This window comes from Phodopus roborovskii, unplaced genomic scaffold (assembly GCF_943737965.1).
Source record: "Phodopus roborovskii unplaced genomic scaffold, PHOROB, whole genome shotgun sequence".
In the NCBI taxonomy this organism is placed as follows: Eukaryota; Metazoa; Chordata; class Mammalia; order Rodentia; family Cricetidae; genus Phodopus; species Phodopus roborovskii.
The window spans coordinates 16,089,478-16,161,566 of NW_026126540.1; the positions used below are offsets into that span (position 1 = coordinate 16,089,478).

The 72,089-nt window shown below is 38.1% G+C and overlaps 1 protein-coding gene across 1 annotated transcript; it reads right to left on the bottom strand.

Annotated features, from left to right (window-relative positions):
- Positions 1-2,034: 2,034 nt before the first annotated feature.
- Positions 2,035-56,646, bottom strand: Gucy1a1 (guanylate cyclase 1 soluble subunit alpha 1). Its single transcript, XM_051198825.1, has 9 exons — positions 56,476-56,646; positions 27,510-27,871; positions 24,628-24,689; positions 22,085-22,143; positions 19,603-20,312; positions 17,070-17,555; positions 11,735-11,878; positions 6,947-7,101; positions 2,035-4,399 (listed from the first exon to the last, which is right to left on the bottom strand). Exons 2-9 carry the CDS (start codon positions 27,762-27,764, stop codon positions 4,195-4,197), a joined length of 2,076 nt encoding a protein of 691 aa, XP_051054782.1. The 5' UTR covers positions 27,765-27,871; positions 56,476-56,646; the 3' UTR covers positions 2,035-4,194.
- Positions 56,647-72,089: the final 15,443 nt, after the last annotated feature.

Sequence of the window (72,089 nt, forward strand, 5' to 3'; positions counted from 1 at the left end):
ACTATCAAAGGTGGATGTCATGTCTGGTTTTTTCTCATAATGGGCAATTCCAACATAAACAATTATTTCTGTATTGGCTCGAGGATTCAGGGTAAATAGTTTCCAAAGTTAATAACAATGTACTGCATACCTGCTCATTGTGGGTAGCTGTTGTGAATAAATACTGCCTGAAGGCTATAGAACCATAATCACTAGAAATTGCTCCAATATTTATAAAGGTTCAGAATCCACAATTGCTATCACCATAACTTTCCACCAATCTTCATTTTTCTTTTTCTACTGTGTGTTTTTTTTTTTTTTAATCTATAATGAAGTTTTTTGCTTTGTTTTAGTTCATTCTGGTTACCTCATAATTCTTTCTACCATAAGGGAAGGCTTGGCAGTATTTCAGAGTAAATAAACATCTCAGCAGGCTTTTAGGACTTGGGCATCATGCAGGCATTTTTCTCCTAAGCAGTTTTCTTCAAACTCTTTGAGATTCACTTACAATTTCTTTTTATGGCATCATATGTTTAAAAAATTTTAAAAGCTTGAAAATTATTTCTCTCTACAGTCTTTTTAGGGAATATCTTAGATTAAGTCTTACATCTGCTATTTAAATTTTGACTTGATTTTAACTGCTATCTTTAAGACTAACACAGTGACATATCATGAAAGTAACTTCAATATGAGGGCAATGAATCTCCCTGATAATGGCAGAAGTGTGGTTTTGAGACTATCACATTTTCCCCTTTACTTAAGTTTTTGAGTTTAACAAATTCTGTCCATTTATGGAGACTTTTCTATTTTCTTATAGGAACATCAAATTTGAAGAACTGGAAATGGACAAGGAAGTAAAGTTTTACATAAAAATTATGTGGGCTGCTCACAATATATGGGCACGTGGCTAGGAAATACAAAGATTAATAACACACAGTATTTGAGGTGGTCTCTGATAAAAAATATTAAATGAGACACATCATTGGTATAATAAAAGAAACATTTAAAGGGAACAGCCCCATCACATACCAAAACATTGACTTTCTAAGATTAGAAACTGGGTACAACAAAGACTACAAGGGAATGATCGCTTCTGTGGCAAGTGTGATTCTTCTCTGTCTCTCTAAAAGACACAATGACTTTCCAAGACCTGAAAAGTCTCCCAAGCAAAGGCTGCGTGTTATTTATGATACTATAAATCTGGATTGGAAATGCTTTTTGGCCATTTTTTGTGGAATAAAGCAAACTAAAGCTGCCCTAGCTGTTTGCTTGTACCTGGCTTGCCCGTCCCCTCTTCTCTGCTGAGTAGTTTCTGTTTGGGGGAAGACATTAATAACTACCTTCTTAGCCCTCACAGGTATGATGCATTGGTCCCTCCACCCTTCAATTCTCCATGTAACTGTCCAATTCACACAAAGGGTGTTATCACCAAAGTATGTAATTGAAGTCAAACTCTTTTACAATTCAATGAAAAGTCAGGAGTTGCAGTAGTATAGAACAGTGTGACTGTTCCCCAAAGGCCTATGTGCTCAAGATTTCTCCCCCAGTTTGGCACTCTTGGTAGGTGGTGATGGGGGCTAGTGGGAGACCTGTTAGCAAAGTAAGGCATGCCCAACTGGGTAGTGAGACCCTTCCCTTTCCTCTTTTTATTCATTTAACTTTCCAGCTATGGCATGAACACGTTACAATCTTGGGCATGAACAGATGTCATCACACTTGGAAGCACTATATTGACTCAGTTATTTTGTTCATTTTTCTGACAAAACACCCAATGTATAGCACAGTCTGTTTTCCACCAAGACAGAAGCAACTGTTCAAGGGGTCACTACTGCTCACGAATATTCATTGTCATCCATGCATTTCCTGAAACTATCTTTGAGAAACACACATAATCTATCATCCATACCCTTTAATGTGCAACATGTTCCTTGTCTAGCAGCTCTAACACTGTTGCAGAGGCAGAAGGAGATGGTTTTGCTTTTCTTTTTGAATAGTTAATAGGCCCTCACGAGGAGTTCTGGGGAACCTATAACAGAGAGTTGCTCCAGGAAACCAATTTTTGATAGTATTTTTATTTAGATAAAATGCAAAAGTAATAGAAGAGTTACAGGAATTATACATGGGGCTTCCATACTTCTTTTGCTTGGATTTTGTACAGTCCCTTCATTTGCTCCAGGTGTACACAGGTGAGAGTGATCATATATCATATACACATGAGAGATAAATATAGTTTCTTCCCACTGCTTGGGTTGGAACTCAGGACCGTATACATGCTAGGCAGTTTACTCTGCTGCTGAGCTATATCTCCATCCCTAAAAGACAGTGTGGAATTATAATTAATGTGCAAGCTTCTGAGTCAGATTATTACTAACATTGTAACTTCCTAAATACACAGGTGATGAGAACGATGTCCTGCTTGATGCTTCTAATTGCCTTCAGTTCCTATTACTTTCTTTGTAATGAATTTTAGTTCCAAAGAGAGAAAGTGAGTGTTTAATGAGACACTACCAGCCTTTTAAGAAAGCCTAGAGTGTTTTAGTTGTACCCCTGGGAAACCAGAGCTAGGCAAGGGATGACTACTACTCCCAATGCCTGGAGACTAGAGAAGGTAGTAATGGACTTTAAATCGGATTTTCTTTTCAAATCCATGCATAAAAAGTAAGAACATCTATGACACTTCTAATGCTGATTCAAAAACTCGACTGTGAATCTTTCTCTTGCTTTAGTTGATCTTGTTTTAAAAACATATCCTTTTACCAAATTGAACCATGGCACTTATTTATGGGGAGAGTAAAACTGACATCACTGGCAATAAAAATTAAGCTCCTTGCCGAGACTCACTCAATAACAGAGCCCTTGCCTAACATGCACAAGCTCGATGTTCACTCCCCAGAATCACACTTACATGCACAATGATAGGGGGATAAAAAGGAGGGAAAGGAGGAAAGAAAATTAGTTCAAACCCCAGAAAAAAATGTTTAGAAATCCCCACAATGAAACCACAGTAATTTTTTCTCCATTGGTATTAGTGGTTTCTTTAGAAAATGCCATTAAGATATTTTAACCAGAATAAAAATTTCACAGATGTACACCAAATAATACAAAACTTGAATCTTAATGCATACACATACACTAAAATGGTCATCAGAAATACTTAAGAAGCTATCAAAAAAGATAAAAAAACAAGTCTCACTTTCTATTGTGAGCTAAAACATTTCCCCTTGCATTTCCTGGCTCAACATGGCAGTAGAGGATCATCTGGTCATGTATGTGTGAGAACACTTTACCACTGTGCTCCACCGCAGCTCTCTGTATGAAGACTTTAATCACATGTCACATTACCTTAATTAAATTAGGATATTATTACATTTTAACTTAGGCTATGAGTCTTTTTATTCAGAAATTTTTTGCTATTAATATGTTTTACATGGATTAATAGGAAGTAACTTTTCATTATTTAATAAAATAGGTTTTATTACATATAGACTCAAAACAGAAAAAGTATTTGTTTTATGATATATTGTGCTACAGAGAATATTTTTAATGTGAAACATGAAAATATTCTTTGATAATTGCAGTATTATTTCATATCATATTTCATCTAATGTCTAATTGCTTATTTTCTAAAAAAAAAAAAAAGGAAAGGGGGAAAGAAAGAAGAAAGAAAAGGAAGGAAATATACATACACACAAAGATGTAGCTGAAACGAAGTTGCGGGCCTATTGTGTTATATAAGCTGCGGTCAATTGAGGAAATCTAATGAGACTCAGGGTTGAAAGGCCAGAAGCTCTTAGAGAATTAAACACTATGATTTCTATTCAGAGATTTTAAAGGCGACACTACAACAAACACTCTTTTATAACCACAGAGTTGCATTGAGCACGGGCTGTAGGTGAATCCATTGCTTTATAAAGTTGAACTTAACTACAGTTGCCTGGGATATGTACAATATGCTGGATTTTAGTGCAAGTAGTGATTGTTCCAGAACAAAGCTATGTCCCCAAAAGCGACTTTTGAGGTTTGTTTGTTTCTTAAATAGAAGAAGGTTGGAGCGCTAAAGTGAACCCTTTTTTGTGTCATGTTAAGTGGGAGGCAGAGGAGCTGAGGACTTAGTCCCTGAAATTTTAACACTGCTTTTCATCTTCTGTAATCCTAAAGTCATTTCTGAGTTTCTGCAAGTCCTCAAAGGAGTCAAACACATTAGCACGTGTCTCACTAGTCTATTCCTGATGCTTTGCCTAAGAAGTTGGCATTTCCATCTTCCACATCTTTCTGCTGGAACCATGGCTTAGAATTAGGTCCTTGATGATGATAAGCATCCAGAAAGTGACAGATTCCAGGGATGTCACTAGGAAAGTTTGGTGGAAGTTCCTCCCTTGATCTCGGGGTAAACACAAAACCAGGACAGTCTTTGAGTAACCTGAAAAAAAAAATTAAAATAAAATGGAAACAATGCAGACAGAAACATTCATCAATTCGGGACAAGAAGACAACAGAAATAACAAATATTACTACAGTAGTCATATTAGGTATATTAGGTATGATTGATAAAAGGATTCTCATGAATCAATAGAGAGTCCCACGTTAAAAAAAAAAAAAAAAAAAAAAAAAGCTACAAGCTACAAAGAATTAAAACCATAGAAAATTCAACTTATACATTTGACTCATATTAAAAGGAAGATTAATTATACAATGTTGGGGATGATGTGATTTATATAGTAATGAAATTCACAAACATAAAATTACTTAAATTTTATTGATAGCAAACATCATTTTAATGTGCTTGAAAGGGGTTTCCTGTCAGGCGTAGTAGTGCCTGTAATCCCAGCACTTGGTTGGCAGAGGCAGGCAGAGCTCAGTGAGTTCAAGACTGGCTTATTGGAGGCAGTGCTTCAAGTGGCACCAGCTGGCTTCCAACTCACTATGTACCTAGGGATGACCTTGTACTTCTGAACCCCTGACCCTGTCTTCTAAATACTGGATTAGAGGCAGGCCAAATACTATTGGTTTATGTAGTTTTGTGGATTCACGCCTGGGCGTCAAGCATGCTAGGTAAGCACTGTATCAATGGGGGGCAGATCTCCAGCCCACAAATGAGCTTCAGTTGCACAGGTTGGAACTCTACCAACTGTTTGGTGCCTATTTGTATAAAGGAGCATAAACATTAGGGGACAGCAAGAGACTGACTTGGCGATATGGAAGGCTTTATGTTCTCGAAAGGTTAAATAGTACAATATTATTGTGATCTGTAGAGATCTAAGTACTTTCTGTTACCCTTGGGTTTCCAATAAAGGGAATATTTTGGATAGGACAAAATTTATAGAATAATAAAATCTATGGGCATAGAATGATTATTTTCTGGTTACATAAGTATTAGTGATATCATAACACAGGAAGTCACTGGCTCAAGTTGCCAATTGGATGTATTGGCATTGGACATACAGCCTCATTCTAGCTAGGTCAGCCCTTTACTACTTAGCTTGGTCTCTAGTCTTCCTTTAACTTTTAAAAAATAATATTTATTTATTCATATTTTATGAGTGTTTCATCTGCATGTATAGTGCATTATATATGTGCCTGGTTGGCCATGGGGCCAGAAGAGGGTGCTGGATCATCTGGAACTGAAGGTACAAAAGGTAATGAGCTACTTTGTGAGAATGAGGTACTGAATCTGAGTCCTCTTCAAGAGCAGCAACTGCTCCTAACTGCTGAGCCATCTCTCCAAACCTCTCCTTTAAGTTTTTATTTTGAGACAGAGTCTGATGAGTTTCCTAGGCTAGCCTTGAACTCATTGTTGTTCAAATTATCCCTGAACTTGATCTCATCCTGCCTCAGCCTCCCAAGTAGCTGGAATTTCAGGCCTGTGCCACTGCTCACACTAAGAGATCCTCTTGATCCTATGCGACACTTGGCTCCTGTATCAAAATGTCACCATTTGCTGCAGGTCCTCAAGAACACAAATTGAAATTGTTTAGTGTTCTGACAGGTTCCTCTGCTGAAGCCCCTTTGGTCCCTACGGCTCTGAAACAGGAGATTTATCCCTTGTCCTTGGTTGTCAGGAGTGGCTCTCAAATCCTTGACAACTTCCTGAATTACAGTTACTGTGGTTTGTTTGTTTATTTATTTATTTATGAACCCTTTGGGTCCCACCTGGTTTTTTTTTAATTAGATGACTCTGTGTAGGGACAGGGTTCCAAAAATATCTTCCAGATTAGAAGAGGGCAGGGACAGGGGACTGGAATTGGCATTTTATTAACCAAGGCCATGGGATAGTTCATCCTCCATCAATAAGGAAAGCAGGGAATGTAGGCATTAACCTTTAAAAGAGGAGGGCCTCCTGGTTATGATTCTACTCATGTGGCAAGAGCCAGTAATATGTCCATCCTGATGAGGAGAAACATAAGAACTTAGCATTTGGAGCCCCGAACCAGGCCAACCCTATATGCTTCTTCCTTTGGCTGATACTGATTCAGGCAAGTGTTGCCTGAATCTGACATCATTCTAGAAGACAAACTTGAAGGAGTCAAGGAAGCCCTCATTTCTGTAGTTTGTTGGCCAAAAGTACTATAGCCCAAGCACTCTTGGAATGTGGCTGGTGTCTGATATTAATCAGTTTAGTTGAGCATAGACACCTGTAAAATGTAATTATATTAACTCTGGGTAGCTACTGTTGTAACAGTACTGCAGGACACCAGTTGGTATCAGAATGCCCACTGATATACAGAGAAAATTAACTGACATTTTGAATAAAAAAAAATGTAGAAGATGCAATATCTGTTAAGAATTAAGGCTACAGTTATTTCCAAAGGGTAGTAAATGCCTTAAAGTAAGTTGAAGTAAGAATTCTAAAACTTGTTTCACTTCATTTTTCTATAAGATTTCCAATGCAAATGAAAGAGGACATATAAAAATGACAACTGCATCACAGTGAAAGCCATGCATTTTAGGGCCTGAATGTAATTAGTACCTGTATGTTGTAGGGCTGACGTTGATTTTCCGTGGAACACTGCAGGACTCAAATTTGTTAGCCAGAGTGACATTATTTCCAAACAGGCAGTACCGGGGCATTTTTACTCCAACCACTCCAGCAAAAACTGACCCAGAATGCAGTCCAATTCGCATCTGAAAACAAAAGAACAGTGTTCCAGGTCACTGGAAAGTCACTTCGCTCTTGGCAGTATTGTTTGAATGTCTTGTCTAGATGTTTCTAACCAGTGTAACTAACTCAATCACACTCCTCTCTTCCAGTGTGCCATCTTCTAAGGTTCATGCAAAGAGACATTACCAGGTCAGAGTCAGTGTTCATACCTGGTAACTCTGCTCCTTTGGGTGTTTGGTTTTATTTCACCTGTCTTTAACATGTGGAATAAACTTGTTCTCAGGCCTCTCAGGGTCACTGCAGCAGAATAACAAAGAACCCGTGGGAAACTCTCACAAAGCTGCTCTGGCCCTCAAATTAGAGAAAGACATTCTTTCTAGACACTAACAGGAAATACCTGAAACAGCCACAAAAAGGGGCTACCTGTAGCTCTAGATACTCAGAAACTAAAGCAGGAGGATCCACTGAACTCTAGAGCTTGAGGTCAGTTTGGCCAAGATAGGCAGACTTCAATCTCAAAATAAAAAGGTATGTGATCTAAAACAAAACATTTTGCTCTACAGTAAATTAAGCCAAACACTAGTCCTTTCTTTAAATGAGTAGCAACTGAGGAAAAGGAATTGTAAAATTGAAGTGGAAATGACAGAGAATAGAGAAAATTATAGTTGTCAGGGACTTGGATCCCTGAAGTTACACTCTATACAGTCTATCCTACTCAGGAACCTAAAATCTAGGAACATGAAACTTAGGCAATATCTAAATAGAAGACACAGTCTGAGACAGGAGTTAGAATTATGAATTCTCAGAGGAGCCTTTGGATGGAATATTTTTTCTTTATTTTTAGCCCAAGTCTCACTTAGTCCATGCTGTCCTTGAACTGGCTTTATAGCACAGGGTAGTCTTGAATGTCTGATTCTCTTGCCTCCATCTCCAAATATTGGAATTGGGATGAAATACTTTTAAATGGACTACTCTAGAAGATCCAGTTCCTCAGTAATCTGAGGTATTGCTTGCAATTAAAGGATTCTGTGTTTTTATTTTTTAATTTTTAAAAATGTATTTATTATTTGGGTGTGCTAGCTGATGCCTTTAATCCCAACACTCCAGAGGTGAAGGCAGAGGCAGAGGCAGAGGCAGGTAGATGTCTGTGGTTTGAGACATGTCTGATCCACATAGTGAGTACCAGGACAGCCAAAGTTGCACAAAGAAATCTTGCCTCAAAAAACAAAACAAAGAAAAGTGATGGGGATAGGAGGTAGCACAGCAATTTGTAGAGGTGCGAGGACAGCCTTGTATAGTGGGTTCTTTCCTATATCTGACTGCTGAGAACAGACCTGACCAAGGTTGCACAGTGTATTTACATATCTGCTGAGCCATCTTTCCAGCTTAAGTTTTTCTTTGTTTTACAGCCAACTTCAGACATTTAATAGTAATGACCTAGAATCTCTCAAGATGTCATACCACATATTCCTCATTATTTTCAGACCAGATTGTTACGACAGCAGCCTTCTGAAGATCTACTTTCTGTGCCTTCATTTCCCTCTGTTTATTTCTTTATCTCTAAAACACACCTGTGGATGATTTTTAAAGCCAGAATCTTAGCTGCCTGCTGTACTTAGGGTTTTTCATCTTCAGGAGACTATGGATTTATATACTTAACATTTGCACAATATTGTTAGCTGTATATGCAATCTTAATACAGGTATATGAAAGAGTTGGTATTCTCTAGGGCACACTCTAGTGCTCCAGTTTCTCTGTGTATATGGAAGTTTGGATGTTTTAAAAAAGTTTAACATAATATTTTATTCTTTTATTTCATAAGGAATATGTAAGCTTATTTCCCTCACAGATATTGCCAAAGCCTCACATGGTCCTTCCACACAGCTCTCTCTCTTTCCCTTCTCCAGTTCTCAATCTCACATTTACCATAAATTCAAGAACAAGAGTTCACCCATAACATAAGATGAACAACATGTCTCAATGGACTTCTTTCCATTGGGAAAAGACAGTGAAATAATGAAAGACAAAGAGAAGTTATCTCTCAATAACTCTTGAAGGGAACTTTATAATAGTGAAGCCCTCGATTGGAGGATTGGTTTGGAGTTGCCTATTTTACCTCCTGGGCCAATAGGCAAGCATAATACCTGATGTGGATGTCCCTTTTCCTTCCACTTACTGACTTTGACTGTGAAGTCCAACCCTGAGTTCTCTACCCATTGTCTACTCATTGTCTGTCACCCAAGCCTGAATGGATGAGAATGAGTGAGGACAGCACTGGAGAAGAGAATTCGTGGCTGATACACATGTGTAACTATACTAGGGAACAGCAAAGTTAGAAAGAAAAACAAACAAATGAAAAACAAAACAAAACAAAAAAAAAAAACGATCAGGGAAATTGTTTTTAATTTTTCATGAGGAGATCAGGTGAATCCAAGACTTCAATTCAGACTCCAAGGAACTTGGCCAGTCTTCAAATGTTGCCTCCCAAAATAAATGAGGCAATGTCTATACTCAGAGTGTGCAATCCTTCACACACACTCATGTTTCCTTGTCTGCTGAAAGCACTCCCCACTCAACTCTGTATTGTTCACATTGAGTCTCTAAATCCACAGAACTGAAGATGAATAGACAATAAGAGACCTATTTAATGTCTCACTTCACAGGTCACTAAGGCTAACCTGTTATTATCCAGGTAATTATCTTTAAAGAGACCTATAAGTACTTCTGCTAGTTACAAAAATAATAAAAACTACATTGAGACAACTAACAAAAACCCTGCCATTAATCTCTTGATATGGATCTGATATATAAAAATAATTTATGTGACAATCTTGGCCTTATTGCTAATAGTCTAGATAATTTTAATATTTATTGTGATGTTATGAACTCTCTTACCAAAATATTAGAAAAAAAAACATTCATTCTCTAAAAATGTAAGTATAGAAGCTAAATCTAATGTGAGATACTGTGAAGATTTTAAAATATAATTGCAAGGTATCCCGTACCCATGTGTTTCAGATTTGGGTCTATGCTCCCTCCCCTGAGCAGACAAGTGTTCTGAACAGTAGAATAGGTAGAAATGCCTCCATGTTCTATGTAAGGTTATGTATAAAAGGCCATGCAGCATTTACCAGTCATTTACTGGACTCACCACCATGAGAAAGGTATGACTACTCAGCCCACCATGCTGGAGCATGTAGTGTGTGAGTAGACAATAGACAATAGCAGTTGATACCATATTTTCTACCATCCTACCCAGAAGGTGGATAAAGCTGCTATATTGGAATGGATTCTCCTATTCATGCATTACAACCCTAACTTCTCCCACATACCCCCATCTACTTGGTTATTCTTAGTGAGAGACCCAGATATTTTGTACCCAAAACTTGGCAGCCTTCTTCTAACTTACTCAAACTCAGGATGTACAAAACAGTGCATGACAAATGGCTGTGGATATATACTAGTTTATGTTGGGAAGTGTCTGGTACAGCAATATATGAATGAGGTGACAGATGAATTGGTAAATGTTGTGAAGGCTTAGATACATGGCTTCTCTTCAGGTTACAGAAAGCCAAGGCTAAACTTGTGTTTACTATAGCTTTATTTTTGTGTTTTTCTTCTTTGTTGGAGTTGGATACCGAAAGTTGAATAGACAGAATTCTGTATTGGGGTGGGGGGCTCATTGCTAAACGTCATTAAGCAAAGAGTGTTCTATAAGATTAAGTGGTAAACTTAACTATAAGAAAACTCCTATGATCCCATCAGGTTTGATCTATTAAATCAGCACCTGACATTTTGCTTTTATCTTCTTTTTGGAATAGTACATTACTCTGAGTTATATCTCATCTAGAATTCTTACAATGTCACATGCATAGAGAATACTGTTGGTTTCAAAGTCAATGTTCTTTCAGTTTTATATTTTTATTAATTTTTTATAAAGAATCTTCAAATAAAAACATACCAGGCAGTGAAATTAACCATTCCCAACCTGTGTACCTCAGTGAACGACTATAAAGCTAGATCAGCCATTCAGGAACCCATTTTCTGAGGGGCTATCCTCTGCTATTGCTAAAAAACAAATACTTAATTTTCTAAACTGCCTGGCACTATCTAGATGGATAAAGCTGGGTGGATGTCACATACATGCATTGGGTTTTAGAAGGTCAACTTTCTATAAAGACTGTATCCCTTGTGTATTCAAATGAAAGCATTGTTTGTGGGATCCTTGTGATTGTCTAGGACTTGTTTAGTAGAGAGCCCACTTACCAATCTCATATCATGGAACAATAGTGATGTAAGAATTTTCATCTTGCTGGTTCAGTGTCTAGCAGGTGTCAGTTTGTCTTTCAGCTACCAGTACAAGAAGACATTTTCTGCACAGGATAGTTTTCTGCCAAAGCTGCAGTGTTGTAGGTGTAGCATATGATTCCAAACCATAGGTAAAGCACTGGTTTTCTATGAGATGTTTTTGACAAACTAACTTTCAAATGCACTTTTACTTATCTCAGTTATCTTTCAAAGCTATGTAACAGCACATGGTGATTTGTTCCCCCACCTAAACAAGTTTGAGAAGATTTTCCTCTTTAAAACTAAACACTTGTCAATGCACTAGATTTTTTTTACAACAAGCTAGTATGCAATTTGTCATTGTCTTACCTTGATGGGTTCTCCGTGGGGAGACATGACCTCATTGGAGAGCTCCATCATCTTCAGGGCCATCAGTGCTATCTGGACAGCATGGGTGTCACTCTCTCTGTGCAATCCCCCTGCCACACAGTAGGCATCCCCAATGGTCTCCACCTAGACATTATATAATTTGTCCATTACAAACAAGAGCTCAGAAGGAGCCAGCACAGCAGAATCATACAACAGAAACCTGAGTGCTCTGGCCCTGTGGGTAAGTGGGACAGTGTCAGAAGTAAATTTTCACTTCATAAATGAAATGAAAAATGAGGTTCTGGCCCCTGACCTCAGAGGAGTGAACTGAAAGATTGTATGGTCTGTGAAGACACAATCAGATGGTCTCTATTGTAGACTTGCTACTAACCACACGTGTTCCTTCCTAAAAAAAAAAAAAAAAAAAAAAAAAAAAAACAAGCAACAACAAAAACTATATAAAATGGCTTTTATACAACAAATGGATTTATTCTTTAGATTTCCCTTTTAGATTTCATTTTTATTCATTTGTGTGTCTGTGTATGTGTGCCTGTGTGTGTGTGAGTGTGTGTGTGTGTAAGCCATGTGTGAGTGGGTGGCTACAGATGTCATAAGAGGGCATTTTATTCCCTGGAGCTGGAATTTTATGTGTAGCTGTGAGATGCCCTGTGTAGGTGCTCAGAAATAAACTCATGTCTGCTGGAAGAACAGGACGAGCTCTTAATGACTGAAGCATTTCTTCAGCTCATAGTTTGAATTTCTAGTAAATGTTGATAGTGAGATCAATTTCCCATCATAAAACTACATTTCATATGAACTTACCCTCCACCAACAATGTCATATGAATGCAATAAAAAAGTATGATGTAAAACTGAGACACCAGTAGCCATAAAAGTAAAAGAGATAGAGCTTTGCTAAGGATTTCTGGGAATTTCAGCAATTATTAAGGGCACTCGTGTAAAGCAACCACAAATAATGGATAGAAACCAAATTCTCAAGATGGTGGGAGAAAAAAACCATGGTGCTAGAATACTATTAGAAAACAAGCTATTGTTTAGATTTAAAATATGCTTAGTATCATTACCATTGTCTTTTCCACAAGCAACTTTATCTGTCTGTGAGTAGCTACAGAGAGCTAAGAATTAATTTATCAATATATATATATATATATATATATATATATATATATATATCTTCTATTCTCAGTTGTTGGATTTGTCCTGTCCTTACATTCTGCTATTCTCATCTATAAAGTCCATTATGAATTATAAAATTAAGAAGAGAGCAAAGGGAATGGGGAACAATCATGAGCTACTTTAAATAATTTCCATTATCAGTGGAAAAGCTATAGTACTTGGGATTCATCCAGAGTTGCTCTGAACTTGTATTTGCTAAAGTATGACTCTATCTCCTCATTGTACCTCTTTCTCATGTCACTGAAGTTCCATTATCACTCAACCATACTAAGCACAATCTCTCTTATTCATTAACCTAGAACAAGCAGCAGATACCTGTTTGCTTATCATTAATGCCATTATCAGAAATGCCTGTTTTAAGTCTTGTATAGACCTATGAACTTGTAGCATCTACACTTCTTCTACTCCTTAATCAGCTTTGTTTCTTAAAAAAAAAAAAAAACAAAAAAAAAAACAAAAAACAAAACAAAAACAAAAAATAAAACCACATCAACTGGAATTTTATTTATAGCCATACCTTCTTCTCCACCACACTAGAGTATAAAGGCTCTGACTATATTCATTGGATTAATTGCACCCCGTAATGTATGAACAGGCAACAATACCTTGCTTTTCCTCACTCAGAAACAGAGAACAATACTTTCGCCTTATGAATTTTCTTAAGGAACACTTTTCCTAATGCAAAAGCTATCATAGTGTCCCAGCACAACAGTTAGTAGAAGTATTACTTCACACTTGTACTTTCTGGTGCCTGTTCCCTCTGCAGCATCACATCTTATGCCTACTAGAATAGTTGGGTATACAACACATCTAATAGAAAGTGGACATTTGTTAACTCTCCTCTGCTCCCCACGTGTGATCTTCTCTCAGACTGGAACAACAGTGTTTATTGACCACTCATGAAAGCAAATGCTGGATAATTAACAATATTATGCTAAGATAATAAAGGAAAAGAGAAATAAACAGGATAATACTCAAAAGACTGAAATGCAAGAAGAAAATGAAATCACATAATTATTGCCTGTAACAAAAGCAATCAACTATTCTTTAGAGTAATTTTCATTTATGCTATAACCATTTTATACATAAAAGCCAGTATCAGGAATGAATTACTTCTTTTTGTGTTGTTGACTAATGGAGGTTCCATAGGTCCCCTTGTTAGTATTCAGGCATCTATACTGACCTGTCCTTGAGGTTCTGACAGAATATGCCCTCAGCTACAGCCACTAAGAGCATCACCTGTGCACATTCATAATGTCCCCCTTTACAAGGACCCTGTCCACCTCTAATCTTTCTCTCTTTCTCTCTCTCTTGCTCTTTTTCTCTGCCTGTTTCTCTGTCTTTCTCTGTCTCTTAACTCTCTACTTATCTCTTCTCTTCTGCTGCTCCTGTCCTCAAAGGCCAGTCTCTCAATTCCCTTCCCACATTTTCCCATTCACTTTCCCCCAATAAAAAGCCCCCCACCCAAGCTCTGTTGAGTGGCATTTTTCTCTTGTGTGCCACCTTTTAAAATTACAACACCCTTAAAAATACAATCTATTACGAATGCTATGGGTTATGTTCCAAAACTTGGCAGTAAGCTCTTATTGCTGAAGACATTATGTATTTGGAGCATATAACAGAACAATTTAACTGATACTCCATTGGAATGGCCCACTTTCATAGTGCTAGTGCTAGAAGGTTGTCTGAAGGCTATTTGAGAAAATGTTATAATCTTACCCAACTGTGAACACTCTGAGCTACATTAATGACATGCCCGGGAAGATATAGAGACCAATGGCACATGAATGTTAAGGCAGTAACCAATCATGTTAAAAAAATTTTATTTAAAACCAATTCTAAAAGATGAAATGTGCACTTGATACTGTCAAGGAGACCAGAAACCTGCGGCTAGAGAGGTCATGGGCTGGAGTGAAAACCTACTATTAATGTACTGTTAAATGGATGTAGCATCAAAATCATTTGCAATGTATATTATTATGCCCACACATCAGTGAATCTCCAAATCCTTGCCAGAGAATCTTCTTCTTGCAATAAATGGTAATTAAGGTTGGGTCTCATAACTGTCAATGTGAAGAGAACAAGAAACTTGTCCCCTCAAGGTTTGGGATTATCTTGAAATAGGGGACAGAAACAATGGTAAAACAGATGTGGAAGATGACTTCGAGGAAACGATTTTATGCACACAACAAAGCAGATGCACATATGAACTCTCAGTGATTGAAACAGTATGCACAAATCCTGTGAAAACTACGCACACAAAATCCCAGCATGGAGGAAGGGGGTAGAAGTGGAGTTTCAGCCCCAGCAGAGAAGGAGGTTTTGGAATTTGATTGCTACTGGGAGAGGAAAAGTCAGTTTTGTTTAATGATACACCTGCTTTATTAAGCACACTCCATGGCAGACCCCATTTCCAAAAGTAGTTGGCCAACACAAACTGGACTTGGGGGATTTTAACTAAGAGACAGAGAACACATGCAGTTGGGTAGGAAGACAGGTAGGAGGGGTTCATGGAGGGAAATGAATATGATCAAAATATAATGTACAAAACTCTTAAAAATGTTTTAAAATAGACCCTTCATAAGCTATTTTCAGCTATTTCCAAGCAGAATCAGAGAAGGTGGAAATGAGGGCTGAGGGAAGAGTGATCAGTGGTGTGCTTTCTGGCTCCCCTGAAGCCAGTTAGTCAAGGAACCCTGTGGATTCCTGTCATTCTTCTTGGAGGGGATACAGCTCAGAAATCCTTGATATAGCCATTGCAATTAAAATCAGGGGGTGGCAAGTACTTTTGCAGCACGCATAGATGTCTGTGTGATGGGGAAAGATGTGCCTCTCTCAGTTCTGAGTGAAGGATCCAGGAGCCATTCTCCTTGGAGAACATAACTAGAAATCAACAACGAATTCCACAAGAGACCATCAAATGTAACTGAACCAATGCCAATTATCTTATCTGTAATTATACAAGGTCCTCTTCCCCACCCTCCCCAATGAAAATCACAACTCCCTCTGGAGAGTTCCTGTAAGGAATTTCACAAGAGGCTGCTAGCATCTCCTCAGAAACAAGACTGGGTCTATGAATTCCCATAAATAATATTTGCTTCTTCCCAGTAGTTTATTTCTTGTGTGTTGGGCTGAACTCTGGAGTTACCAACCACTGGGACAAACTAAACAGAGTCAGACACAGATGAATGTTTCATCCTTACTGCCAGGATCTAAAATGAGGCAAAAGAACTTAAACAAGTAAAACCTTTTCATTGAATGAAAGAGGCAGGATCTGAAATTTCATTTTTGTCTCCTTTTATAATATATCTTCTGAAGAAATGACATATTTGGCATCCAGTACATAATAGTGTTCTTGGGTCCCATATCTAGAGAGACACTTAAGTGGTCCCTGACACCTCTTGAAGAATCTCAGAAACTGAGCATCTACAAAATCTTAATATGACAGTCCTGTTATGGGACATGGGACATTATTCATGGATGGGAGTGCTGGGCAGGGCTATTGCTTTGACTGTTTTACAGTTGCGAAATCACTTGCTCTGTTCACAAAGCCACAAAAGGAGAGAACAGAATCAGTAGGTGGGCCCCTTTAATTTAGTATATCTGCCTTTGATGAAGATGCACTAAACATCTTAAGTAGCTGACTTTGATTTGCTAACTGCCTATGAAAAGTATCAAGTAAACTGTGCATTGAATTAACCTATTTTAGGACAATTTGCATAAATCTTTTGTTTCTTTATTTTTAAAGATACAAAGGCTAAAGTTCTTCTCTCTGAGTCATAACTGTAATTAGCTCTTGTTTAACTCAGTTTCCATAGTTAAGTGGCTGGTCCATGGATGGCTAATGCCTAGCTTTTCACCATGAGAATCATCCATTCAGCCTAATCTCTCTCCATTCTACGTACATTTTTAGAACACAATGTGGCACACATCTCCGGAACAATTAGTTCTTATTGAGCTATTTCTGGCTGGAGAACACCCATCTAATTAATGCACAATACCTGACCTCCAGATCTAGCCTGTGTGACCCAAATGCAGAGAGCTTTTTCAGCAGCATTGTGGTTCACTAAGGTGCTAGGCATTGTGCCTTTCCAAGGTGACTTCTACCAGCTACACCATCCTTGTCCCACTTTCCCTACCTTGTAGACATCCAGCTCTCCACACTGTTGGTCAAAGCGTGTGTAGAGAGCATTGAGCATGGTGATGACCTGCAGGGGTGAACACTGAGAGCAGATGGCAGTGAATCCTACAATATCCGAGAAGAGCATGGTGACATTACTGAACTTCTTGGCTTGCACAATTTGTCCTTGCCACAGCTGTTGAGCAACCTCACAGGGAAAGATAGAGCAGAGAAGGTCGACTGTCTTCTTCTTCTCCTCCTCCAGGGCTTGGTGGGCATGCTCCAGGGTAGCCTTCAGCTTCCCCAGCCTCTTCTTGAGGCCATCTTGAGCCCTTGCCTGTTCCCCTATCAAGACAACATCTCTCAGGGCATTATGAATTGGGATGTCAGACAGGTAGAGCCCTCGTCCTGTGAAATCTTCCAATCTGTCCACACAGGGTGATCCCAAGAACAAGATGGCATTTGATTCAACAATGTAGATCATTTGGCCTTTGAGATCCATAACCTTCAAAGCAAAGGAGAACCAATTACAGTGTATTAGTCAAGTTCCACAAGCCATTTGGAAACAAGAAAAGTAGTGGATACAATTTGATACAGAAGAATTAATATGCTTCTTAACCAGTTTTCTGTCAGTTCTAAAATTCATACAGGCATTTGAAGAATATATCAGGATATACTATAAAATCATTATGAGCCGCTGTGAGCAATGAGAAAATCATCTCCCTCTGAGACCCTGTGAAACAGCACACTGGTGCTATTGTTGCTGGGATTCTTCTGATATTCTTATGTGGTTAATCTGGAGTTATAGTTCACACATAATGTAGTGCCTATTAAAACCTAGTTTCTGTTCATCCTTTCTCAATACAGAAGTCTTTTTTGGTTTTCTATTTTAGCAAGCTTCTCTTCTCTTCTGCCATGAGTTACTTGTTCCATCTGGAAAGCACTGAAGCTACAATTTCTCTAAATATGTATTTGGACATTTTTTTTCTCTTATGTCTCGATATAGATAAGGAAACATCTTTTAGAAGTGATTATTTCACACAGGGATTTCAGTCTAAGATATCTAACAAGACCCATGGCTATGTCTGTGTTTCAATTTCACCTTCAGTTCTTAACAAAGGCTATTCTCCCAAACATAAAGAGAAGTATAACCCAACTTATAGTCACAATGTACCCAGAGGGCCTTGCAAGAGGAAGGGCTTAAAGGAGTGTCCTGAACAACACAATTCACTTGTGTATATATAGACAAGTACACATACATGTGTTTACACTATATCAGAATTCAAGCAACCAAGTACTCATCAGTGAGAGACTGCAAAAATAAAATCATGCATAAACATGCAGTACAATAATCCACGGCTTCCAAAACATAGAGATAGACCAATGTCCAACAACAGGGATGGATAACCAATGTCCTTCATTGACAAAAATAGTTGTAGGGATTTGCTGTTGCTGCAATAAGTGAGTATGCATTTATCATTTCTCTTGATTTTGATATAGAGTACATCATTTTCATCATTATAAAATAACTAAATTCACACATACATACATATGTAAAAATAGCAATACAGCTGTTTTCATTTTGAGGAACAGGTAGTGAGTGTTTTCGGGGTAATGTTCTTAAGGCCATTCCATGTCTATGTGTATGACTTTTGTTCCTGAGAGTAAATGATTGTCAATGCCCTCCCTTACACACACACATACACACATTGGATAGCAATTAATCAAGCTACTTATGTATGTTTACGTATTGATTAAAATCCATTTACTCATTTCTTACAGCATGCAGCTTTGCTTTTATACAACAATATTTTTATTACTTAAAACAAGTGATCTATTTGATAAGAATAAATACATTTTCATATGAACACTTCTAACTTGGTTGTAAAGTTCTCCATTATGATTTTATATTTGTTTGTTTATTTATGCTTAAATATCTCTACCTTTATTTTTATGTGCATGTGTAGGTATGCATGTAAGGGCATACATATATCATGTCACAGCACATGTAGAGGTCTAGGGACAATTTGTAGGAGTTGTGCTTTCCTTCCACCCCATAGTAATAGAGGCTTGATAGCAACCACCCTTATCCACTCAGCCATATTTCCCTAAAACTTGTTTTGAGATAGGGTGTCATTTACCTTGAGCTAGCCTTGAATTGGATATATAATCAAAGGTGACCATGAACTCCTTTGCCTCTACCTCCTGAATGATGGGATTAGAAGCATGTGATAAAAACCAGTTCAGTTTTATCGAATGCTTGAGATCAAATCCCAGGTCTCCCTGCAGGTCAGGTAAAAGCTCTGCAGATGAGAGGTACACACCTGCACCGTCACTGGGATTTAAAGAGGCAAAGTGTAGTCAATAAATATTTGTAATGAGTGAAATAGACGAGAAAAAGTACATAGGAAGAAATTTACTTGCTAAAATTATTTTAGAATTTTAGATAGATGTGTTACCAAAATGGCACGTGTTCATTTGTTTTGTGGTTTGTTTCCCTTAAATACTAAACAGTTCGTTTCATTTTGAATAAAATATTGCATTTTCCTTACCCTTGATGATTTCTTCACAGCGTTATCCCATCTCCTCACTCGTATGACAAACTGCATATTCAACATTGTCATGATACCACTAAAGGTCTGGTTGATTTTGGGAGTCAGAATTTCAAAAAACTCTTCAAAGTTCGGCTTCCCTTGGAAGTCCCTCTTGTTCACCAACCTTCTGATGCCATTACCCAGCTGCAGGATGGCCAGGTCTCGGTCCAGCATGAAGTGGAATGGGAAGGTCTTGCAGAAGAGCGAAACAGGGATCACAAGCGAGGACTGGGGCTTGCCTGGGGACAGAGAAGGCTTGGTGCTCTTGACTTGGACAGAGTAGAGCAAATAGGGCTGGTTCACAAATTCGGTGCAGTCACCTCTGAAGCAGGGAGGCATCAGAGACACCTCCACATGGCTTTCGTACAATATTCGAGCAGCTGCTTTGATGATACCAGGGAGAAGCAGGGCTGTGGTTCTCTTGGGGAAGAAGTAGTAAACATTTAGGAAGTCGTGGTCCTTGTCCAGGCATAAGATGGAGGCATCTTCTAGCCGCCCCCTCTTCTCCGCCTCTTGGCAGTGGCTGCTCTGCTTCAGGAGCGTACTGAAGCTGTTTAGGAAGTCCTTCAGTGTGCCGCCCACCACGCCCAGGATGTGCTCATCTTCCTCATAACAGATCTTGAATAGCTCCTCACCCAGAGAGTCTTTGAGTGCTTCCACGGGGACTCCTGCAAGCACACAACATGGGAGGCTATCAAGTGTGTCAGCTCAGAACTCGGATCCACTGGCAGCTGCTACCAAACGCAACCACCCTTGATTTGTGGTTAACTTCTTTTACTATCTTAGGAGTTCCAACTCAAATCAATTGCTCACACTCAACTTATTAACATAGACAAGCTTTTAGAATTCTGGTAACGCTGATTAACAATCTTCAAACTTTATTTTAAACCAAGAATGACTTAGTGAGTAGAATGCAGTATTTGTATCTATCGTCACTATAAAATAGCTAGAATTCCAGGGCAAAGTCCAATTTCGAATGAAGCCTCTGTCTTTCTCTTAACCACACAACATGAGTCTTCTCGAAGTTCCAGAGAAGCTGGAACAGTGTAAGTGAAATTAATTTAAAACCTGAAACTGTTTCAGGATGGTTTGTTATTTGATGTTTCCTAAGTGAATTGTATTATTCACCTTTAGCATCTTCTCAGGCACCAGATTTTTTATTATTTCTTTTATTTTTGAGTTTGTAATATAATTACATCACTTCCCCTTCCTTCCCTTCCCTCGAAATCCTCCCATATACCCTGCCTTGTTCTCTTTCAAACTCATCACCTCTTGTTTGCATTAATTGTTGTTGTATGCACATATGCATCTGTATATACATATATATTTCTAAACATAAACAACTCAGTCTGTGTAATATTATTTGAATGTAAGTTTCCAGGGCTGAGCATTTAGTAGTGGATGATAAATTGGTATGTTCTTCTCCCAGGAATACTACTTCTACACTGAGGATTCTTCAGTTGCTGTAGTTCTTTGTGTAAGGTTGAAGCCTTGTGGGCTTTTCTCCATCCAGTTTGGCAGGCCCATTGGTGATGTCCTTATTCAGCCCATGTTTGGGCAGTCATGTTGGTGAGACTTTATGTGTACACCTTCTTATATTACTAGGAGAAACAATCTTACAGAAAACTCCCTGGTCCTTTGACTCTCCCAATCTTTCTGCCCACTCTTCTGCAATATTCCCTTAGCTTTAGATATGAGAATGTTTTGTATGTGTATCCATTGGCACTGGACTCCCTAACTGTACATTCTGATTGGTTGTATTTTTTTTGCAATTGGTGTCCATCTATTGCACAGAAGTTTCATATATTTTTCTCTTGTAAAGTAGGAAACAATGTAGCCCTCTTTAAGGAAGATTGTGACCTATGGGAACTATTTTAGAACAGTGCCTATCTCCCACGAATGGCTCAGTATAAAGTAGCTGCTGCTAACATTATATTTGTAGAACTGGGCTTTTGTAAGCCTGTAACCTCTTGGGTTTTCACACCTATATTCTAAAAGGGTTCAACAGCTGTCACTCATTTATCTTCTGCCTGAAGCTAATTATTAATGTGGGAGCTGTGCCAGACTATTTTCCCATGATTACTTCCAACCTTTTAAAATACTCTTTAACTTGCCTTGTTGAGCAAAATTTTTCATATACAAACGAGGAAGACATAGTTTGGTTTAAAACCAAAGCCTATAATTGTGAATGTCTGTGAACCAGCTTCCCACACAGGCTTATCTACTTCTCAGTAAATAAACAACATAAAAAGAGGAAATTTTCCAGGACACACTAAAACATATAATATAGGAAGGGTTACTTCGCTTTAACACACACACAGTTCAAAGACTTCCAGCTGGGAGTCGCTAAAAAATAAATACAAATATGTTGATGGAAATAGTTATTCTGGAATGTGATATGCTTCCGAATTTCATATACTTAAACAATTTTATTCATTACCTGCTCCAATTGCTTGTTCTGCAATTATTTTTTCAAGGTCTTCTTTTTCTGAAGATTCCCTGGAAATAATTAAGTGTCTTAAATTATAAACTGATAAATGAATGCTGGAAATTCAGATTATATGCAACATACAGATAACAATGTTAGATAATTATCTTTGAGAAGGAAATCTTGGCTTGCTATATAGGAATCAAATGGTGACCTGGACAACTCAAAACACTGTGGGGAAAACCCAAAAGTATATATAGTATGGAGTATCTCACGATTCCTCATGTGTCATGAAGCACTTTACACAGGCCACTGAGAAAGAGAATTTACAGTGGCACATAACCAGGAGTGGGTAACAGTCAAGCAGAGGATAGCAAACCAAGGTTAAATGGCAGAGGAGCGGCCTTGCATGTGGAGGGCCTGGGTTCTACGACTAGCACTGGAAAAAAAAAAAAAAAAAAAAAAAAAGATGCTAATAAGTTCTCAAGTGGTCAAACATTAAACAGAGAGAGAAAAAAAAAAAAAAGCCTACCCACAATGGATTTAGCTGTTGATTCTGAAGCTAAAACATAAAATAGAGGAGTCCTTGAAATTAGGAATCATCATAATTATCTCTGACATTCCTCTAAGTTTTATGCCTGGTTATATATACAAACTAGTTACAGATCTGTTTGATTCATCAATCATTGCATTCTAGACAAAGGAAGCTTAAAACAATGATAGCAAATACGGGCATCAATAGAAGGCTGAGATAATTCCAACTGGGCAATGTTTTTTTATGGCATTTACTTAAATTATTTACCAGATGGTTAGTTATTAAGATATGGTTTTCCTTCGGGTTTTAAGTTCTTTTTCTATATGTTTGATTTGTGTGTGTGTGTGTGTGTGTGTGTGTGTGTGTGTGTGTGTGTGTGTTTTGGTTTTTGTTTTTATAGTCATGGCTACAAATCAGCATCTTCTCCTTTTTTCTGTAGTTCCTAAGACAATTTGTGACATTTCTGTGCTTAAGACCAACCCTGTTTACATGATCACCAGTGCTCATCAATATATAATGTCATTGTCTTCATGTATAAACTGGACAACTTTGTGAGATAAGTTTTCCTAGTTGCTTTTTGAAAACTTCTCATTATAGTGAATGATTATGGCCAAATCTGACAAACTATTCAAGTACTAAAAGCATTAAAATGTCTATTTAATTGCAGGGTTCAATTTGCCATTTGCTGAGCCAAGTTTAAATGCAGTTATATTTCTCTATTTTAAACAATCTTTTCATAAAACATGGCATAATTTAAGAAATTTTAGAGGGCAATATTTTCAAGAAGGAAAATAGCTCAGAGCACCACCTTGCTCCATACAAATTGATACTTTTAAGTATGTAAAGTACTAGGTGGAAATATTTTATCTAAACACACCAAGGATCATTGGACCAAGGATCATCATATAACATTATACTGAATTTAGATGTTGAGACCCACTTTGTTAGCTAATCCACTACCATACCTAATACCAAATGTTTATTTTCTTTCTTTTTCTTCATTTAAGCAGATAGTTTTCCCTAAATAAGAGGGATCCTCCTCAGTCTAACACTACCGCAATTTCCTGACCCTCATACTGTCAGATAAGAGCAGAGCATAGTGTTGTCATTCCAAACAGCACTCAGTGACTTCTAAACTAAATATCCCTTGCTTTAGCAAACACAGCAGAATGGGTTTACTGGCCACTCACAAGTCTTTCTGTCTGCTGTGAACTGATTGCTTTGAGCTTTTGTACAGTGTGCACGGCAGCAAACAGATCTCCCATCCTGCAGCAGGGACATTTCAGAGCACAAAGGCCTGAGAATAAATCTCAAGCGAGCTGGCTGCCAAGTACTTGAACAGACAGCCCCAGTAGCACAGTAAGATTGACCTGCGGCTATCTTATCAGCCTGCCTGGGAATTGTGGGAAAAAGCAGAGGCGCCTCTGGGATGCTTGTCAGGTCTGTCCTATAAACAAAGCTTCTGTCAGATACAGATTCACACTCTTCTGGGTGGTTCATGACTCTTGGCTCAATGGAGCTGCCTGCCTGAAGTCTGACTGCAGCTACTCAGCAGGAAAATCCAGCCCAGACAATCCATAGAGCAGACTGCATTTATGGAGAGAGGCACATGAAGGTGTTTGTAGATTATGCCCACCATATTGGCTTTCAAAACTCCAATGTTTACTCTGCAAGTTTGCATTCACTACTTATTCTATTATTCATAAATTAAATACCAAGAACGGGGAGAGTCAGTTTATACACCAGAAGCACATGTGACCATCTTTATGAATAATAACTAAATAAACAACGATACAAACAGATTTTTTTAAAAAAACACACAGGCCAACTTTCGACCTCTCATGAACCCTTCTTTAAAAGTAAGTGCATTTATTTCTGAATTTATAGTTGCTAGCATGCTTAGTTCAGTTTTGGCTATATAATAAAAATTCAACATGAGTCAATATATTCAGTAAGGATTGATTAAATTTAACAGTATCTTTGTGATGGGGGTACATACAACTAAAGTGGTATAGCTTACCTGTCTTCTTTAATTTTATACTTTGCCAGTGTTCTCTGAAGTGCAAGGTTCAGTCGCTCAAACTGGAAATAATAAGGAAGAATTGCAGCAGTTTATTAATGTTTCCCTTAAGGAAATAGTAACTATTGCTCGATGGTGAGTGTGATTCATTTGCCTTGTTGGGAACCAAGACTTCTTTCCCATGTGTTTTTCAATCCTGGGAAGAATCATGAGCTCAGACTATTTTGTGTTTGGCTGCAGTGGCTCAGCCCTGGGCTTCACCCTTGGCGCTAAGTTTCACAGAGAGTCAAGCTTAGAATGGCCCCCAACAGAAAATGTCAGCTGGTAATGTCAAGTCCTCTGCAATGCATAAATCCATACCATCTCTTCCTCTTGGCCAAGAAGCCTCCCTGGACACACATACTGCCTATATTTCAACTGTAGAGTTCAAGCCAGACACATGCTGCTCCCTTTTTAAATGGTATTCCATCCACAGTTCACAAAGAACTACAGTGCCCTCCACCACATACTCTACTCACATTTCAGAATTCTACTCAAAAAAAAAAAAAAACAAAAAACCAAAACAAACAAACAAACAAAAAAAAAAAAAAAAAAACAGACTGCAGTTATCTATGCTTCAGCTTACTTCTTAACCCCTCAAGTTAATCTGTCACCAGAATTGTTTATTTCAAGAGTCATGGGCCTATCTTATCTATACTGTTTTGAACTAATAATCCTTACCAAATATTGATACTTTGGTACTTTTACTGATTTCCGTGAGTTTATAAGTTTTATAAGTTCTCTCTCTCTCTCTCTCTCTCTCTCTCTCTCTCTCTCTCTCTCTCTCTCTTCTCTCTCTCTCTCTCTCTCTGTCTCTCAGTGAGACATACATAAGCAATGCTGCCCATAAGCATTTTTGAATCTCTTTTAATGTATCTTTATTTCTACTTGATAAACGAAAAGGTGAACATTGGTAAGAAATGTTCAGTTTCATATCCTCTATGAAAACTGCAAATATCTATGCAAGGGGACATGATCATTGACTCTTATTTTCAGTTTGCACAGAGGAAAGTCAAGAACTTTCTGGATATGATCCAAGCTAGGAAATTCCTTTTGCCTTAATCTATTTATATCTCTCCTCATAGACTTTCCACTAGTCACAGAAGGCAATGTTGTTTAAAAAAAAAAAAAATAACCAGAGCTTTTCAAAAAGGACATGGAGTTTTAAATATATAGATCAAGCTTAGAAAATACATATAAAAATATTCAAACAAATGTAATTCAAAGAGAATTTAATTTTATAGGATAAAGCACATTTTTTTTTTTTTTGATGATTTAGGAATGGAGAATGTGGACGCATCCATAACAGGATGAAGAAAAACAGGTAGATGTGCCAAAAGGTAGAATTTGAATATGTCCTGCTGACTCTGTGACAGCAAAGAGCCTGAGAGATAACAGATGAGCGATAAGTTCAGAAAGGAATAGTTCAGCATATTCCCCAGTAGTTACATCAGGGACAGTGAAAGACCCAATGCACCTTTAGAGTGGCAAAGGAGCATTCCAAGCACATGCATGGGAAACTCCTTTTCTTAAGAGCCTTCCACTCAGCAGTTACTCTGCACCACCAGTGTGATAAAAATCCAAGAAGCCATGGTCTTTGAGAGTTCTCTTTTCCAAAGAAGATACTCATGTGAGGAATGGATCATGCCTCATTTCTGTGTATGAGGTTGTGTTTTTTCTTTCAGTGTTGTTATTCATGTTTTTCTCTTACTATCTGTCTTACGGTAGTGAGTAGTCTTCCTGTTTCTTCCAGATTGTGACAAGGATAGAACAAAGAAAGTACATGGCATAGAAAAAATCTCAGAGACTCCCAGAACTACTGGCTGGCCAGTCACTCAAGGTATTTCCAAATTCAGAGTTAGTTGTCAGAGATTGGCAACCCGGTTGTTTCTTCAATACATAGACAGCAAAGCAACACAAAGAATCAGGAGAAGAAAATTATCCATGAGCAAAATGAGGTATCAACAGGGATCACTAAAGAACAATATTGAGCTTTCTCCATTTGCCATCCTATATTTCATTCTGTCCTACACTACAATGGAAGGGCTATGTCTCCAGCAAAGCTGGGTGTCTGTTGGCTGGGATTGGGAGAAATAATTAAATATTTGTATTCCAAAAGTCAGGAAGGTGTAACGTACAATAAGTAAGATCTTTAAAATAAACATCTTCAACTTTCTGCTAACTCTGTTTTATCTTTCCTTGGAGCTTCACTCCTGGTCTATTGTTCCTCGGGCACCACCCCCACCCCACCCCAGGCCTGTGTTGTTAAAGTAGCATTATTCTCCAGGATCATACTAGCCCACTTCTCTGATAGTTATGGGTCAGTGGAGGATGGTTTCAATCACTATAAAGTAACAATCAGAGATAGGTGTGAGACAGCTCCATTTTACTGACAAAGGAAGCTGAAATTGAGGCCATGAAGCAAAGACATGAAGTTTGTCAGAGTCTAATGATTTTTTTTTTTAAGAGGAATTCATGTTAACTCTCATGACAGGCTTGCTCCTCTGCTGAATGGGATAGGAGTGGATGGGGGTGGAGGATAGACAGAGGGGATGTAGAGGGAGGGGATGGGAAGAATGGAGAGAGGGAAAACTGTGGTTGGTATGCAAAATAAATTTTAAAAAGTTAATTTAAAAAAGTAAGGAATTTAAAATATGAGACTTTTGAAGATGACCCACAATTTGGAATATGGGTATTTAAAAAGACAGTTTCCATATGTTTCAAGGAAATTCTGTTTATCATGCCCTTCAAAGTGAGAAACCCATTTCTAAATATTTTCTTTTGAAACCTTTTCTTTTCCAGTTCTCAAATGCCATTATCATTGTTAAAGGAAGATTACTCACCTCTGGGAAGATGAGCTTGCAAATACTCTCTGCCAGAGTGTGTAGGTAGACTCTGTTGCGACTTGTCTTTCTCTGGGAAAATTTCCCTTGGGCATTCTTCTCAGGAATGTCCTGGCAGATGGGGAGAGTGGCCTGGCAGCCCTCAGAGCCTCCTGCCACTTCCTCTGCTGTCTCCTTAGGAACCTCACCAGGGGCCAGTAATGAAAAAGGACACTCCCCAGTGATCTTGAGATCCTTGAACTTCCTGCAGAACATGGTGTTGCCAGGGTTCTGCTCAGGTTTCCTGCTGACTAGTTGGTGTTGATATGGACTGATGAAGATCTGCTCCTCCTACTGACTCATGGACACTGGTGACTGGGAATCTATGGGCAACAAGAAGTCAGAACAGAACAAGGAGAGAGGTGACTTTACATACAGCCAAAAGCTAAGTGCATAAAGGGAAAGAGTGTGCAATCATGGGTGGAGAAATTGCCAAGAAAGTATCGACTGAAGATAAGCACATTAGGAAAGAACTTAACATGTGCACATAGTTGCCTAGCAAATAAAAAGTAAAAACTCATTTTCTCTAAATGTCCTTAGCTCAAACTACAGATTTCTACCTTTGCAATTCATTTGTTTCTGTTTGATTTCACAAGGGTGAAACCCCATGGTCTTTGTTCATAATTGCTAGAACAAGTATATTTCATTATGTCCTGTCTAAACATCAAAATAGCACATGCCAATGTTTCCCTAAATGCTTTAATATCTGTATTATTCTACATACATGGAGAGGTGAAAATGGAACTTGGGATCAACTTGGTTTTAGTTAGCTGATGTTGGGTCAAAACTTCTGGGATCTGACCCCAAACGATTATTTCTTACACTGGAAAAAAGTTTCCTTGTGACAATTATCACAAAACTTTAGGCATAGCAACATCAAAGACTCCTTTGCATATTGCATCCTTTAGTAGAGCACCTGGAACCTTTTTACACAGGAATGGGTCCTATGGACTGAACAGCAGTGCTCAGGACAAGGACCCAGGGAGGATGGGCTTGGAATAAGCATAAGGATGGGATCTATTGACTGAAAATGAATGTTAAGGATCTGGGGGCATTCACTGAGGGCTGGCTTTTAGAATAGAAAAGATTGCCAGAAAATAAAGCAACTGTTCCCAGCCTTCTAGAAGGAAGACAGGTGTCAATTTCTTCCTTTGACCTCATGTCTTTCTACAGACTTTGGAGTTTAAAAAAAGAAAAATTATTACTAAAAGAAGTTTATTACTATAAATAATAAAAACAATTTTAAGATATTATCATAAAAAGCTTTTCTCCCCAAAAGCTACTAAGTTCTTAGAATACATCAAGGTATTTTCACTGATTATAGTTGTACAGGTGACTCTTAGGTGAACAAAGGAAGCTGCCATGCCAGGGGTCTGCTGAGATCCAATGTGTTGCCTTCAGCATGTTTTCCTGTGATTCTTTGTTGATGACATCATTTCAAGTCCTCACACAAGCCCAACCCACTATTTTGTCACCGGAGGTTCTATGAACATTTAAAGGTGCCTTGAATCCTCCTGCACTTTCTAGATACAGGGATTGTCATCCCCAGATGACCAGGAACTCAAGGACATTTTCCCTTACTTGAATTGCTAGATACATTTCAGTTGAAAGTCCACCTGTCTCTTAAATTAGCAGGTTTTCTGTTACTACTAACTCATTCCAATGAACTTAGTTCATAACCTCATCTTGGAAATAGGCTTTGCAAATTTACATTCAAAAATCAGTCAGACTCTAAATGGCCCTGCTGTTTAGCAGCTAGTTTCTCTGTCATCTGCCACACAACCTTTTGTCTTGATATAAGGAATAGCTATATTAATATATGTATATTAATATATATTATATTTTAAATATATTATATATTAAATATAAAAAATAGCTAGATTAAGCACCTAAGCAAGAAAGACTTTCACCAGCTTTTAAAAAGAAAATACTCTCTCAGGTCCCAGTCTTTATTTCCTTTACAACATAAGGGAACCGTTATTATCTATTGTCTTTCTTTGCTTATTAGCTTCTATTGTTGTTTATGGCTGAAATCTATGATCAGTAAGCCTTTCTATAAAGAGCTAGAGATCTTTTCAGCTCTGTAGGATATATAGTTTCAGTTCTACTTTTGCACCACGAAGAGAGACACAAACCATGTACAAATGGGCATGAATGTATTTCAATAAAGCATTTGCAGGTCAGGTTGGGTATCTCAGGCAGTCTGGCCCACAGGGTGTGGCTTGCTGTCTCCTGGCTCTTAACAGCTGAGTAAAACAATGGCACCATTTGAATCCAAACATAAGGACAGTGTTGCCTTTTCATCTTCTCTACCTACTTTACTCTTTAAATGAGGTGGATCCCATCTGGGTATGCATGTTTGCATGGATAATGTAGGCAACACACTTGCTGGGCAAGCATGCTACCCTTGAGCTACATCCCAGCACAGTGATCAGTGTGGGTAGTAGATGTGTATAATTCTAGGGAAGAACCTAGCTGATAACATGTTCTAGACAAGCACTCTCCTCCTGAGCTACATTCCAAGCATGGATCCAGTTGGGTATAACTTGAAATTATATAGATTAGAAGATAAGTTAAACCAGGTGGTGATGTTCCACACCTTTAATCCCAGCACTCAGGAAGCAGAAGCAAGTGGATCTCTGTGAGATCAAGGCCAGCCTGGTCTACAGAGTAAGTTCCAATATAGGCTCCAAAGCTACAAAATATCCCTGTCTCAAAAATAAAACAAACAAACAAAACCCTCATAAATTAAAAACAAAAAAGAAGATAATTTAAAATATACATTTATTTCTAGAATAATAATGATGATATTCTTCTATATTATTATTTAATGTCACATTTTCAGTTCTCTCAAAGAGTAAATTAAAAACTAGAAAAGGGTACTCAAAAATGAAACCAAGGTAATAATACATAAACTATGAGTTTAATGTGCCAGAAATATAGTTCTGCTTCTTACGTTACCTAATATATATTAGTATTTTAGCTTTGGCCTCGGAGATGTGGAAGAATAGTTTATGATAAGTGCTTCCATTATACTTAATCTTTCTCCCACTCTGGATTTGAACCCTGGTCTCGAATCCCCATGCTTCCCCTCCTACTCAACCTGCCTACAAATTATATATAACCTGTCAACTGCCCTTGGAATTATCCCCTCTTGAATTGCACAATGCCCCCATTTCCAGAAAATGTGCTTGGCGTGTTTTTTGTTTTTTGTTTTTTTTTTCTTTTTTTATGTTTGTTTGTTTTTACTTAAAAACAGCAATGGTAAATAAGTTGCACTTATTGAAGGCTGGCTGAGTATTTAGTCTCATTAAATCACACAAGTATAAACAAAGTAATTAGCATTCTTCATCTGTGACTGATGAAATGACACCAGGAAACAGATGTACAAAGATCAGTACTCTTGAAACCTCTATGTGCCTTGGGTTTGCCAGGAACACAGAAGACATTCTTCCACTTAACTAGAGATTATTTTTATATATAATGTCAGCACCAGCTTCAGAAACAGTGTGGTCACTTGATGAGGTCAGTATAGAGCTGGCTGGTAAGAGGGCAGATATACTAAGAGGAAAACAAATTAAAATAATAGGTTTAGTGACAAGGGCTTGGCAAACAGTGAGATAGTATTCTCTCAATAACTTGGAGAATTTCTTGCCATCCTAGAAACTGATGACTAAACACCCTGTCTCCTGCCCAATTACTAAATTTTTCCTAATGAGAGATTCACTTTGCCTTGATGATGATAAGGATCCCTTCCTAGGCTTATGTTAATATCCATAGTATTTCATTGTTCAGTTAAGGACACTCTTCATCATAAACTCTAACATTTAGTTAACCATGAAAACTTGGTTTGCTGCTATCAACCATGTCACGTAGACCTGAGGATAAAGCCTCTTGGTCACATCTAACAAATACCTCTTTCATAGAAGTAATTGAAGAACAGATTTTAGACTTAGTAGTGGCTCTGATGAAAATGCTGCTTGGGAACTGAACCTCCACCTGAAGAGCATGCATCAACCATGTCCAAAGTTGATTGCCACATATAAGTCTTAGATGTGCCTACAGCAGTATACCTTTTTTTTTTTTTTTTAACATTGGACCACACAAAATTGAGGTTTTTAATACAGGACAAACAGAGAGGGTCTCAAAAATCAATTTTCAATATCAGGATACAGTTTACATAATGATGGGAGATGTCATTCTGTAAATATGTTTTCCTTATTGGTTAATAAATAAAGCCCTGTTGGCCAATAAGAGACAAGGAGGATTCTGGGAGATGTAGTAGAAGGGAGTCAAGATGTAGGGACTTGAGAAAAGAGGTCTGGACTCTCTCTGGTAAGATAAGACCACTTAGATTAATAGAAATGAGTTAATATTTAAGACAGAGCTAGCCAATAAGAAATGATAGTAAAAAGCATCTCTTTGTGTTATTTGGGGCTGACATGGCTGTGGGAACAGGCTGGTGGGAAAATTGCTTATAACAACATAACTCAATATAAATTGTAATCTTTTTTTAAGTAAAATGGAAGACAACAGGGAATAATCAGATGGAAAGACTAGAAGTGTTTCAATCTTCAAAACTAGGCCAATACCAAGGGTTTGCCTTGGGCAGTGATCCATCCTTCACTCTGCAGTAAGAAATGCTTGGAGAATTTCCTCTGTAATCAAAGTAAGACAAGTAAAAACATTAGGGAGCATGTTGTTCAAATTTCCCCAGTACTGTTATTCTTTTAAGGTTACACACCTTAGACTTCCTAGTTGGAATGTTCCTCTCAGAACAACCACAGTCTTTGTCTACACATTTCCTGAATGGTCGAGGCTGTGGCTGAGTTCACTTTTCTCACCACATTTATTTCCCAGGCTACAATGTTTTGGCTTTGTTGCCATTGTTGATTTATTTATTTATTTTTGTTTTTACATTCCAATCAAAGTCTCCCTGCCTTTGCCTCACCCCCTCTCCGTTTCTGCCACCTTTCCCCACTAATCCACCCCAGCCCATCCACTCTTATACTGTTTTTCTTTAGATACAGGCAGATCTCCCATAGCTATCAGCCAGCCATGGTATCAAACTGCAGTGAGACTAATCACTTCTTACTCTGTTTAGGATGCAATTCAGTAGGAGGAAAGGGTCCCAAAAGCAGGCAACAGTCAGAGACAGCTCCTGCTCTCACTATTACCCAGCCACTAATGGAAAAAGATGCAGAGACCCACAGCCTAGCATTAGGCTGAGCTCTGGGAGTCCTGCTGTGAGAGGGAGAAGAAGGATTGTAGGTCTCAGTGGTATCCAGAACATGACAAAAAAAAAAAAAACCTATAAAACTAATTAATCTGGGCTCATAGGGACTAACAAAGACTGAAGTAAGAACTAGGGAGCCTTCATGAAACTAACACAGGCCTTCTGCATATATATACATTATAGTTGTATAACTTCATCTTTGTTTGAGACTCCTTGTAGGCTTGTGTTTCCAAGATGTGACTAAAACTTCCTTGTTATGTTGGAAATGATACTTGCAGGGCAAACCTCAAGATGCTCTTGCGTTTTAAAATATTTGAGTTCTTCATCTATTTGTTTTTTTTTTTTTTCTTTACATAATTTTGACCTACACCATCTTCAGAATCACAAGATTTCCTTCTACTTCATTTATTCTGTTCCACAAATTTGGCTGTCTTGCTAATCAGTCTTCAAGACACAGGGGCCCAGTGATAGCCAAAGGTGCTCTTTGCTCTCACAGAGCATATGCTTTGTAGACACAGACATCTGGGACAACAATTCCCAGAGATAAAGCTAAGTGTTGTCTGAATGTAAATCAGGACCCAGCTTCACCCATGAGGAGCTGAAATCTCAGCAGTGTGAAAATACTTTCAGAAAAAAATAGCATGCTTAAATATTAAGATGTCATGTTTAAGGTCCTGAAGTAATTAATTCCAGGCTGGCTTAAATGGATGTCTAGAAAGGAAAGCAAGGGGAGACAATGAAAGATTAAATGAATATAGGTCACCATTCAGCAGGCTTCTGTGACTAGTTAAACAAGCAGAAAAATTCCACAGTTTGGGCATCAACTGGACAGAGAATCCAAAGCATTGATAATTGGCTGCATTTCTAGAATATTGGTAGAGATGCATAGTGGAAACTGGGTGAAGGTTGCACAGATAACAGGGCTGAGATGGGCTCAATGCAAATTCCGAGGATGAAAGTAGTGATCTACTCTATAAGCGTTTGGTGGAGAAAATCCACAGGTCTTGGCCACAAGACATAGCCTTGGGACTATACTGTAACCACAGCCATAGGAAGGTTCTCTCTCTGCTGGCCAGAGAGTGCAATCAATATAGGAAATAATATGCCTTCATTGCCCTTCATTATTTGATTATAATGACATTCAGAATTTGGTTTCTGGTGATATATTACTCCTTATATTACATTTTATGAGAGTTGGGGCACTTCAGTTTATCTGACAAAAATCTCTTTTTATTTTTAGACATAAGATAGTCCTGCTACTTGTAAGCCTGAGATGGGAGGAGCATGAATCAATGCTAAGCTGGGCCATGCACTGCAACCTTATCACCAAAGAAAATTAACAAAAAATGCATTTGTAATACTATAAAAATCCACTTTGTTTCTGGCTAATGTGCAAATAGACATTACACAGCTCTTCAATGTGTGTTGGTAGAGGAGAGTTTCCATGTAGAGTGGCTCTCACAGGAGGTCACCCCTGATTGTTTTTCTCTTAACTCAAAATGACTAGACCTTGCACATAATTTTCTTGTTTTGCCCTCCATAGTTTTGTTACTCACAAAACCATTTATTTTAATTTCTTCCCATGAAGCTATTTTCACTGCATTTACTTGAAATCAAAATCTATATAGTTCCTGTGGGGTGGTTTGCAGTAGAATTCAGTGTTTGTCTTTAACTAAGCTTAATAATTGCCTTTTGGATTTGTTATGGTGTATGTGTGTGTGTATTTTTTTCTTATTTTACATATCGGTCCCAGTTTCCTTTCCTTCCCTTCGTCCATCTCTCCCTTCCTCCCTTCCTCCCTTCCTCCCTTCCTCCCTTCCTCCCTTCCTCCCTTCCTCCCTTCTTCCCTTCCTCCCTTCCTCCCTTCCTCCCTTCCTCCCTTCCATGGCCCCCCTCCCATTCCATTCTCCCTCCAGTCCACATGGATGTTGATGTCTTCAATGAGGGATCAACAAAATCTGTCAAGTCATTTGGAGTAGGGACTAGGCCCTCCCTCCTGCCTAAGTGTATATCCCTCCATGGGGAATATGCTCCCAAAGTCCTTTCATGCACCAGGGATAGATACATCCTTGTTCCACTGTCATAGGTCCCTTAGACTGCCCAGGCCTTCTAACTGAGACCCATGTTCAGGGGAATCTGAGTCAGCCCAATGCTGGTTTCCCATCTATCAGTATGGGGGCCCATTAGCCCCCCCCCTTGTTCAGGTCAGCTATCTCTGTGGGTTTCTGTAGCCTGGTCTTGACCCCATTTTCTTATCACTCCTCCCTCTCTGCATCTGGATTCCAGTTCGGCTCGGTGTTTAGCTGTGGGTGTCTGCTTCTGTTTCCATCAGCTACTAGATGAGGGCTCTATGATGATGGATAATGTAGTCATCAATCTCATTATCAGGGAAGGGCATTTAAGGTAGTCTTTCCACTGTTACTCAGATTGTTAGTTGGGGTCATCCTTGTAGGTCTCTGGACATTTCTCTAGAGTCAGTTTTCTGTTCAAACCTATAATGCTCCCTCTTTTATAGTATCTCTCTTTCTCTCTCTCTCTCTTTTTTTTTCTCTCATCTATTCCTCCCCTCAGTCAATCTTCCCAGTCCTGTATGGTATTTATTAGGGCTTTTAAGCACTATGAGATTTTCCCCAAAACATTTTATTCCCAGAAATCTTTTATTTGTAGTGCACAATTTTTACAGTATTCAAGCAAGTTCTGCCAGATGTGATGTATCATGCTACATCACAAAAGCTTCTTCACTGGTCCATCAAGTTTCATTCCTAGTAGAGGAACGCTAGCAGTTGGTGGAAGCTGTAGGAGGGAGAGCCAATTTTCTTCAGGGATGTTTCCCCTGAGAGGTTATTCATGCACCAGTAGCTGGTCCCACACCCATGCAAATGAAGTGGACTCAGCTTGCTAAAGCAAGAGATTTGAGAACAGGGGTAAGAAAAGAGTGAATTTAATCAAAATCTTATGCATGTATAGAATTCTCAAAAAGTCTCTGCTCTCAACAATGTGTGATTGAAGTTTTTAAGTTAGATACAAATCAGATTTATTTATGGCTACATACTCTGAGGCCACTTTTGTTCATGATTTACATAATAAAATTTGATGGAACTTTCAAAATGGAAACCAAACGTTGAATATTAAACAATTGAAATAACTGATATATTAAATTCAATCAAGGTTATTTGTGGGCATATTGGATTTTGATATTTATACCTCGTGTATATTTAATTAGCTGGTGATTACATGTCTGTCATCATAACATCAACATTTTCTCTTTTTAAAAATTGTATTCAAGTAGAAAGACCTGGTAATAGACCCTTTATGTCTTTGGCATACACACATACATACACACAATTTCCCCACCTATGGCTGTGATGTTTTATATGCTAAGGGACAAGTGAGTAAGTATATGGGTTTCAAGAACACTGGCAATCAACATAGAGGGACTTCAGGATTCGTTAATTTTGATTCAGATATAAGTAGGCCATATTTGTCATGCACTGAAGAATCAAAATTAATGTCTCAGTTCAGGACTTAGGTCATAGCAACAGATGTTCCTCTGCCTGCACAAATTCTTGGGCCTTAATCAAGGTTTAAGTCAAGTCTTACCAAAACATTCTCCATCTGGAAAATAAGAATATTGATACTAATATTGTGAGGGTAAACAAAGCAAGAAGTGTTAAATGCTTAGCTCTGTGTCCAGCAGTGATGATCATGCTTTGTTATAGCATAATTTCTACTTAGTGGTAGCATGGACCTGGACAATTTCATAACTTCACACTAAGCTGCTGTTATCTCCCCCACTAGATAGAAAAGTAGTGATGAAATACAATTTAATTGAAGACTAGAGGAAATGTGGTCCCTTTCTTTTACTGGTTCCTGGAGATCTATAGTTTCAAAATAAAGGAAAAAATATCTTCAAGTTTCAAAAACAAAAGACATCTTATCCACTACTTATCTGGAAATTTCTTACAACAGAGGTAAAATTATCAGTGTCTGATTGAAAACTTTAGAGCACCCCAATTTCTTGTGCACATCCAACTTGATCATGATGTGGCATGCCCTAAACTCTACCTGACAATCACACCAGCTAACACTATGAACTTTATTACTGTCAAATCTTTCTATCTTCTCAAAAGACCCAGTAATGTTTTATACCCATGAAAACATTTTTAGCCACTTATCAAAGCCTACTTAAGGGAACTCTGGTATGTATCAATTGCTTATTGTCCTGAAATTATCAGAAACAATATCTGTTTAAGATTGATGAATACCAAGAGAATGATGACCTTGCCTTTTGATAGGAAGCTAGGGGTGATAGACAGTAAGAAATTGGAAATGATACAGAAGATGATGAAAACAAAACTAACTGGGCACTGATTCATTTATAAAGAAGGGCCTAAATGAGGAGACAACAGGGACATTCATGATTCTTCCAATGCAGCCCTGGATACTTTCTACAAACCCCTTGACAAAAAGGAATCAAAGTGATGTACCCATGCCAAATTCACGCTTTAATACAATATTAGAAACAGAAAGTTTTCAAACATGATCAAGATCCAATTAATCAGAAGTTAGGCTTGGCCTTAGAGACAAAACCAAAGAAAGACTAGAAAGAACAAACGCCAATCATGGGGGTGGTGGAGGCAGCAAGTGAAGCTACTTCCTCGAGTCTTGAAGGTCTAGAGAGGATGACCTCCCCAAGAGGAAGTGGCTCAGCCCGGTGGCTCAGCCACTGACCAGGTGGTTCTGTGAACAGCAGGATCTTCTTGAACTTTCAGGTTAATAGCACAGTTCTTTCTGGTCCTTAGACAGAAAATGATTTTTGGTTACCAATAATGGGACAGTGGAACACATCTCTCTAAGGTTCATGCTAGGACTGGGCTAGTAGCAGACACAGAAAATCCTCACACAAATCCAATTCATTTTGAATATTTATGTAATGATTAGTTCTGAAGAAATCATGACCAAAAATGCATTTGGCTTCTTAACATGTATTTAAGGTGTATATTTAGATACTAGTGAGGAATGTGTGGGGAGAAAGGCTGAGTATTTTCCCACTACATTCAAAACCATAATCTTATGCTTTAAATGTTTTCTACTTTCTCGTTGATTCAAAATAGGGATCTAAAAGCAATCTGTATGTTCACAGTAAACCTCAATTTTTACTTTTCTTTCAATATCGTTTACATAAAGTCACTGAAAATGCGTGTGTGGGTTAACAGAAATTTAAACTGGAATATGTATTTGAGATCATCTGCTGTGGTCTCTTGTACTTAACAGATGACAGATGTCTCAGTGTTTGTCAGGGACAAAGGTGATTCAGAGTTCAATTTGTGCATGAGCCCAAACTCACATAGTTCCCTCTGACCACTTTCTTCAACCTAAATGTAGAAACACTTCTCCTATAGACTTCCTACCCTATAACAAGTGCTGGTCAAGTCCTCACCCACAAGCATAGAAACATGCTTGGTCCCCACTTAGTTCTTTTGGGTTCTATAATGGTAAGCTTTTGGCTAAATAAAGTGGCCTCAGTCACCTCTCAATTTTTCAAAATAATTTTGTTCATCATTTTGCATTTGTCACTTTACCAAAACTGAGATATGATTCCAGACTTCATCTTACAAAGCAGCGTAGAGCAGAGTAAATTTATTCACGGTGGACCAACCAGCACATTATTTTCTCAAAGTAAGAGGCAAAGAAAGGGAATTTCATGTGATATTGTGTCTTCCAATAAAATCAGAAGCTGTATACCTGTGAAGTCTCACCTGTATGACTGCACAAACATGAGCTGAAAATTGGGACTAACAGACATATTGAAATGGATGGTAGAAATCCCATGAGGCCTCAATACTACATAAAGAACTACAGACAACTATGAATGCTGAGAGCTAGGAAATAGTTTTCCTTAGGAAATTTGTTATCCAAAGGCAAGTGGTCAGCCTACAAAGTATACATACAAGTAACATTATATAGATTAAGCAGAATGTGTTTATGTATTTATAAATACATATGTGTGTATATATGTATACATACACATTTATATGTATATATATATATATATACTTATATACACATATATATGTCTGTGTTTGTGTGTGTTCCCGTGTGCATGTGTGTGTATGTGTGTGTGTGTATGTAGCAACAACTACTGGGGGGAGGGAAGAAGCAATAACTTTGAAAGAGAGCAAGGAGGGAAATATGGGAGCATTTGGAGGGAGAAAGGAAAGTTAGAAATGATGTAATTATAATCTAAATGAAGAGGTATGCTAGCTTAAATAATTATCAGATTGACAAATTTCCCTGAGTTTCCTTAACATTAGTATGTGACAACTCAAATATACATGCCTAAATGGCACATAAATTAAGAAAGCAATTTTAAAGGTTCCTATATCCTTTTTCCCCTTCATTTACTATTATCTGTAGTTTTAAAGTTTTTGAAATTAAAATCTTACCACAAACATAAGGTTCTGAATTTCACTAAGGTCTGAGGTTGCCAAAGAAGTCAATGATGCCCATGAAACATCTTATTTTCTCCTCATTTAAGGGTACATCATCTAAGGAAAAACCATATGCTTTCTATGGTTCAAAACTCTTCGAAAAGCTCTTTTCCCAGTTTCCTCTGTTATTTAACATTCAATACATATAACTAGCATTGGTAAATATATTAATCTTAAACTGTGAATTCTAAAAACTACATAGAACAAAACATGCAGAGAGGGAGAACAAGACCAGGCTACAGAAACACTAGAAACAGCTGACCTGAACAAGGAAAAGCTAATGCCCCCCCCCAGACTGATAGCTGGGAATCCAGCACTGAACTTACTCAGGCCCCCTGAATATGGGTCTTAGCTAGAAGGCCTGAACAGTCTAAGGGACCTCAGACAGTGGAACCAGGATGTATTCCCTGTGCAATAAAGGACTTTGGGGGCACATCCCCCATGGAGGGATAATCCCTTTACCTAGAACCAGAAGAGAAGTCCTAGTCCCTACTCCAAATGACTTGACAGATTTAGATTACCCCTCCTGGAGAGCATCACCCTACATGTGGAGTGGGGATGGGTGGGAGGGGAGGGTGGTCTGGAGGTATGAGAGGGTGGGAGAGAGGGAAAGAGGAAGGGAGGGAGGAGGAACTGGGATCAATAAGTAAAATAGAAATAAAAAATAAATTATAAATAAATAAGTCAAAACAAAAGTAATATGAAGCTAGATCAAAACCTACAAATTGCATTACCTCTCAGAAACTGGATTGAACATGGGTTGTTATAAATTCATTACAATTCAGTCAAAATTCAGAAGCTGTGAAACACAAAACTTTCTTTTATATTCCTAAGACTAATATGAATGATGCACACTTACACTATCTTCCTCAAAGGGCTATGACAAAGGCAGAGTAGGAGAACAAATAGTGGGCAATGTATTTAAGAAACATCTCTTTCAGGCAGCAAGCAATGGGATACATAAAAAAAAAAGAAATCTAAGAACAAGCAAAATTTGATCATGAGTGTGAAGCTAAGTAGGTTTAGACACAAAGACTTGGCAAAGAACCACAGAAGACCTGCCCAGTGAATACAGGGATGAAGGAAGCTGTGGGAAAGAGGCAGGAAGGAATGGCTGTTGGAGATAGTATGAAATTAAAGTGAGCATGAAGTGGCAGCTCAGGAGATCTGAAGACCACAGTGGCTCTGGGGTTCTGTCTGAAGAGATAACATGGGCATTCACAGGAAGGAGTAACAGAAGGAACTCAGGAAATCCAAAGTGCTGTTGAACTGTGTTTTTGTTTATTGGCTTTTGATTGCTAACAGAATATTGAGGGACAAGTGTATTTGTTGAATATAGGAGACTTTTTTTTCAAGAGTAACATACTGGAGACTTTAATCTGTAGCCTCCTCCTAAATGGAGCTAGTTAACATAGCAGTTTAATTCAAGGTCCAAATGTGACATACAGAGACACAAAAATGGCTAGTTAAGCTCCTGGAGTTACTGTGTTTTAAAATTGAAGGAAGATGTTATAATTAAAATATAGAAGTATCAATAAGCATAGTATGATGGGAATGGACACAAAAAGGGAGACGTGTTGTAAAAGAGAGAGATGTGGCAAGATAGTAAGGTGTTTGAGGGCATCACTGGAATTTCAGATAGGAAAGAAATTCATGAAACTGAAACAAGAAAACTGAGTATTCATAGTGGGGTGGAGTGAAAGGAAATAAGGAGTTAAGATGAGTGCACTGATACCATGATCAAGTACAGTATGTTAGGGGCACTTAATTGGCAAACAACAAGTTCAAAAGAAAATATTTTGAGGATAGGAAGTCTCTTTTATTTGTGCAAAATCATGATAAATGAAAACAATTACTATAGCACACAAAGTAACCTTCCACAATGTCTGTAATGTCATTAATTCTGGCCAAGTGGAAGAAAATCACAAGATACCCTCTAAAAATGGGAACAAGGTATGTTTCCCCCACCACTCTCAGGAGCAAAGGAAGATGACTGGTCTCACCACTCTTAAGCAACAATGCTGCTAGGCCAGGGGCATTACATTAAGTAAAGAAGAAACATGACCAAGAAAGAATGTCTGGATTTTACACACGTGTAGAATTGTTCATGGAGAAATTCTAAAGTGATCCATGAAGCAAACAAGGAACCAAAAAGAAAATGTAGAGAGAGTCCAGGTCACAAGACTGATACAGAAAAATAAACATTAGGAAATTATTACTTTCAGACATTATCTATCAAGTCAACACAAACAATTTTTATATTAAATCTAACCAAAAATTAGAAAAGTTGTTACACCAATACTGACAATTGTTGATGAAATCATTAAAGAAAGCATCAAGAACTGGAGAAACTAACCAAATTTAACAACACAAATATTGTTAAGAAATCAACTTCCCCTTACCAACAGGAAGTAGTTTGGAAAGAACGACGCCCAAATTCCCAAATATTGTGTATAAATGTTTGTTTTCATTTAATTGGACTTTGTTATATAAAATTAAATAAAAAATAAAATAAAATAAAAAAGAAAGAAATCAACTTTCGTTAAACTGCTCTTCAGATTGATTGTAATTCTCATCAAAATCCCAGGCAGCTTTTCAGCTGAAACTGCCAAAATGATACTAACAATGGATGAAAGACACAGAATAGAGGAATGAGTATTAGGATGAAAACAAAAACATTGGTACTTATATGTCATAGAAAACTCCAATGACTATTAGGTGTTTGCATTCTCACGGCTCACCTGTGCACTCCCATTCTCTTCTCTGAATAAACTGTCTGTATTTTTCTTACTTTAAAAATTTATACTAAGCTTGGTGTACTCTAGAGGGTTAACAGTCGGCTACAGTTGTACATGCCTGCAGTTACAGCTATTCATAGAACAGAGGTCAGGGATCACTGGGCCCTGGAGTTTGAGAGCACCCTGGAGGGTATACAGCAAGACTCCATTTCAGGGATTAGAAGGAAATGAAAACAGAAGAAAAGTGAACAAAATAAAGAGAAATGGAAAAGGAAGAGAAAGGAGGAAAGGAGAAGTGGGGATAGAAAGGAATGTGTTTGGTTTTGGTTTGAAAGCGATGATATAAAGATCAAATATATCAGACAAATATAGACAAAACAATCCCTAAAGCATTATAACTATATTATCAATGAAAGCTTCCAGGTAATACAATAAGCAAAATTTTCTTGATAAAGAACATTTAAACAACTAGAAAGCATCTTTACTAATACTTTATACCAACAAAAATTGATTGTAATATACCATGAACTTAAATGTTAAAATTATTAAACTAATTGAAGAAAACAGAAGGAATTTTTCGTGACCATGCACAGAGCAGAGACATTTAAGGAGGGAAACTGTGAGAGGGCAAACTGGACCTCATCAAAACACTATTGTTCTCTGAAAGATGTTGCTCGGTTAGGACATCAGTAACACATTTGTCAGTAAGAGTTGAATCTTGAATATATAAAGCCTTACAGTTCAGTAGGAAAATTGGTGATTCCCTTTAAAAAAAAATGGGCAAGGACTTTACATTTTCCTTAGAAGATGCATGAATAGCCAATAAACAACTTTTTCACATGCAGAATATTGCAAAATTCATTAGGTGTGTGTGTGTGTGTGTGTGTGTGTGTGCATGCATGCATGCATCCTTGTGTATGTGTACTAACAGCAATCAAACCCAAGACATCACAAATGGCCTATCATTGACTTACTATGTTTTTTCTCTTTTTGTTTATTTTTATTTTGAGTCTCAGTAAGTTACCCATGCTGGCCTGTAACTCACTCAGTAATCCAGGCAGACCTTGAACTGGTGACCTGCCTCAGTCTCCTTTTTAGCCGTAGGTCTGTGCCACCATGTCTAGATGAAGTTTGAAATAGCAAAGTTTTCACAATGTAGAATAACTAAAATATCCTTATGTTACTGATGGCCAAATGGTACCATAACATTAGGTTTGAAGTTGTCAAAATTTTTAAGTATTCCCTGTGCCATGATGTATCTTTTCAATTTTTACATGTTTATTCAAGAGAAATATAAAATATTCAAATATAGATTAGTATACAAATATTCATACCAGATTTACTTATATTTTAGGATGAACCATCTCTCTATCCCTTCAGTTGTATTTGTAAGAACCAAAAATTGAAAGCACTTATAATGTTCATCACTGCATGAGTTCATAAATAAAATATTGTGCAGCCATACAAGAATAGTAATAAGACTCAGATGATGCACACATGACCAAATAGACTGACTTCAAAATCATAATTGTGATAGACTAAGACCATGCACATGAAAGGACAAACTGTAAAGTTGTTTTTACCTAAAACATGGAAAGTAAAACATTAGTTCTAATCTTCTTAGCTACATTTTTACATTCTTTATTCTCTTAGTAATCTAATGAATGCTTATTAATGTCCATGAACATTAATGTACATGAACATTTTTTAATCCTAGATTTCTCTTGTACTTACAGGAGTTAACAATCCATTATTGTTTTGGGGGGAATATTAAGATAATTTTAACATGATTAAACTGTTTTTTACTCAAAATATTATCTTCATGTTTAATATTTACCTAACATTTCCTATAATGAAGGTAGTGTGTTTGATTTATAAAGAAGAGATTGAAAATGCCCTCAATCCACAGCCCTAGAATCTCTGTCTGCCATGACTGAAGGTTTCATAACACTTAAAACTACTCATGCAATGGCATAATTAATACAGCTCTTTGATACTCAGTAATGCACTCTGTTGCCATGTGTAATGTCTGTAACTCTGAGTACATATTTAGTTTCTAATGGACCAGCATGCTACATGACAGTGATGTATGACATCATGCAAGTGGGATGATTCAGAGAACATGACAGAGTTTAGGATGTTGATGCCTTTAAAACCCACATAGCCTTTAGAAAATCATAATATCTTAATTTGAGTGTCATACCAGAAATAGCTACAATGAATAATACTACACATTAAAATACTATTTTCACATGGGTATCCATGGCTTATTTTTCATATATTGGTAAGAACCTTCATTTGTTCAATGACTAAAAACATGCATTTTATTTCAAATGTCATATAACATTATGGTGGATTCTTTTTACCTAATTTATAGTTACTGTTTAGAAATTGTATACTCTAAGTCTATATGTAATAATCTTGTGGGTGACACTACCAAGTTTCTTAAGTGCTACAGTAACTCAGTGTCTGTGACTGTACCCTCTTCACACAGGATGACTCTTTCCATTTTAACCCTGACATTCCCTCAATGCTCGAGACTGCATCACATCATCATTTATTCAGGACCTTTCTTTGATACTTCTCTACCTATTCTTCCTTTAGAATCTTCCATCACTTCATTCATTGATGCATTCTCTCATTATTATCCACTTGTTCATTCATTCATATATACCAACAATACTTCTCAGCTATTGTTACAGTTTAGATGAACAGAGTTTTAGAAGTTCAGAACCAAACCAAACTTTGTACCCTTAAAGCAAAGAGTGCCTGTGGATATCATGGTCACACAAGTGCATTTCAAGGTGAACTGAATGTGTCATGAGAGGTTGTGATGGTGACTTCAGAAGCTTGCATCAAAACCTATATGTCACATTGGTGATCTCTCTCTGAAAACATATGTAAGCAGAGCTTTGTAAAACAAATAGAAAAGAGTGGACTAGAAAAACCAAGAAAGGATTTTCCAGGATAAAATATAAATGGGCCAAATACAAAGATGTAGGAAGATAGAAGAATGTGATAATAACCCACAGCTGACGCAGTTGGCTGATTGCCCTTGAGGAAGGGGACAAACCAGGCAAAGCTGTAGTGACAACAGTGTGGTTTTTATGTTTCCAGCATGAGGTTTGAACAGGTGGGCTTGAACCCCCTTTTTAAATGGTTCTAAATACATGACATGCAATAAAAATTGTTGAGATTTGTGTTCATGGAACCAAGTGTCATTTATCAAGGAAGGTTAATGCAATTATAGCCACATAAGAATTTACTGTGTAAAACTAGACTGGCAACCAACAGCTAGTAATCTCCACTATGAAATGAATCACTATTGGTGATAAGACAGAAGCAGCTAAGCTGTTTTTTTTTTTTTTTTCTGGTTTGATTTAGATAATAAAAGCTCCAAACTGCTGGTGAGGAAAAATGTCCTAACCATCTCTAATAATGATGACAACTGATAGGCAACACCAAGGTGAAGATACTTCCTTCTGACCATCTTTCTACTGTGTGTGCCTCATGTTGTGCCATCTGGGCCTTCCTTTCTTACCTATGCTGCATCTTTCTTCCTTCCTCCCTCCCTCCCTCCCTCCCTCCCTCCTTTTCTCCCTCCTTCAGTCCCCCCCTCTCTCTCTCTTTCTTTCTTTCTTTCTTCCTTCCTTCCTTCCTTTCTTTCTTTCTTTCTTTCTGTTTTCCCTCCTTAAATTTAACAACCTTTGCTTATATGCTATGCTCTTGATTGAGGGCAGCAATCTAATAAAAGGCACTTTTGATTTTAGGTAAGCAAAGTTATATTGGATAAAAGCTTCCTCGTGGAAGCATAGAGGCAAGAAAGAAAAGATCACATCAACACAAAGGAACTTAAGGCTGAGGGCAGGGCCAGGGGAGCAGAAACGAGTGGAGGTTAAACTGGGAGTACCTCCATATATGTATGGCCTTGCTCTTGGCTGTGCCAACAAGGGAGGTTTAAATTGAAATGAACTGATAGCTTATGGGGGAGGGGGATGCAGGGGCTTCAGTTAGGATGTTTTGCTTCCCAAGTAAGTGACAAATTTCATCAGGAAATACCACCCCTCCCTTTCAAACACTGAAAAATGTTTATCACAAAGCAACACAGGGACAACATAAGAATTATTCTGAAGCCAGTCACCAGAAAAAACTCTGAAGTAGATGCTGGGTCACATTCAAATATTACTTAGGGTACAAGTGCAAGAGGAGTAGTGCCCCTATAATTAGTGATTGCAAAACTTTTAAAGCATTTGAAGATGTGGGATTTTACCCCAATTTTCACCCAAAGTCCTGCCCTATATGAATCACAATTTACATACATATGCAGCCACTCCAGTGTAAATATACCTTGTTTTAAGTCAACCAGCTCTTAGGAAGCTGAGACATGGGAAAGGTAAGTATAAACCAGTGTGGGTTACATAGTGAATTGGAGGCTAGCCTGGGTAACTTAGTGATGCAGTGTCTCAAATGAGAACAGAAGTAAAAGAATACCATGTAGGAAGATTTACATCTTGACATTCTCTGGTGTTGATCATTTTATTGTGCCTACACAAACCGTCCATGCCACATATGCAACCTTCTAAATAATTTACATATGCCAATACTTTCATGAAACTTCATGACAACAAATGCACAGCTTAATAGACTACCTCTGCAAATGAAATATTGCAATTATTTGTTCAGCGCTTTATTAACAAAATGCTACTATCCCCTTGGTAGATATGGACATACTCTAAGAAATTTCTCAGATCCTAGAAACCACAAATAGTATCAAACTAAATTTATACATGTTATGTTATTTTTACTATGTAAATATATATCTACGATAGCCTTCAATTTCTAAATTAAACATGGCAAGAGTTAGGAAACAATGTATTAAAATCTATAATAATACATTGTCACAAAAGTTAGAGAAAACTTAAGGGTTATTTACTTCTGGAATCATCTATTTAATATTTTCAGAACACTGTTAGCTTCTAATAAAGCACAGAAATCAAAACCATATATAAGAAGATTATTGCAATATATATGAATCACGTTTCATTCAATTGCTTAAAAGAAAGCATATCTGAAGGTACAGTGTGATTATTGATAACTGAGATTATGCAGTTAAAAATGTGTGTGTGTGGTGTGTGTGTTTAGACTAGGAAAATAAACATCCTTAACAAAAACATGCAGAATTCAAGAGTAATGGTTTTTTAGTATCATGAAGACACGCAACATGGTGCTAGGCTGAATGCTTGCATCTACACCACTGTGTTCCAGTGTGATGGTATTTTGACTTGGAGACCTTTGGAATGAACAGAAGCTGACCGGCCTATGACCATTTCTTGCAATACTGTTAGTAGACTAAAGCACAATTTAAGGATACCAGACAATTGCACAGTTAAGTCCCCAAATACATTTTGAACACTGGGTTATTAGAATTGATTTATGAATGTCTAGTTAACATTGATGTGTATACCTTACACTCATCCCCAAATTTAAAAAACATAACACAGTTCCACATTACCTAATGAAGCAAAGACTCTATCTACCTAGCACACCCCAGTCTTAGGATCTATTCCCTTCTTACCTTGAATGCCTTGTACAAATGTATTCTCAAATAATCTTATTTCTCCAAGCAAGGCCACATCATGGCACACACTTTACTGTGTGCTTATGAAATATTCAGAAACTCTCCTAGGTGTGTGTGAACAGAATGGACATTTAGAGTACCACCAACCCCCCCAAAAAAAATACTAGTGGAGAAAAGACAATTTCAACTACAATTGTAGTATGGTATAAGAATGTAAAGGGAAAGTACAGGGGGGGTGTAGTACAAATAGGTAACAGGACTCTCAATTCAGAATTGGAAGAACGGGGGAGATGAATCTGCAGTTCAAAGAATAAGTTAGTGTGGGTCTCCTAATATAGAAACAAGAAGAAAGAAAACACCAGGGCAAACAAAGTAAGCACTAATGTTACTCTCTCCAGAGGAAGAGGCCACACCAGGCAATGGTGCACAACCTAGCTATTCTAAAGTTCGAGGAATGAGCTGGGGTTAGGCCAGCCAGGGTAAGACCTTGTTAAAAAAAAAAAAAAAAAGAAAGAAAAAGAAAAAGAAAAAGAAAAAAAGAACTGTGATTTGCAAAATGCCCATGCTATGCCTGCTGCTATCCAATCTTTGATCACACCCATTTGCGTGCTTCCTGGTGTGCCTCTTGTCCTGTTGTCTGCCTGGCACACACTGAACACTACTCTAAAATAAAGCCTCTGTGGGTCTTGTGGAACCCAATACACTGGCCTTGTCCTGGAGAGTTCTTGGAACTCATTCCTCAGTTTTTCCACTGCAGAACTATCTCCCTTCTCAGTTCTGTAGAAACTATTAAAACTGCCACACACACATCAAGCTGCTCGTTAGGGCTGACAAGTATAATTTGGAGACTATTTCTTGCTTTTGCTAGCTGCCATGTACAGACTTTAAATTCATTCCAATCAAGGACTATGGCATCAATTTGGTTGTGTCTCCTCAGTGACAAGTGTAATCTATAATAAACTTTATTGAGAGAAGAACAAAAGAGCGGCTGGTTCTCCAAAAAGGGCACCATAAATTACAAAGCATGAAATGAAACCAGAGCTTCTAAAACTTACAATAACAAAAATGCCTCTTGATTCCTGTTACTGATGGCTAGATAAAGCAGTAATGATGGCATTTTTATTGGATGTGGGGAAAGTGTTCTGCCTTTAAGGAGACAAAGAAGGTCAAATGGCACTACAGCCTCAGACAGTCTGTGTGACTCTAGACTCAGTGTCACTGATGCTCCCTGCACCCTCTCCCATTTCAGTAATATTGAGACAAAAAAGTAGAATAAGAAATATATGGTACAACTTATACAATGCAATAAAACCTTCTAAATTGTTTCAACACTACAGAGTACCAAAAGAATTTGTGGATAAGATAATGGAATTGTCCAAACACTTTTTAAAAGTACAATGATAATGAGTTTTGGTAGTACAACACTCCAAAGTCTGAGGCAGGGGTTCATGCATCCTAGGTCACAAGATCACATCTCAAAATAGAAAAGTGAAATTAAGGGAGGGAAAGAAGGGAGGAGTAATAGGAGAAAGAAAGGAAGAAAAGCAGAAGGAAACAATGACAAGTAATTGTTAGCAGAGAACAAGAAATCCAGGCAGCACTTCAATTTTCAAGTAGAGAGTGCATTCTACTGACTCTAACCCAAAATTCTGGACAGTCATATCAGGCATGAATCCAAAGATTGTTTAAAATATAGTATTTAAGTATTGAAAATGTGGTGTGTTGTTAACAGGTCACTATAAATGAGCCCAATGTGACTTGGTTTTTGATAAAGTTACTTATTATCAATTCTGCAGAAAGTGGAAGCAGATTTCAGTCAGGAACCTGACCAGGTCTGTCTGTTCCAGGAAACTCTTGGATCACACAAAGAATGTAAACTCCAAGAAAACAACAACAACAAAACAAACAAACATACAAAAAACCATAAGCCTTGTAACCTGCAAGACAGTTTTGTAAGAGGATCGATTCAGTAGCAAGCCTGCAACAGAAGGAAGGGTCCTGGGACTGTGTTTAGGGTCCTTTCAGCTCATAATTCTGCAGTTCCTTGGATAAATCACACACTGATAAAATCTGTTAATGTCTCTATGGTGAGAAGTGTTTACTCTTTATTATCAAGTTGGAATCCAAAGAGATTCTGACCTTCTGGGACAATAAGATGAAAACAAAGGTCAAATATAGTTGCAACAAGTATAGTTTTGTAATTCTTAAATTAAACCAGGTGTGCAAGCACCACTTCTAATACAAGCACTGGGTTATCAAAAGCAGGAAGATTACAAGTTTAAGAATAACTTGGAATACATAGTGAGACCAAATCAGGGGGCCAAATATAAAATCGGGAGAAAGTAAGGTATTTGTAGAAGAGTGTAAAAAAAGAGATGTGGGATTCAACATTGTAGTAAAAATAAAATTAGAGAAAGAACAATTGAAAGAAAAGAGAACATAAGAAAAGAAAGAGAAATGGAGAGAGAAATACACGACTTAATGCAGAATCGAATGGAGATGAAAAAGCACATCTGACAGCATTATGACAGTCTCCACATATGTGTATGCCCAGCTGTGATGACAACCCTTTGCGAAAAACCAATTGTTTCAAAAGAGAAAATTTTCAATAGTGAAGAGTGTCTCCTCCCCTACCAATATGAATGAATAAAAACCACTGATTATCTCAGAAACTATATATATTAACTCAAAGAGAAAAAGTAAAGAAATATTAAAAACATGATAGGGTGTCATTTGATGCAAGAAAAAGATATTTATGTTCAAAACTGGTCTACCAAAGCCTTACTAAAATTTGTCAAAAGTGATCTCAATTCTTCTAACTGAAATTAGCAAATATAGTCACCTGCTAAGAATAAAGACTTGGGGTGCTATGAATAGACTGAGAAAATGACAAAACTCTAGAACACTGGCTACAAATAATTGGTACAGAATAAATCAAGAAGAAAAAAAAATAATTTCACTGCCCTGTCAACATAAAAATCAAGCAATGATACCCATTAACTATCCATTGACCTAAAGGTGGAGCAGGACAGTTAGTGGTCAAGCAAAGAAGCAGTTGAGTTACTCTTCTGGTTGAATCCACCTCAAGGAACATTTTAAAACAGACATTCCAAGGGAGCTAACAGAGTGTATTGTATCTTTGGGAAAATATTTGGTAGTTGAACAGAGTTGAAATTGGAGTTTAAAATGGGTTGGTAAAAATAGGAAATTCCCAGAAAAGGAGAAAAAGGGGGAGAGAAAGTTATCAAGTAGTTAAGTTAGTAAAGTATTTGGAAGGACAGGAGGATTTGCTCAAAAAAGACTATTGGTCTCCACGATTTTTAGGTGAGGCTTAAAGTGATGGGAACCACAGGAGAGTATGTACTTGATGGCCCTCTAAAGAGTAGAGTAGGTTGAGGTCAATACTAAAAATAGACCAGTCACTTTAAAAGATGTTGCAGGAAGCCCTGACTGCAGAGGAAGACTGGAATGTGGTACATAAAGCCTCTGTTGGTCTGGATTGTAAGGAAGGGGAAATGCTCAGATGTAAGTGCATGGCCACAATGGTGATGGGTAACAAGCATGATGACTGAAAGTGCAATTGGTGACAGAAATGCCACATCAGGCAGTTCTGAAAAGGGGAAAAAGCCTACAATGAAAACACAGAAGGACATCAGCAAAGCCATGCTCGTGGCAATCCACAGGAGTGCTCCCAAAACAAGCACTGTGTTTTGCATAGTGTTCATGAGTGATATGACCCATGAACAAAGTACATCAACTTAGTACCCACAAGGTGTAGCTCGCTGTACACCCACTATGTGGCCTGCAAGGTTTTGTTAATCCAACAGCAGAGAACCAGGATTGGTCAGAGATGCAAACATTGAAACACACGCCTTCAGTCATGTGGTAGAATGGAAAAGGATACTCCTAGGATGGCCAAAGGGTTAATGTGGGAGTTTACCTAACTTCCTTTCAGCAATCTCTAGCTGACTTGCTAATCCTTACTATATGAGAGTAGTTGGTATGTGAGTTAGATCTGGCTTCCATTGTATAAAAAGAAAGGTTTGTTTTGATAAAAGATTAATACTAGCTGAAAAGCATGCCTACAGCGCAAGGAAACTTAGATTTCTGTGGCAAAGAAATTGTGCCACAGAACCTCTGGAGTTTTAATAAGCAAGGATCTCTCATTGTATGATGAAGGCACACTTGGCTCAAACTCTTTTTACCCCAGCCCCAAACAATTGCATTTGTTTTCTGTAAGGGCCCTGGACTAGAGGAACTGGATACATACTGATATATATATATATATATATATCAGAATACTGATGAAAGATAAAAGAATAAGAGACCTCCTGAGGTGGCTCAGTGAGTACAGGTTCTTCTTCTTTTTTTCTTTTTTCTTTCTTTTTTTTTTTTTTTTTTATATTTTCCCTCTCCCTCCCTCCCTCCCTTTTACCCTCTCTGCCCTCTCACATGCACCCTAACCACCCTCCCCTCTCATCCCCTCAACCCAATTCCATATGTAGGACAATGCCATCCAGTTGGGGTCATGTAGATCTGACAGGTCATTTGAAGTAGGAACTAGGGCTTCTTTCCTGTCTCTAGGTTAAGGCAGTTATGCCTCCATGGGGGATGTGTTCGCAAGGTCATTTTGTGAACCAGGGAAACATCCTGGTTCACTGTCTGAGGTCCCTTAGAGTGCTCAGTCCTTCTGGCTGAGACCCATATTCAGGGGGGCCTGAGTCAGTCCCATGCTGGATTCCCAGCTATCAGTCTGGGGACCCATTGGCTCCTCCTTGTTCAGGTCAGCTGTCTCTATGTGTTTCTGCCGCCTGGTATTGTCCTCTCCATCTGCATCTGGGTTCTAGTTCATCTTAGTGTTTAGGTATGGGTGTTTGCTTCTGTTTCTAACAGGTGTTAGATGAGGGCTCCATGTATAAGTTAGTTGTTAATCTCACTACCTGGGAAAGGCATTTATGGTAGCCTTTCCACAACAACTAAAGTCCTGAGTTTAATCCCAGATGCACACAATAGGAGAGAAGCACATGTATGCTGTGGTGTGTTCATTACCACACACGCACATATGCATATACACACACCCACAAAAGTAAGAAAAAATTAGAAATTTTAAAGACAATGACTAATCAGGTATGACACAGGATAGACAAGCAAGTACCCATCCTTCCAATAAGTCAACTGGTTCAAAGACACAGAATCATGAAAAGAACTCAAGATTACTGAAAGCTCTTATGCCCAAATAGTATGGTGACAGCTAAGGAAAATGCTGCCCAGAGGATAGACCTAGATGACCTGGAAGGGACAATCATAGTCATTGTGGATGTTTTAGAGAGACAATTCCTTCAGCAAACGTGTGGAAATCGAATAAATAGCATGCTTAAGGAAAGTGTCTTGGATAAATAGTTCTAATCAAGTAGCATAAAAATAGCTCCATAAAAAGATGAATGTCCTCTGAAAGTAAATGAAAACAAGAAACTTCCTTGTGAATCTGACATCAAAGTAATTCTATCACACCATCACTTCCTACATTTTTTCCCCTATCAATAACATATTTTGGCTTGTTTTGTCCAAACATTACTTTCCATTTCCTCTTATTTAGGGAGACTCACTCCTAAAGCTAATTTGGTGTTTATTTCTTAAATTCACAAGAGATTTGGGGAACATGCCATACTATCTTTAAACATTCAGTATTCTCCCCCCGCACAACACACTCACTAGTGCTACCAAATAAATAAGAGAACTCAAGTTTCCTTTTCCTTCACTGTTTCTGACACAGTTCAATGTTACATGGGTTCTTAAGTCTGAAGGTACCCATGAAAATTTGTTGAAACTTTAATACTCTAAGTACTCTACTGATACATTACTCATAACAGCTTAATTTTAGTGTCATTACTTTAGCTTGTAGTGAAGTCTACAAATTGAAACAACTTTCCAGATTGTCTTGAAACAAGATTATCTAATAAGTCATAGTTATGAGACACCAGCATTAAATATTAGGAACTCTTTCCTACTCCTACTGCTAGACATAAGCCATAACTTCACATGTTTTTCCTCATTCTCAAATGGCAGAAGATAATCATGCATTACACTTGAATGTGTTAATGGGTTCTGACTAGGACTGTTTACACGCCATGCCTCATGGGACACCATACCAAGCAAAACTACTTCATATTTAAGTTTGACCTCAATGAGAGAAAAGTATTTTATGTCATAAACTGAAAATATCTAGCAGTGAAAGTAGAAACAAAATCTACCCATCTGTGCATCACAGACCTCTATTAAGTAAACTTCATAGAACACATTTTGGCAAGTGAAACAGTTAATAATGGACTTGGATCTATGTCATAGGAGCTTTTCTCCTTCTTTCAGCTTATTTTATTTAGTATACAAAGTAAGGGATTTTATTGTGACACTGTCATGTGTGTGTATTATTATACTCTACATTGTCTGATTTGACCCCCTGCCTTCCCCACCTTGTTTGTCTTCTTTTGTTTCCCTAGATAGTTTTCCCTTGTGCTTTCACATTTTATATACAGAGTTGCCCTTCTTTGTCCCCATCCCTCCTGTCTTGGTCTCACTTCTCCCAGTTTCATTCATATATATATATATATGTATATATATATATATATACATATATATATATATCCCTAGATTTTACATATGAGAGAAAATGTCTTTTTTTATTTCTCTTTGAGTGTGTGAATGATGTCCAGTTCCACTCATTTCCTTGCGAATGTCAACATTTTCTTTCTATGTATAGAGGAATAAATGTGTATATATTCATCACTGATATTCCCATATTGTTTTTATTCATTCACTTGTTGCTGGGCACTAGACTGGTTCTATATCTTGGCAATTGTGGCTAGTAAATATCTCTGTGGTGTGCTGACACAAATTTTTTTCCTGTGTATAGCTGAAGGAGTATATATAGCTCAATCATGTGGGTAGTTCTATTTTTAAATATTTTGAGGAACCTCCATCCTGATTTCCATAGTAGTTTCCCACGTTTACATTTCCCCAGGTGGTGTATACAGATTCCTTTCTTTCCACTACCTCACCGGCATTTGAACTGTTTAACTATACAGTACTGTTCTTGAAGTTTTCTGCTAGTCCGTGTCTGCATACTTTATGTAGAGGCTAAGATTTGGACCAGAAAACATTTTCCTTAACTCAGGTCCTCATTTTTTTATTGGGTTGCAAATTTCTCTGTACATCTCAGGAGTTCATTCTATCTCTCTAAAAAAAAATGCAACAGCTCAACTATTTAGTTATAACTTCTGAGACTACAAGATACCTAACATAGATTCATATACCTGGCCATTTAATAACTGAACAATGCAATGTCCTATCGTTGATTCAGAACTCTAGACAGTCTCTCATATTAACATCCTTTGCCACCAGTGATTCCCCATCGCTCTTTACAATAGAGTACCTGATGCGATCCTTTCTGAAGAAAAACAATTACCACCAGTTTAGGAAACACAACAGATTTCTACTACATTATGATGAACCAAGACACAAAACTGTTCATCCTTAAGTGCCTCAACGAGCATGCAACAGGAAGGTGAATGCTGCTCCTACCAAGTCTGGTATTAGTCTGAATACAAATAAGAACCATTGTTGGAGGGCTGATCCTAAGAAAACACTATGAAAACTTAAATTAAGGTAATATATATTCCTTTAAACCCAGCAAGGTTTCAATACGTTAGAAGCCAAGATGCAAGCAGAGGGTTAGCTGGACAACCCTCTGGCTTACTTCAGAAGATATAAACTGTTTATCAAATTCAAAACGAAGAGACAGCTCTCTGAATGCCAGAAAGCAAAAGAAAGACTCAGGAAACCCAGTACCTTAGAATCACGTGACCACAGTATGAGGAGACCCATCACAAAAAAAGTCACTTAGAGGCAGCTCCGAGGACCCTGGACAGGCTATTCACTCAACTGGGCCCAGGAGACCTGGACATTGCCTTCCAATGTTACAGTCATTATAACAAGAGAAAGGCGGCTAATGAGCAGTCAGGCTCGTGTACCCTGCATGTAGGCATACTTTGCTGCAGCTCCAGCACCCTCTGGAAGTTGGCAGTTTGCATTCCCTGGGGATTTGAGCTGCTTCTCCACCCTGAGGGAGGAAAGTCCAGATGAAGCCACAAGCTGGAGGCTGTAGGTCTAGGTGCCCCTGCCTTGCTACTGGGTGAGGGAGGCCAGACAGCTTCTCAGGGCTGGAGGCCAGGCGTGGGAGATAGTCGCCCAAGCCTTGCAAGTCCCCAAAAGGGCTCACAGCGCCCAGCCAGAGCTACTCCCCTGGACCTCGATCACGCCCGAGTAGTCTGTTCTCCTTTCCCCAGCGTGGGAATCATGATCTTGCTTCCCAGGGTAGGGCAAGATCCCGGGAGAGCGTGGGAAAGGATTCGGTCAGAGCTAAACAGAGGGCCTCATGCCTTGTGAGTCCCCCACCAGCTAGGCTACAGCGATCACTTACTCAGTAGCTTTCAGACCTGAGGACCAACCGAGGTTCGTGACTTCCAGCAGATGCAGAGCACACCCCGCACTGCACAACAGCACTGGATTCCAGATGCGGGGCGGCGGCGCCGGCTAGATAGAGAGGTGAAGCTGGAGTCGCACCTGTCAGTCCCCGCTCGGGCTCACCGGGTACACACCGCCAAGCTGTCAACCTGCTCTATGGGCGCGGCGGAACACCCCCCAGCGCTGGTTACCCACTTTACTCGAAACAGTTACTTCTCGCCTTTGTTTCTTCCTGTCATGACCCAAAGGATTCTACTGTGCCCCCTCCCTACGGCGCAGGACTTCTTTCCACGTCTCGGTGCCATGCTTCCTCCCCTTTTCCAGCCCCCAAACATTAGAAAACCAAGTCGCGAAGCAAACCCACCATGGTGCGGTCACGGGAGGTCAAGGCCACCGGGGCACCGGGCTGCAGGTGTACTATCTGGGCTGACTCTTCAGGCTGTGCACTGCTGCTCTTCGTCTTGGGGTCCGGCTGGCTGGCAGACACTGGAGGAAGACTGCCTGGAAGGCTGCGGTGTGAGAAACCCGCTCGGCTGCTCTGAGTCCCTCCCACTCCTCCCAGGCTCAGCAGGAGAACTGAGTCCTGCTCCCCGCCCAATCGCCATCCTCCAAACCACCAAAGCCAGACACACACACATCAGGGCAGGCTACAAGGAAAAGAAAACAAAGGAGAGCCTCTAGGAAAAGTTGGCACATTAAAACCAAAAAGAAAACATCTTCTCTAGTGCATGCTGGTACAGATCAACTGTGGTTTCTCTAATGTGAAACTTAACTCTGTTGTGGGGAAGTTTCTCTCTCTCTTTGCTTGCTTTTAGTGGCCTGGTTTTCAGGTTTCAGGCCAAGTTACTCCTTGCAAAGATCATTTTGTGGTTATGAAAATGTAATTTCTTTTGAGTGAGGTGTTGCCTTTATTTGGCTCACCACACTCAGTTCTATTTCCTATTAAACATATATGAATGCATAGCTGTTTTTGCATGTCATAAACTTCTCTTACTCCCAAATTAACCCATGATTAGGTCAGTAGAAAAATCTGCCCTCAGACTTCTTTGGACTCAAGACCCAGAAGGATAAAAAAAATAGTTCTCGTAATGAAAAGGAGCCAGCTCTACTGGTTTCAAAGTGATTATATGAACATTCAGAGGAAGAGGAACATTGCTGTGGCAGATAGAATGGTCCTGAAGGAATGGTGTCACTGCTGGATCCTGAAGAGTCCTTCATGTTTGGAAAAGGAAGATGTGGAAGGGACAGCTTGGCACTAGCAGAGGAAAGGGAACAAAGGCCAGTGAGCAGGTGGCCAGGAAACAGGACTGACAACACATGGTGGAATGCAAAGGGGAATAAAGGAAAATGTAGGGAAGTGCAGAGGGGACAGGATAGCATCTCCATTGTGCTGTGAGGTCTATGCTAAAACTCTTGATGCTTCCTATGCCTTTTCCCATAGCCCTGCTTTCTGAGGCATGGCTTGCTGAGCAGATAAGTGACACTTGAATGTGATTGCACCTTCAGGTCTGTTCTGACACATGGCACCAAGTACTGAAGCCCATCTGTCTTCACTCTGTTGAGAATAGGGAAGTCATGATGGTTTAACAGAAATGCTACCAAAGGAAATCTCTCAGTGCAAAGCAAGCCTTCTGTAACCTCTTTGGCAATTTCAGAAAATTTAAATAGGCCCAACACAAACAACATACATAAAAACATATCCAATGGTTAAGAGTTAAAATCCAGTGTGAAGCTTCAGGCTATTGTTACTGTGGAGCAGTTCACTGTGGTGACTCTTGGTTTGGCTCAGTTTGCTACATTCACTCTTGTATTCAAGTTCTTCATAGTGAAGTTTTAATGAGAAACGTTAAGATTTGAAGGAAGAAAGCTTCATAGAACCTCACAGTGAATCCATTTGATGCTGGGCTTTCCTGTGAGGGCAACTTTATTAGGTTCTATTTCATTGTTTGTATGGCTCTGTTTATAATCATTCATATATTTTGGCTTTAATTTTGATGGGCCATACACATTTAAAACCTCAGCAAATTTCTTCTGGGTTTTTGAGCTTTGGAAGTTTAAGTTTTCAAAACATCCCCTGATGAGGTTCTGAAATTGGATGGTGTCTGTTACAGGGGACACCATTTTGCGTCGAATTTTGATGGTTTGTGTCTTCTTCCTCATTTTTTAACTAATGGTTGACGTCTGGCCCACTTTCACAAAGAAACAACTTTTGTCTGGTTGATTTTGTGCATTGTTCTTTTAGTCTCAATTTCTTCTCTATTCTGTTATGTTTTACTATCTATTGGGTTTGGGATTGATTTCTTGTTGCTTTTGAAGAGCCTTGAGCTGTATCATTAGGTCGTTTGTTTGGAATTTCTAATGCTTTCTTTTTCTTTTTTGTATGAGCACTTATAGCTATTAAGGTTCCACCCAGCACTGCCTTGGCTGTGTTCCAGTGATTCAGTTAGGTTATATTTTCATTTTCATTTGACTCCAGGATTTTAAAATTTCCTTTCTGATTTCTTATGATTCACTATATATTTGAAACTGTGCTGTTAATTCTCCCAGGATTCCTATGCTTTCTGTGATTTCTCATGTCGAGCCACAAAAATTCCATGAGAGTAATTTCATTTTAAAAACAAAAATAAATGAAAGGGAAACAAAGAGTGAAGATGAAATTATACCACAATATCTGTATGAACCCAGCGTAATTCTAAGGATCTTGTAAAAGATAGGACACAGGAAGGTCAGTGTCAGAGTCAGGCAGTTGCATTAAACCATGGGAAAAATGTTCCATGTGCAATTTCCAGCCCTGAGGATGCAAAGGGAGCCATAATTCTTGCCACCTCTACAGAGGGGAGATTACTTTACCTTAGGTTGCCCAGAAAAGAAAGCAGCCCCATTGTCATCCTGGTTTCAGTCTAGTCAAACTTATTAGGTCTTCTGTAAGTTAGTAACCCCAGGATTCTAAAAGTACTACTAGGAGTTATTTGCTATGGCAACAAACAGGAAATCCACAGAGAATTTTGATAGTGTGGGAAATGGGCAGTATTTGAACAAATACCTACAAATGTGTCTTAGGAGCTATGTGATAGTGGGAGCTGGATGGGTTTGCAAAGTCAGGTTTTGAAAAATCCTAGATTTGTTACTAACAGTTTCAAAAGAAATATACATATGAATAATGGAAGGGATCTCAGGTAAGGATCACCGAGGAATAAAAACCTGTCATGTGAGAGGATGTACAGAGGTCATTAGGAACAGACTGTGGATACAAATGTGAACATGAACTGTGGATGGAGATGGAAGTGAGCAAAGTGTTATGGGAAAATTAAGGGGGAAAATCCCTTTCTACACAGTGGTAGAAAGCTGAGCCAAGGTGGGCAGCATAGATGTGTGGGAATAATGATGTTGCTTGTTTAGCAGAGATTTCTCAGCAGTCTTGAAGGTACAGCCTGAGTTCTTCAATCTCTGTGTGGAAGTGTATGAGAAAGAGGCAGACTAAAGCAAGGACTATTAAGCAACATGGAAATAGATAATTTAAGAAATTCTTGATCTAGAGGGCTGGTGAGATGGCTTAGAGATTAAGAGCATTGCCTGTTCTTCCAGAGGTCCTGAGTTCAATTCTCAGCAACCACATGATGGCTCAAAGCCATCTATAATGTGATCTGCCATCTTCTTCTGGTGTGGAGGAATGTATGCACTTAGAACACTGTATGTACAATAAATAAATCTTAGAAAGAAAGAAAGAAAGAAAGAAAGAAAGAAAGAAAGAAAGAAATCCAGCCAGGTGGTGGTGGTGCATGCTTTTAATCCTAGCATTTGGGAGGCAGAGGCAGAGGCAGAGGCAGAGGAGGCAGAGGCAGAGGAGGCAGAGGAGGCAGAGGAGGCAGAGGCAGAGGCAGAGGAGGCAGAGGCAGAGGAGGCAGAGGAGGCAGAGGCAGAGGAGGCAGAGGCAGAGGCAGAGGAGGCAGAGGCAGAGGAGGCAGAGGCAGAGGAGGCAGAGGCAGAGGCAGAAAGATCTCTATGAGTTTGAAACCAGCCTTGTCTACTAGGGCTAGTTCCAGAACAGGCTCCAGTGCTACGCAGGGAAACCCAGTCTTGAAAAACAAACCAACAAAAAAGAAATCCTTAGTTCATTCCAGTTTTGTGTGTGTGTGTGTGTGTGTGTGTGTGTGTGTGTGTTTCTGTGTGTGTGTGTGTGTGTGTGTGTGTGTGTGTGTGAGAGAGAGAGAGAGAGAGAGAGAGAGAGAGAGAGAGAGAGAGAGAGAGAGAATGGAGATGTTTAATATTTGTGTGTGGTGTATTTGTATGACTACAGAAGTCAGAGGAGCATATCAGGTACTCTGTTCTGCTGCTGTAAACTTTATTCCCTTGAAATAATGTATAACATAGAAACTGGAGCTAAGTCAGTAGTCAGGATACTGAAGTGAGAGCCCTGTTTATGTTTTTATATGTGGGCTCTGAGGATTGGAACTCAGGTCCTCATGGCAGCAATATTCTTAATCTCTACCCATCTCTCCAGCCCAGTAATTACTTTTATCTGCTGAGGCATTTTTTCAAGACCTTCTATTCCCATTTTAAAAGATGCACTATATTGTTTGTTCTGATAAACATAAAGTCTTTTTGACTTTTATAACTCTGTGGTATCATATCAATTCTAAAATTGAGAAATGAACTCAATATATTGACATGAAAAGTCTATATATTTTCAATTATATTAAAATCACAGTTATAGTGGATGTCTTACCATTATTTGAGCGAGCCCTGATAGATTACATAGACACAGACACTAGTTTTCCATAGTTTGTATGGGTTTGAAAGGAAGGGTGTTTTACACCCTGATAGACTTAATGCTGCTTAAAGCACTCTCCATGAGGACAACTTGAAGTGCACTTACTCTGGTAATTGAAACAAATTATAGGCTATGTACACTGGTGCACACAGGAGTAAGGTGAGTATGTTCATGACTGCTACAAAATACACATTTGTAAAATTTGTTTCAAGGTACATGCAATATTTTCATATAAGACATTCCTCATAAATAAATAAATAAAAGTTGACAAGGATCTAACAAAGTAAGGGTATGAATCTAAAGGAATCTATAAGAAAGCTATAAATAGGGTCTTATTTTAAGTGTAAATGTATGAAAGGACTACTTGTAAAAAAGAAAAGTACTAAGGTGCACAAGCTCAGGACACTTTAGCATGTTTTTTTAAATTTCATAATATTTGTCGTCCCCACTTCCTTTCTTAGAAAGACTCATTTCAAAAATTGTTGATTAAATAAATGTCTATTTAGAGAGTTGAACATTCCTTACTCACTCTATTCCTAGACATTGAATACATAATCATCCCGGAACCTCCTGAGACTGTATTTCCAAAGAATCTTCTTAGTGGTGGAGATGGCTGCTATTTGAAGGGTTTCTTGAATAGCTGTATTGAAAGAGAGTTTAAAGCCACAGCTCCAAGCTAAGGATACAGCTCAGCCATAGATCACCTATCTAGCAGGTGTAAGAAAGGTCTTGAGACTGACCCTACGCACTATACAAAGGAAAACAAATACTACTACTACTACTACTACTACTACTACTACTAATAATAATAATAATAATAAATTCTTTTAACAGAATATCACTTTTCAGAAGGATACATGTCCTGAAATTTGGAAATTTTAAACATGGAATCTCCAAGTGCTGGTTATTCTCTTCTGGAATTAAATCCAAAGCATTGCACTTTCTAGGTAAATGCTTTACTACTGAGTTATAGCACCACTCTTTGTGCTGTGTAGGTATCTCAGTAAATATCACACACGTGGGTGTCTGTGGACGACAGAAGTGGGTGTCAGATCCTTTGGAACTGTAACTACAGGAGGTTGAGAGCTACCTGATGTTGGTCTCCATTGGAGACTATCAACTTTTAACCATTGAGTCATCTTATGGTTCCTCTATACTCTTAAAGGAAATATCCTGTGGTCACAAGGGTCCCTTCTTTCCAGCAAAGAAAGACTGATACAGAAAGACTACTTTGCAACTGTTCAAAGGGTGGAAAGAACAATTAAAGCATATGTTAGTAAGTTAAAAGTCCTCTCATTTTAATATGGTAACATGGAAACCTTTGTCTCTCTCTTGCAGTATACTTTCATAGTGATAATATATGGTCTGAGAAAAACAAGGTAGCTGTTATAGGCACTCTGTAGGAGTAAGGAGTGGTGATTTTCATTATTTATAGAGTGCCTTTGATATTTTTATTAATGAGATAATTGGGATCTTTCAGAAACATTGAATAGGTAGGTGATGGTTCTGCTTTTGAGTATCACTTTCCTTTGGGAATCAACGTGTCTTTTGATCTGTGTCTCGGGTATTGCTTCCTATTGGTCTCAGAGTGGATAAGAATCCAATATAAGTCAGGGGCTTCCTGTGACAGTCTCACTGATAGAACCAAAAAACAAATGATTCACCATAGTTAAAAAAAAAAAAAGAAAGAAAGTGATTCAAGCCTCAAAGAAAAAAGTAAAGAGAACTCTATTTTGACATTTAAAAAGATGAATTGTGCAACTGCAGACTTGGTGGAATCTCATTTTATGAAATTGACAGTTATGACTGCTATGCTCCTATTTATGAAATACTTAGTTTAAACAGCCAACAATATTACCTAAGGGAAATAGCATCTCACCAAATCTCTTCCTTCCTATTTCTTAGAGAGGTTTATTTTGCTATGATTTTAAACTGAAGATTTCTTTGCTTTTCAATTTGACCGAAGATATATAGCAAAGACCCTTCCCCAAACCAAATACTAAGAAAGCAAGTTAAAAAAATTAAATGTGTTTTTGAGATTTAATCTGTCTATGTGTCTATGGAAGAGACGAGAATCCCTGAAAAAAGGAGAGTATCACTGGCGGGCCAGCATTCAGCTGATAATGTTCCTTAAGTCACTGGGCCTGGTTGCTAAGGCCTGGAGATTGACCAGAAGTGATAGAGGATTCAATTAGCTAATCCCAGGTAACCACAGCACAACAGGAGACACCACATGGAGTGAGGAGATAGAAGGAGTATTTTCACACAAAATGCCTTGTCTTTGTGGCTTGGAAAAGAACAAGAGAGAATCAGCTCTTTTTTAAGAGTTTCAGACCTCAAGCCTGTTTTCTCGCAGTGCTGGATTAACACCAATTCTGTAGCTTGCAAATGTCAGGCAGAGTTCTTATTTTAAAGTGAGCCTGTATTGAGAAAGCTCCAGGAGTTCTGCAGAGGCAAACATAAATCTTCAGTGAGGGAATCCACTTTAAAGATAAGCCTCAGATAATCTTTATAGATGGAGACTCAAGAAAATGAGCTGCAATAAGAAAGTGCCTCGTTTCATTGGTATTTCTGTGATAACATCCCCCGACAAAATGAAATTTAGGGGACAAGAGAGTTTAAAGTTATAATTCCAATGTAACGGGCTAGAGAGACGGCTTAGCAGTTAAGAATTCTTATTTATATTCCAGAGGAACTGAGTTCGATTCCCATGACCAGCACTGGGTGGATCACAACTTATAACACCAGCTCCAGGTAATTCAACACTCTCTTTCAACACAAATCCACACAGATGTATCAGACACAGAGATGCATAAATAAAAACAAAATAAAAAAAATTAGAGTACCGCCTATCTCTGTGGCAAAGTCAAGGCAGGGAGAGAGCTGATCACAACACATTTACAGTCAAGAGCAGAAAGGAATGAGTGTACGCTCTTAGGTCCATCTCTTTTCCTTTCAGTAGGGTCTATGAACTGAAGTTTCACCACTTCCCAGTAGCAAGGCAGGCCAGAAGCCCAGTCTTTAACATTTGTAGAACTTTGGGGACATTAAAGTGCTAAACAAGATGACTATTCAAAATAAAATATAAAATAATCATTCCAACATAATTTAAAAATAAAGTGTGTTAGTTATATAGGGAAAACAATAACATATGAAAGTTAACCAATGTAAAGCTAGAATCAAAGAGAATTCCCAGAAAAGTAAAATAATTGAAAACAAAATTTTATGGGTCAAATTGCAAAATAGAGAAAACTGAAGATAACATTTATTTGTAAACTCAGAAATAGATCTAAAGGAATAGTTCAGATTGAAACAAAGAACAAAATAAAAATAGAAAGAGTAGTTAAAATATATTTTTTAAAAAGTACAGTAAGAAACGAATAGAGATTAAGAGAAAGGCAATATATTCCATGACACAACACCTGGGATTTTTCCATAATGTAGATCAATAATCTATCCTCTGTTATCCCAACAATTCCTAATATTGCTTTACAAAAATTTTAAATTTTTTTCTTAAGACAGGCTTTCATGTAGTTCAGGTTGTCCTTAAACTCAACCTGTTATGTAGTCAAAGATGACCTTGAACATCTGAGCCTCTGTTTCTCCCTCCCAAGTCCTGGGGTTACATATCACCTAAGACCAGGGAATAACTAGGGTTTTAAACATCCACTCATAAAATTTTGGTTAAAATGACTAAATCAGAGATAATGAAATATTAGACCCAACAAGAACCAGACACATTATGCACAGCAGTACATTAGTGACCAGCTGCCAACTTTGCTGACTGTTTAAAAGATGCAAGTAGAGACAAAAGAAAACAGACCATGACATAAAAAAACAATCCCAGAAAGCAATGAAAGAAAATAACTACCAGAATAGAATTTTATATACAGCAAACTGACCTTTAAGAACTGAAGGAGATCAGGTACCAGGACAGGATGCTCTTAGATGTTGCGAACCAAAACATCCTCAATAGCTGTAATATAATCATTAAAGAAAAGGTCATGAAGATAAGGGGGGAAGGGGGCCATAGAAGAAGTTGAAGGGGGTAGAGTGTGGGACAAAAAGGATATAGTACTCATGTGTGAAATTCTCAAACATTTTTAAAATTAAAAAAACCTAAACACAATCCCAATAATTTTTGAAAGCTTTATAGAACCTATGCTGCAGACAGAGAATTTCCATTTCTAACAAAAAGATGCAGTACAGGAGGACAGTGAACAAACAGAACAGCAAACAGGAAGCCTAAGTTTTCATTTAGTTTGAAGTAGTTTTAATATCATACAAAGAATTAGCATTTTTCTTTCTTCTTTCTTCTTCTTCTTTTTTGATATTATTTTTTTCTGAGCATTTTTCAAACAAATTTGTTTTGTTATTTCTTCTCTTCACTTCTTCCCCCTCACACTTGCACCCTCCTGACCCCAGTAAAGTCTTTTCTGGTTTCTTGTCACATTTTGTTTGTTTGGTTTTTTTTTTGTTTTTTTTTTTTTTACGTATCCATCCCAGTTCCATCTCCCTCACTTCCTCCCATGCCCCCAGACTCCCCATCCCATTTCCTACCCACTCCACAGGGAGGGTGAGGCTTTCTAGGAGGGATCATCAAAATCTGTCAAGTCATTTGGGGTAGGGCCTAGGCCCTCCCTCCTGCCTCTAGCCTAAGGGAATATCCCTCCATGGGAAATGTGCTCCCAAGTCCTTTCGTGCACCAGGGATAGATACATCCTTGTTCCACTGTCAGAGGTCCCTTAGACTGCCCAGGTCTTCTAACTGAGACCCATGTTCAAGGGCTCTGAGTCCGTACAATGCTGGTTTTCCAGCTATCTTTCTGGGCGTTCATGAGCTCCCCCTTGTTCAGGTCAGCTGTCTCTGTGGGCTTCTGTAGCCTGGTCTTGACCCCTTTGTTCATCATTCCCCCCTCTCTACATCTGGATTCCAGGAGTTTGGCTCTATATTTAGCTGTGGGTGTCTGCTTCTAGGAAGATGTGTAAGTTAGTTAGCAATCTTATTATCAGGGAAGGGCATTTAAGGGCAGCCTCTCCACTATTGCTCAGATTGTTAGTTGGGATCATCCTTGTAGTTCCCTGGACATTTTTCTAGTGTCAGTTTTCTCTTCAAACCTATAATGGCTCCCTCTATTATGGTTTCTCTTTTTTTGCTCTCCTCTATTCATCACCTGACTGACTCAATCTTCCTGGTCCTTGTCACATTTAACCTTTTGCCCACCCCATACTCCTTTCTCAACACTTATTTTATAGCCTTTACTCACTTTCATTTACTCCCTTTTTACATACCTACTGTGGTGGTTTGACTATGAATGGGCCCCATTCATATATTTGAATGCTTGGTCTCTAGTTGATGAAACTTTTTGGGAAGGATTAGGAGGTGTGGCCTTGTTAGAGGAAGTAGGGGTGGGCTTTGAGGTTTCTAAAGTCCACATGTTTTGGAGACTTCCTTTTCTGAGTCTCCCTTTCCCTAGCCACCCCAGTCTTTCTGCTTCTTGGTTGTTGTCTTGACCCTTAATCTCTCCATCACTGCCCCAGAGGCAAGTCCACTTGCCTGCTTCCATGCTATGATTGATGGTCATGACCTCACCCTCTGAAACTCTAAGTCCAATAACTCTTTCTTGTGTAAGTTTACTTGATCATTATGTCTCTTCATGGCATTAGCAAATTAACTAAGACACACATATTAAAAGTTAGGATTTGTATATATGAGAAAATATCAATTTTTTTCTTTATAAATCTGGATGACCTTCCATAATGTAAAACTTTCCACATCCATCCACATTCTTGCAAATTTTATATATTCATTTCTCTCCATAGCCAAATGAAACTCCATTGTATATCTAGCACATTTTTTATTTTTCTGAGTAAATAGGAAATTTCTTACAGGCAAAGGAATAAGCTGTTGAACTGTGTCGATTTTTAATTTCAGAACTTCTTATTATTTAAGGCAGTCAAGACAAGCTAAAACTAAATTGAATGTGGTGTACAACACACAATTACAAACAGATGAAAAGTTTGTCATGGTTTTTCCTGCATGCCTTTCAATTTCTTTTGAGCCGTTTTTAAGACCTTTGATTTCAGAGAATAAGTTATTTTATAGGGACTAATGTCATAGGCTAGATGGCTTGGTAAGTCTCATCTAGGAAAGTAATTACAACAGCTTCATATAAAGGATAATTTACATGCTTCTTGTTTTTAATTAAATACTTAAGTAAATTTTATTAAACATGAATACCAAACTCTATTTCTTTTATTGGTAATGTTAACTATTTACTGAGTTTTTGTCATCATTATTATATTGCGGTAAATAAGGATCAGGATAAACAAATAAGCCGAATAGATGTTTATTCAGGGAGAAATAACTTACAACCTAGACAGATGAACACCAGGAAATTCAGCCCGATCCTCTCCTGTCCGAGTCATGCCAGCAAGAGAGCGCCTTCCTGGCCCCCTCCGACCTCCTTCCCCAGGTCACCTCCGCCCATAGCTCCACCCCCCAATGGGCGTGGTCAGTGCTACAGAAGGACTACCTCGCTACAATTCCCCTTTTAGTCTAAAGAAAAGATTTAGGCTTAATACAAAACTATATACAAAACAGTGAATAACAAGTGTGCTCTAAGAAAAGGAAAATCGAGAACAAAATGACCTACATATCTAGTCCTAGGGTGAGGGCATAATGGAGTTTACAATAGAGTTGTCCTAAGCTGGAAAACGTAAGTCTAGTACCTAATATATCTAACTAGGAAGAGAGAATAATAGTTGTGATAGTTTAATCTTCAACCTCATCAAGACCTGAGAAGGAAGATAACAATACTAGAGTAGACAGGAAATGCGGATGGACAACTTCCAAAACGGTGCAGCAAGGACAGAAACAGCAAGCCACCTGAACAGTCACCCTAGGTCTCACAGCGACGTTGGTACACCCAGATTTGGCTAAGGCCAAGAGAACTTGACAGACCACAACAACAGCAGGGAAATAGAATGGCTGTCTTACCCTGACTTGGCAAGGTCAAGCAGTCTTCTATATTTGTCTCCTGCAAGCACATAGGACTGCATGTCCAAATCAGTGGTCAAGGTGGGGGCAATTCTATGCCCAACAGGCCATTAGCTGAGGCGAGATTGAACTCCAGCAGGAGCAACAACAGTGTCCAACATATTTTCGGGAAAATGCACGGTGCTGTCAGGAGCAACAGTGTCTCATGTCAATGGAGTACTAATAATAAAACATTTAAATGCCATGTTCTGCATGTCTATGAAGGATTGAAGATTAAGCATCTATATCTGACTAATCTCATAGGTACAGGAAATGTGAGTGAAGATAATCTGTAATACTCGGGAACTTAGCTAAAAAGACTGATTAAAACTTTCCTGAGTAAAGCAGGAACAAATACTTAAACAATATAACTATTTACATATACCTACATGTAAATCCCTAAAATAGAGGTAGAGTATAAGTGTCAAGACAAGAGGTAGAACTATAAAGGGCAGCAAGATAAATATCCCAAATTGTATCAATATACAAAATGTCTTGAACACAAGAAAAGTATACATACATAGAATATGGTAAAAAATAATGTGCATAAATATTATAAGTGGAAACATTTAACACAATATAACAAAATATAAACTTAATTTTACATAGCTTACCACAGGAATACATAACAATGTAAGCTGTAAAATACTATCTCATTCATACTCAAATTCTCAAGGAAATAGGCTAATCTACTTATATCCCATCTAAACCATACCTTTACCCACCATTCCCTATTCCTGTCTAAAAGATAAACCCGAGTGTAAGCATCACCCAATCCCAAATAACTAAAACCAACCCAAAGACGATGACTATTATCCCAAATTTCCAAGGGTAGGGAAAGGGGGCGTAGTCATATTAAGATTACTTCCTGCTGAAATGGGACGATGATTGCTCCAATGGATCCTGTAGGAAGAAAATTTTTAGCAACCAAATTTCTCAACAGAACTGGCTGTGACATATGTAGTTAGTCACTGTGTGGCAGAAAATTCTTGACTGTAGTTCTATTTGAAACTGGCCAGGGTGTAATAAAAGGTGCACCATTACAGCTAGCTAGTCATGAGTTGTCTCAAGCAAAACAGTCTCAAACCGGTTTTAGGGTGATGTTTGTAGTTCCGATGCATCAGGTTGAGTCAAGTGGAAATGATGATGTGGGGCCCCATCTTCTTTCCGGAAAGTTTAAAGACTGCTGTTAGGAATCGTTATTATTCCTTGTGGAAAAGTTACACATCAATATTAAAGTAAAATTTTCAAGTTTTAAGGTATGCATTAGGGAAAGACAACAATAAGCATTAAAAGTATGTGAGAAAATTAGGATTTTAGAGAGAAAATTGTATAAGATATGAGTCCCCAGATTTTGTTTCTTCTGCCTTACACCAATTGGCTTTTTGATTTAAGGCAGAAACCATGAATTTAATCTTAACAACATGCTTGAATTTAGAGAAGGAAAGCCAAATCCAACTCCAAAGCCAGCATTGGTTTACAAAATTTGGGACTTTAGGAATACTAGATAATAGAGAGAAATAGATTTCTATATAGAAATAGTTTACTACAATTAAATATTTTTTTTTTTTTTTTTTTTTTTTTACCATATATCAGATTCTGCTTCCTTAAGTGATTGTTTCTGAAGAGCTGTCTTCTCTTCTGTAGGCACCTACATGTTCAGTGTCTTTTGGCTGTTTGATGATAGGTTTTCTCTGTTTTCCTGTAAAAACAAGAACAGAACACTTCCCCTACCTTTGAGAGGCCTCCGCACACCTCATAGGACCTAGTTTGTTGGATGACTTGTCATTTCTCTTCATTAAGATGTTTCTCTTGTTCAACTCGGATCTTGATTAACTTAGATGGTATCCATAGTTTTTCTTCTCCTGTAGATACAAATGTAAAACCCCTACCCCAACGTAACACATATCCTGCTTTCCATTCTGAGGTCAGTACATCCTTGAAATACACTGGCTGATTTAGTTCAGAAGTTTTTTCTATTGTCCAGTGTCTTTTTGTAGCTGTTTTTTCTTTTTCATCAGCATTAAGAAAGTTTAATGTTAATAAAGCATTATGTAATCTGTGTTTGGGTGTTTTGGTTCCTCCTGCCTGTTTATGGAGCATTTCTTTTAAAGTACGATTGGATCTCTCAACCACTGTTTGTCCTGTAGGATTGTGTGGTATACCAGTTATGTGTTTTATCTTGTAATACTCAAAAAACTCTTTCAATTTGCTGGAGACATATGCTGGAGCATTATCAGTTTTTATTTGTGCAGGTATGCCCATAATGGCCATTACCTCTAAAAGGTGCGTTATAACAGAATCAGCCTTTTCAGAGCTCAGAGCAGTAGCCCATTGTAACCCTGAAAATGTATCTATAGTGTGATGTACATATTTTAATTTTCCAAATTCTGCAAAATGAAACACATCCATTTGCCATATTTCATTCCTATTTATACCTTTAGGGTTATTGCCTGGTGGTAAAGGAGTTTGGTTATAGAATGAGCAAGTAGGACATTTCCTTACTATTTCCTTGGCTTGTTCCCAAGTGATAGAAAAATCCTTTTTTAAACCTTTACTGTTCACGTGGTGTTTCTTATGAAACTTTGAGGCTTTTAGCACACTTCCTATCAATAAACGATCAATTTCATCATTGCCTTGTGCTAGAGGACCTGGCAGACCCGTATGGGATCTGATGTGTGTTATATATATAGGATGAGTCCTCTTTCTGATAGTATCTTGTAACTGTATAAACAATGAAGTTAATTTTGTATTGTCAGGAATAAATTTTGCAGTCTCAATGTGTAAAACGACTCTCTCTGTATATTGAGAGTCAGTAACTATATTGAGGGGTTCTTTAAAATCCATAAGTACCATGAGAATGGCATACAATTTTGTCTTTTGTACAGAATTGTAAGGGCTTTGAACCATTTTGTTAATATTTCTTGATTTATATCCTGCCTTACCTGATTTATTTGCATCAGTGTAGAATGTATGAACTCCAGAAATAGGTGTTTTTCTTACAATGCGTGGAAGAATCCAAATCGTTTTTTTTATGAATTTGATTCTCTTAGTTTTGGGATAGTTGTTGCTAATTGTTCCCAAAAAGTTACTGTAAGCTCTCTGCCAATATTCGTTATCTTTCCATAAGGAAGAAATTTCCTCATTAGTTAAAGGTACTATAATTTCTGCTGGGTCCCTTCCTATTAGCTGACGAAGTCTTAATTTACCTTTTATAATCAAGTCAGAGATCTTTTCTATATATGTTTTCAGTTTTTTATTCTGTTTATGTGGTAGGAATATCCATTCTAATATGATATCTTCTCTCTGCATCAAAATCCCTGAAGGATATTCTCTAGATGGTAATATAACCAGAATACAGTCTAGGTTTGGATCCACACGGTCCACATGTGCTTCTAGTATCCTCTTTTCTACCCATTCTAATTCCTTCTCAGCTTCAGCTGATAGTATTCGTGGACTATTCAAGTCCTTATCTCCTTTTAGGGCCATTTTTAAGTTTTTCAAATCATGCCCTTCTACTCCAATTATGGTTTGCAGTTGAGAAATCTCTCCTAGTAATTTTTGAAGATCATTAAGAGTCTGGTAGCGATCTCTTTTGATCTGTACTTTTTGTGGTCTAATTTTTTGTAGACCTATTTTATATCCTAAGTAGTTGATAGACTCTCTTTTTTGTATTTTTTCAGGTGCAATTTGTAATCCCCAGCGAGGTAAAACTTCCTTTACTTTCTCAAACATTTTTTCTAATATTTCTCCTTTAGAGTCAGCTAACAATATATCATCCATGTAATGATAGATTATGGATTGTGGAAACTGTTTACGAATTATTTCTAACGGTTTTTGTACGAAATATTGGCACAGGGTGGGGCTATTTAGCATTCCCTGTGGCAAAACCTTCCATTGATATCTCTTCACCGGTTGAGAATTGTTATAATTAGGTACCGTGAAGGCAAATTTCTCTTTGTCTTGTTCTTGTAAAGGTATAGTGAAGAAGCAATCCTTTAAATTAATAACTATAATAGGCCATTCTTTGGGTATCAAAGAAGGCAAGGGCATTCCAGGCTGTAGAGAGCCCATTGGCTGGATAACTTTATTGATGGCTCTCAGGTCTGTAAGCATTCTCCATTTACCAGATTTCTTTTTGATCACAAATACAGGAGAATTCCAAGGGC

Coding starts and splice junctions, on each gene's coding strand:
- Gucy1a1 (XM_051198825.1), bottom strand. CDS start 27,764: ATGTTCTGCAGGAAGTTCAAGGATCTCAAGATCACTGGGGAGTGTCCT. Junction 20,313..22,084: donor AGAACAAGCAATTGGAGCAG/GTAATGAATAAA, acceptor GTGTGCTTGCAG/GAGTCCCCGTGGAAGCACTC. Junction 11,879..17,069: donor GAGAGCTGGATGTCTACAAG/GTAGGGAAAGTG, acceptor TATAATGTCTAG/GTGGAGACCATTGGGGATGC.